At 36.7% G+C, this 72,089-nt stretch overlaps 1 protein-coding gene across 2 annotated transcripts; it reads right to left on the reverse strand.

Annotated features, from left to right (window-relative positions):
- Nucleotides 1–1,091: 1,091 nt before the first annotated feature.
- On the reverse strand, nucleotides 1,092–51,778 carry TSC22D2 (TSC22 domain family member 2). 2 transcript variants are annotated; one of them, XM_029214351.1, is made up of 4 exons: nucleotides 48,843–50,948; nucleotides 35,605–35,676; nucleotides 3,844–3,895; nucleotides 1,346–2,824 (listed from the first exon to the last, which is right to left on the reverse strand). In XM_029214351.1, exons 1-4 carry the CDS (start codon nucleotides 50,795–50,797, stop codon nucleotides 2,564–2,566), a joined length of 2,340 nt encoding a protein of 779 aa, XP_029070184.1. In that variant the 5' UTR covers nucleotides 50,798–50,948; the 3' UTR covers nucleotides 1,346–2,563. The 2 variants fall into 2 exon arrangements, with proteins under 2 accessions (XP_029070183.1, XP_029070184.1); XM_029214350.1 differs by lacking the exon at nucleotides 35,605–35,676 and having other exon boundaries at nucleotides 1,092–2,824; nucleotides 48,843–51,778.
- Between the last annotated feature and the right edge of the window lie 20,311 nt (nucleotides 51,779–72,089).

Here is a 72,089-nt window from a genome sequence, read left to right on the forward strand (position 1 = left end):
TGAACATGGCACCAGTAGTTGAGTATCTTCTCATGTCATTAAGTTGAAAAGTTTCTTAAGGCTCGATACATTTTGCCATCTTACTTTCTAGAAGTTCACAGGAAAGCTTGCCTTTCTACATTAGGTCCTGCTATTTAAAGGACAAATAATTTGTTAAATGTTAACTTGTATTTCTTAGGTTACTAGAGGGTGAACCTTTAGAAACTGCCGTTTATTTCTTCTGTGAACTATTCATGTTCTCTCTTCTACTGTGATTTTTTTTAATGTAGAAGTAGTAATAATTGCTTTTAATTACCATTTAAAGCATATTAATCACTTCCTTTGTGACTATTACTTTAGCATTTATAATGTGTTTTTCTACCCCCAACACCAAAATTTATATTTTCACATAAACCCCAACCTTTTCTAATACGTTTTTTTCCACCTGTATTATATATCACACTTTCGCACTTGAGGGGTGCACCCGGTGAGCCTTTTGGTTAACATTCCAACGTGGAAGTTTCACTTTCTAGCTCACCTGGGATGGCTCTATTAAAAAATCTTACTTCATATCTTTAGGTTGCTTCTTCAAGCCTAAGTACTTAGTTCCTTTAGTTAGTTCTATTAACATTAAAATTGTGTTTTTAGTGAATATATCCTGCAGCCTAACTAGAATATAAAATAATTGGAAATCCCATGTACACTCTGATTTTATGCATTTAGTTTGTGACTTATTTAAGTTTTAATTTTAGATAGATAAAGAACACTTATTTATCTTCTTTTAATGCAAAGACCTAACTATTGATTCTTATTAACTCCTGATTAGCTAGTTGGCTATAGATACAGAGCATGTTAATTTCTACAGGCACCTTTCTGAATTCAAGTAAAAGTTCTGGTAGACAAGGATTTCCTACTTAAATGTCATTGACATAATATGAATATTGAGTACAAATATTGCTCACCATTCTTGCATTCTTTAAATTATTTTACTTGGAAAATTTAAGAACCATCATTAAGTCATTAATAACATAGGTTTTCATTGAAGGAATATTTGGAACTCTGAAAATACAAATCTAATCAAATTAAATTTTGAACACATATAGAGCCAAATATTTCAACAAAACTGCAGTTTAATTTCAGAAAATGTGTTAAAATATATATTTATACATCAATTTCTGACATATACTTAATGTGTTAGTATACACAAAATGATGCTTTCTCTTGAAACTGTATTTATGAAATGTACATTTTAATTTAAATACTCAGTATACACTGCACTTAATCTGCATGTTGCATTTATTAAATACATTAAAATCTGCAATGTAACAAAACGTTTTCTGCATACGAAATTCAAAACACCATTTTAAATGAACAAAAAGATGGCTCACTTCATTATTTTTTTTTTTTTTTTTTACAACTAGTGTATAGTACACTAGCTCAGCTCCACCATACTACCTGTTCGTTCTTTTTTATTTGACATTGTTCACAGACTAGTACATATTACAATAAGAGTGCTGGATAAAAACATGAGGTACGAAAGTGGTTCAAAGATTATAGGTCATGCAGATCATGCTAGACAGCAAAGAAAATTGTGACCGAGAGAACACTAAATAAAAATACATAAAGAATGTGCATTATAAAAAAAAAAAAACAAACAAAAACAAAACTCCATTACACAGCTTTGCTTCTTTGGTTACAAAGTAGGTTGAACAATTTCACAGCTTTTTATTCCCACCCGAAAAAAAAGTCATACGAAATGTCAAAAAGCAGAGGAATCGTGGCAATTTCTCTATTAGAAAGTAGAAACAAATGAACAAAGTTTTCTTCATCAAAATAGCCCAATTATTTATTATATCACAATAACTGGTGACTACCTGTACAGTTGCACTATGTTCTTCATACTTACACTATACAAAATTTACATTCAAGCTGGGTCTTTACTACTGAAAATAAATACCGAAGGTAAATTGCCATTAGTGTTAGAAATATGCCAGGATTCTTTTGTTCAATTATTGCCTAAACGTTTCATCTATTAAATGCAATCCTGTCTTTCAATTCCTTTACTGATACTTATAATTATTCAAAAAAATTAAAAAAGTTCTGTGACATTGTTCATGTACATTATGAAAATAGCAGCCCTGTAATAAATAAAACACAAATAAATGAAAACTTATGTAGGCAAATGTTACTGATATTGAAAGAAAAGTGGCTCTTTAGATGAACTGTTATTTATAATGCGATAGGAAGGCTCAGGGTAAATCCATGGATAATAGGAAACATGGGAGAGCCACCAAAGCTCTTAAAAGACCCCACTCGTGCGCACCAGGTAAAATGCTAACTTTGCTCTCTTTAATACACCCCATCTATTATTCTCCTTGTGTACTGATGACATAAACTGGACATCAACAGCACTGCATGACATCTCAAAGAGAGGAAAAGCTCTTGTAGAATGATTGTCTAATACTGAAAAGGCCAAACACACAACTGAAGCATGGCTACTTGCTTTCGTATAAAGTGGAAAGAACACCAGTGGCACACAAGGATAGATTGCTTTCAGTTTTTTTCTTAATGAGGCAAGAAAGCTTTATGCTGAGGACACATTCGGCTGCTGCGGAGGCTGCGTTGGCTGCGGAGGCTGTGCTATCACTGCTTGCTGTTGAGAAGTGCTACCAGCATTGGCCTGTTGGGCTGGGAGTTGGGATAACTGATCATTGTTTGAAAGAGATTTTAACAGTGCATTTTCTCGTTCAAGTAAAGAGTTTCTTTCAACTAATTCTTTTATTTGTTCCTTTAGAACTTCCACTTCTTCTCTTACTGCATACATCAAATGGCTTTTCACCAGATCCTGCGAAGAACAAAATTAGGAATGTCAAAAAGAGTGAAAGGGAAAGGAGTTGCTATTTGGTTCTAGCCTACCTGGTGCCTTATAAACATCAGGCAGTTTTATATTTATATAGTTTTATATATTTATATTTATACTATAAATATAGTTTATTTAAACTACATTTATATAGTTTTCCTGCTCTTGCTTTTAATGTTTCTACTGTTTCTTGATTGACACTAAGGAAGATGGGGTAGAAAAAATCTAGCTCCCAACTAGGGCAGCAAGCCCAGGATTTTATTTTCAAAGTTTGGAGTGATTTCAAAAAATACCAGCTCCTTAAATTGTCAATTAATATAAGATTAGAATTTAAAAAAAGGTTTAAAATCATATATTTAGACGTCAGACGAAGAGAACAAAGGATATTAAACTGTCTGATAATAAACTAGTTATAGTACTGCTTTAAGAGATGAAGTGACCTGCAATTTCCAACTTTAGAACCTCAGGATTAAAAAACAAAATAGTTTGAGACCAGTGGCCTTTATTTATAATCGATCTATGGTTTTAATAACTTGAATCAAAATATTTTAAATAATATGAGTAGAATATCTTTGAGAAAACCAAAAAATTGATAGTAATAGCAGAAATCAGAATCAACAGAAACAAGTCTATTTATTAAAGCTGAGTAAAAGAGTCACTGTAAATAACCAAAGGATGGAAAAGATTTCCAGCTGAAGTTTTCATTTTATTAGTCTTTTGTCTCTAAATTATTTTTGATGCGGAGATATTTAGGGGATCAAATGCATGTTGATTATGTATATTCCCCAAAATGGCATGAAATGTAACATGTTCAAGTAGGGGAAATATCTATTCCACTGGTATTTATAGACTAAAAATTCTCAACATTCTAGCATTTTCAACCAAATCTCATTATCAAAAAATACACTTTGGTCATCTTGGTTTAAAGAAATTAGGTATTTGTTTTTTAGAATTGATGAAACCCAACAATCTCTGAAATGAGAGGACTATAAATTTTTACTTACCATTGCTTGTTCTATTTTGTTGTCAATGGCTACACCACCTCCCCCAGATGCACTGGAAAAAATTAGAATATTTCATTAAATTATTCTAAAAAATGTAAGCTCCCTTCCAACTCTTAAAATAATTGTGTTTTACTTAAAACCAAAAATAGTAATTTAAAATAGATTATTAGTCTATTCTCACAATTTCATACTCAGAGCTCTCATTTTGAAAATGATCTCAATAAACAGATGGCTTGTAAAAATCTTTGTAGTTTCAATACTTCTAATTTGCCAATGACATATATATGCTACTTTAAAAAGTAACTCCCAATTCTATCCAGGAGTTCTCAATTCAGTGAACTTAAGATACATTTTGAACGAACAGTACCCCCTCCACATCTCTTCATTTACCAACTATATATTCTAATTGCCTTTCATGTAGAAATTCCAGTGGTTACTTATTGCATTAAATTCAGATGATGATTTTTCTACTATAGATTTTATATTTTAATGTCTGGTTTTTAAATTTTAAAAACTGGCTTGTAAAAATGATTCAGAGGGCTTCTGGGCAAGCAGTACTTGCAGGGTTGGTTAACAAGGAACTCAACATTCTGGCAGACCTGTATGCTTTGACTGTAGTTTACTAGCTGGCAAAAATCACCTACTAAGGTATGTGGTTTAGACCAATTCTTCCTAGAGATAATTGGAAATAGTCTAGCTGGTAAGTACATCCCAAGTTTAAATATCACCTTATCATTTCTGTGATAATGACACAGGAGGCTGAATAATTGTTCTCTTTGGCAGTTTATATTTTCCCATGTATGTAGCGAGGATCTATATCCTTTTCTTGGTGTTTTTGTAAACTTTAAAGAATAGTTATTAGATTTTCTTGTAAATATAAATAGGATATGTTAATCTACTGTATCAATACAAAAAGAGGTCTTTAAACCACTTTTATACAAAACTTTTACTACATACTCTTCATTTAGTGTGTAGTGCTAAATTTAGGTGCTAATATATCTGAAGACTATTTTGCTTTAGATGATGTGGACCCTCAATGTTCTATCAGACTGAGCCTCAGAAATATCCTGTCTGATGTAGTGGTGCCTTTTTTTATTATAATCTAAGTAGATCTGGTTATAATCCTGGTTCTGCTACTAACTACCTATATGACCATCAGTAATCAACTATTTAACTTCCCTGGACCTCAGTTTCCTCATCTGTAAAATGAAGGGGCTGGTGTCAATGCCTCAGTGGACTTTGAACTTTTAAATCCTGAGTCAATGCGTGGAAAACACTAAGCTTGTTTATCTGTGCATTAAGCACATTAATTACAGCATACTACTTCACTTCTTGCTGCTGTTGCTAAGATGAAAAGGGGCTTATGTATACCTAATAACTGGAAAGGATATATAGATCATTAATAAATACTTATATATGTTAGGCTTTAAATGCTTGTAGACAGCAAAGTATGGCTTCATGTAACTAAAAACTACAGAACTATATAAACTTTAATGTAAAGTTCAATTCAGACACCACATAGATAAATTCACCAAACACTGGTCATGATTTGGCAAAAAAGATAGTGATAGGCATTTAGATTAGAATTTGCCTGAGAATCCTAGATTCTACTTTATTTTTTACTTCTATGTCAAGGAAAAAATGAAATAGTTTTAGTCATTTCATGACTTAAATACATTCAATTCTTTTAACACATCAGTTTTAAATAGGATATCTTAAATGCTAACTTTAACACCAGTTTTACATATTAATGAGCAAACAAAACAAAAAACCCAAATAAACCTCAAAAACCTTTAAAAAAGGTTTATTTCTTCTTCTTTTTTGATAATTAAAACAAAACCTGGTCAGTTTCCAAACCATTCCCTCAGCTAAGGAACAATAATTAGCATCCTATTCTTTGCTGATATAATAACCTCTAGTCCTGACTCAGATCTCTTTTACTGCTACGGAGGAACAGGTTTGCAAAGTATAAATGGATCATGTTGAAGATATGTTTCCCTTAAAAGGTATTACTATTCCAATTTTGTTAAACACTGTACTTTAACAGAATCAAATCAGTCACAGATACAATTACTATCACTATAGTCACCTTTGGCCACTCTGAAGGCTGTTATCAAGAATCCTACAACCCACTGCAGAGGTTCTCAAACTTTAGCATGTACCAGAGTCATCTAGATGTTTTATTAAAACACAGATTGCTGGGCTCCACCTTTCAGATTCAGTAGGTCTGGGGTCAGGCCCAGGAACTTGCATTTCTAACAAGTTTCCAGGTGATGCCAATTCTGCTGCCAGACAAATCATACTTTGAGAACCACTGGCTTAGAGATGAAAATTAGAAGAGTAATAATAAAAAAAACCTAACTCTACTTAAAAAAAATTTCTTAGCCTTGTATACAAAACCCTTTACGACCTTGACCTCAGCTTTCTATGGTCTCCTTTCCTCTCATACCCCATGTGGTATATTGTGTTATGGTCTTACATAGCTATTTGCAGTCTGTGGAACATACGTTCTCTCAGGTTTCCATGGCTTTGCAGAAACTGCTCCCTCAGCTGGAAATGCTCACAGTTCCAATTCATCTGGCTATCTTTAACTTGTTCCTTAAGATGCTCAGTGCCACCTCTTCTGCAACACCTTCTGATTTCCTAAGGTAGAACCAAATATTCCATCCCTTCTGTGGCCCACTAAAATCATCACAAACTTTTTATAGTGCATAACCAGGAAATTCTGGCTCCTTCATGTAATCACTGTGAATTCTAGGAAATTATTTTACCTTTCTAGACCTCATTTTTTTTTTTTTTTACCTAAAATAAGGATTATATACCCCAATCCACAAAACTCCTGTGAGGATTAAGTGAGTTTAAATAATACTACCACTGTTAACTCTATTAGACTGAGCTCCTTGAGGGAGGTGGCTTATCTTCTTCACCTCTGTGAAGAAGTGAACAGTGCTTGGCACATAGGAGCTCAAATGCATACTGAAAGAGTCAATATGATAGTAATTGGATTAGAAACGATTACTGGTTCATGTTAGAAAGCCATTACATTTTTCTGAGTTTGAATAAATCAGTAGCTCTCCATGTGTGGTCCCTGGACCAGGAGCCATCAGCATCATCTGGGTACCTGTTAGAAATGTAAATATTCGGGTCCACTCAGACCTACTGAATTAGATACTTTTGAGGTGGGACCCAAGAAATCTATTTTAATAACTCCTCCAGGTGATTTGAAAGAAACTAAAGTTTGAGAACCACTGCCTTAAATAGCCTGATTTTTAATAAAGATACCAATATGGTAGTTTTAAATATAAACAAATAAGAGTGTATTCTATTTCAAGATCTCAGAACATGGTTTAAGAATATTGTTTCAATGAGGGAAACAAATTTTCCATTGTGTTCAAAGTCAACATAGTGGTTTGGGCTTTATGCTCTTTTAAAATGAGAATGATCAGTTGAAGCAGAATGAATAATTTCCTTTCACTTGTTTCCCTGACCTAATGTTACAGTATTAGGCCTTGTTTTCTTTCTTATTATTGTATTCACCACGCTATAACTAGATGATTAACCAGTTTCTGAACTTAAGTTCCTTAAGGGAAGGCTTCCTAAGACTTTGTAACTATTCTGTTAAACTACATAGGGCTATATAAAAAGGGATAATTCTGTTACTATGGGTCTCTCTTTTAGAATAAAATCATAACTGGATTAGCATTTACTAGATGAATAAAAAACTGTGGGTATGGAGGGAACGGACAGAAATACAGAACTATGGGAAAAAAAGAATGACTAAATCACTTTTTATATAATGAATTTTCATTTACCGGAACTGCGGCTCCCAAAAGAACCAAATGAGCTTGAATTTAGTGTTTAAATAAAGTAAATTACAATCACATTCATAAGAAAAGTAAAACTTAAAAGTATCAATGGCACACCAAGCTAGATTTGATTTCCATGCTGTTCATCTTTTAGTTCATCCCAACTGGCTCCCCACCACAGCTTTTCTTCCCAGGCCTGCTTACTCTTATCACAATAGATTACTTGCAACCTCACTGAGAAGACAAGAGGCCAGATAGGAACCTCTGCTGCGGCATCACAAGGTTCTTACATTTGCAGCCTTCTTTTTTTTTTTTTTTTTGCGGTACGCGGGCCTCTCACTGTTGCGGCCTCTCCCGTTGCGGAGCACAGGCTTCGGATGAGCAGGCTCAGCGGCCATGGCTCACGGGCCCAGCCCCTCCGCGGCATGTGGGATCTTCCCGGACCGGGGCACGAACCCGTGTCCCCTGCATCGGCAGGCGGACTCTCAAAACCACTGCGCCACCAGGGAAGCCCGCATCCTTCTTAATAGGCTAACTGTTTCATCCATGCTCTCAGCTCAATGACTCTGCAAATCATCCCGTCTTGCCTCTCTAAAACTTAAAACCAGTGACACAGTTAGGCTAACTTGATCTCACATTTAAGAAAATTTTTTTATGAGAAATCAACTTTTTTCTTTATTAATGTGTACAGAGACATCATGGCTACTGTTTAAGATAAAAATAGTGCAAATTTCTTCTCTATTACATTTTGGCTACGTTGTCTTTCTTCTCCTTTCTCAATACAAATGCTTATTTAAAAAAATTTTTTTAAATTTATTTATTGGCCACAACCACACAGCATGTGGGATCTTAGTTCCCTGACCAGGGATCCAACCTGTGCCCCCTGCAGTGGAAGCACTGAGTCTTAACCACTGGACCGCCAGGGAAATCCCACAAATGCTTATTAACAAAGCAACAGGGTAGAGGAAAAGAACACAAATGACTGCCCACTTCATGGCAGCACACGCTGTTTAAGTGAGTCCTTACTACAAGCCTGAGCAACACTCTCACTTTACAGCTGAGGAAACTGAAGCCAAGTAACTTATTCAGACACAACCCTAGGGAGAGGATTAAAACCTAACCTAATTAATGTCAAAACATATGCTTTTCCTATCATAACAGTCAGATTGTGAAAGGAAGAAAGCAACTATCTATAATGGCCTAAAAGAAATCCAGCGTTGTGTACATTGTGAAAAGTGCTTTAACCAAGTACCAAATGTTAGTTGTCAAACCATAACTGTGGATCCAAAGATTAAACTATGTTCATAATATGCCATTTATCTTATCTAGCATATTCCTAGAAGAGGTTCAGCTCTGAAAACAAGGGAGGTCACTTCTTAGAAAAGGGACTTGCTCAGTGATCTTTAGACAGCCAGTATAGTTCACCTATTTGCTAAGGACTAAAAGGTTCTTTTGGTTTGTTAGAAAGATGAAGATATCTTAAGATTATATGGATCTATATGCAGAATATTATTAAAAAAATTTACCTTGCTTTACTCCAAGACCCTCCTAACTTTCTCTGTTGAATCACAACACAATTAAAAATCCACTACAGGAATTCCCCAAATTACAAAATAAAATGTTTTGTGATGAGAACTTATTTGAGTTGGCAAATCTCGTATATCAATACTTATGTTAAAGCCCCCTTACCCAAACCAGGTAAAATCAATTCTTCTTAAACTTACAAGTTGAAGCTACAATCTTTCTTGGAGGCCAGTCCTCAGGAATCAGGTACTGTTTCCAGTAAATCACCTACAACCTTAATCCCCTTGCCCCACTGCAATAAGCTCTATAACATCATTAGTGCTAAAAATGCTTTAATTCTAATCTGGGCAACATTTTGCCTCTTCTCTAAGAAATGTATGTTTTGCTTTTTAGAAAGAAACTGTTAAGTCACTGATTGCAAAAAAATAAATCTAATGAATCTACAGCTCAGCAAGCCTATCAAGGTTAAAAAGAAAAAAAAACCCATCACCCTTCTGTAAGACGAATTTAAAGAACATTTACACTTTAACACAATTTAAGGGCAAATAACAATCCTACTTCCAAAAAAGAGCCTAAATAGATAAAATTCATGTAGACAATCTCTGGCCAAATGCAAACCTCTGTGGTTAAGAATAAAACTATTAGACAAAGTTAACAGTAAATTAAGCTAAGAACTCAAAATTGTACATATTCTAATTATTAACCATAAGTTCTACCAATGTAAAAACAACCTGTTTAATTTCATGAGTTAAAAAACTCACAAAAAGGCCCCATGGAGATTTTTATTATCAGTAACACAAAATAAGTGATTTTTGTAGATGATAAAAGCTATTATTCATGCTAAACAAGCAAGGAAAATGGCTACTCACAAAACTAAATATTATTTTCTCAAGTAACCAATCTTACTGTGAAAAAAGCTTTTTACCAAGGAACTACTAAAAACTGAGCTAAAGGGCTTCCCTGGTGGTGCAGTTGTTGAGAGTCCGCCTGCCGATGCAGGGGACATGGGTTCGTGCCCCGGTCCGGGAAGATCCCACATGCCGCGGAGCGGCTAGGTCCGTGAGCCATGGCCGCTGAGCCTGCGCGTCCGGAGCGTGCGCTCCACAACGGGAGAGGCCACAACAGTGAGAGGCCCGCATACCGCAAAAACAAACAAACAAACAAAACCCAAAAAACAAAAAACTGAGCTAAATACTTATATGAAGATTGATATTTGTTTTTATCATCTATAAAAACTTTGCTCACCAATGCCCTCAGCATATTTCACATTCATTTAATTAATTTCAGGTCAAAATCCTGACCAGAAAAGAATATTTAAAAAGAGGAAAAAAGGATTATACCTGTGGCTTATACCAGTGTCAATTTCCTGGCTTCAGGTATTATACTATAGCCATGCAAGATGTTATCACTGGGGGAGAACTAGGTAAAGGGGTACCTGAGACCTCCCTGCACTTTTTTTTTTTGCAACTTATTAATCTATAATTACTCAAAATAAAAGTTTTTAAAAATATACATATACATGGTAAAGAATAAATTCAGAGAGTATACACAAAAAAGTATACCATCAATACAAAGTCCCTCTCCTACCTCAGACCCCCTTTGTCCAGAGTCAACCATATCATCTGTATTAATGACCTTAAAAAGGCCTATTTAGGAAGAATTTCTTTACTATTTTGGAGAGGAGTAGGAGAGGACTTTCTAACTATATGCCTCAAAATATAGTTTTTTAAAAGCTTCTTTAATAATTTCCCTAAAATATAAAGTACTTCTAGGAATCTGTAAGACAAGAAGCCCAAATAGAAAGATGGGTAGAATTCACACGAACATTCACAAGACATGAAAAAGTACTCAACATCTCATTCATAATAAAAATAGAGATTAAAACTATAATGTGATATTATTTCCCTAACAGACTGGCAAACATACTAAAATTTAATACACAGTCAGTGAGGCTGTGGGAAAATGGGCCTTCTCTTCTCTTACAGTGCTGGTACAAAGTGGTATAATGGTATAACACGTATAGAGAGCAATTTGGTTATATCTAATAAATTTTATACACAACACATTCTTTGAGCCAGCAATCCTACAAGTTTCCTATGTATGCAAAAATACATGTATACAGTTTCCTATGTATGCAAAAATATCTATAGTAATTTATCCTATAGATATTTTTGCATACATAGGAAATAATGTATTTACAAAACTACTCATTACAACACTTTATAACGGCAGGCTTTTGATTAGCAATAGGGAAGGGGTTAAATAAATCACAGTATAGTCATCCATTCAATTTAATACTAGCCAGTTATTAAAAAAAAACCACAAGGATGCTTTTCTGTGTACTGAGATGGAAGCAATGTATCTTGAAGATCCTTAAAGATAAAGGTACAGATGTGTGTATATTATCATTTGTGTGAAGAGGGAGATAATACACATTGTATTTGCTTGTATATACAATAAAGAGACTAGAAGGACACACACACACTAAGAAAGTGCTTATCTGTTTAGGTAAGTGTTTATCTGGAAGGCAGGCAGAAGGGGAACAGGGATAGAAGACTACTTTCTCTACACTGTGAAGAATACTGAAAAACACATTCCAAAATGAAAATGACTCATGAAGGAGTTATTTCCCTGTACAGTGTGAACTCAAGACATGAACAAATGGCAGACAGGAAACAAGAAAGGAAGAAAGGGAAGAGGACCAACAGCTCCACTTGTATTTGGAACTATTTCCTTCTGAAAGATTAGGTACTATGTTTAACATACAAAAAAACAATCAATATAAATAACATTTCTGATTTGTAAAATTTACTTCCTTGGCTTAGGGTGAATTAAAATCACTTAAAAATATGGTATAAATAATGTTTATACCATATAATCCCAGTATAGTTATTTTTGTTCAAAGTGATGCTAGTAAGTAAATAGTAAAAGTCTCTCCAATAAATATCTAAGATACAATAGGCTACATAACCTTACACAATGTTGTATTAAAAATGAATTCCAAAGAAGGTACAGGTAAGATTAATACTAACTTTACCTTCTTCTTCCAGATCTCTTTACACTTCAAAGTTATGATATTTTGGCAGAATTATTTTAGTATTTGGTAGTAAAATTCTGATATAATTATGTTTTTTTTTTTTTTTTTCTTGAAGAGCTACTCCAAGGAAACAACTTAAAAACTAGCCAAACTAAACATTTTTTTTTTCTGTTAAAACAGTCAAGATGGAAGATGTAAAAATTTAGTCTGGAAAGACTGGAGACTTACACAAAAGTAAAACAGCAGCAATTTTACCACTACAGGCCAAACTTAGTCCAATAAACTAAGGAAGTTTGTTTAATACTCTATTATCCTAAGTTAAATACTTAAATGGAATAAGAACATGGAATCATATCTACTTAAGATAAATGAGCTTATACATTAGTTAGTTATTTCTTATTAGACTAACATTAGACAAGGTTTGACACAATGAAAAAGTTATTTCCTTCTTCTGAGTCAGACTGCAAAAGAAAACAGTGTGAGAAAGGGGTAGGAGGAGGGTGGCATTTTCCCCAATGTTGGAGTGCTTACATTTAGAGCAGACTCTCTTTGAAAGAGATTTCATTTTACTGTTTACATAGCAGCAACAGGCAATTTGATGATAGCATAATTATGGGGGAGTGAAGGATACATAACCAAGGGGCTTAAGTCTAAATTAAAAATTTGACACTATAGTCTTGGCTACTTTAATTTACTTCCTGGAGACTGGGAAAACAGTATTATGACTGACAATTATCTAGACTGAGATGTACACTGGTACCTGAGATTAAAAAAAAAGGATAGGGATTAGAAAGGAATTTTGCCAACTGATGTCTAGTTCAGAATAACTGACGAAAACCTAAATAACATAGTTATACTGAAAAGTAATATAGTGGATGTATTGATAGTTTCATATATTCATTCTAGATATTCTAAAACCACTCCTTTGTCTGCTGGGATAGAAGCTGATGGTTAACCAACTTCTAAAATCATCAGAATTTATGGGACCTCCCTGATGGTACAGTGGTTAAGACTCCACCCTTCCAATGCAGGGGGCGAGGGTTTGATTCCTGGTCAGGGAATTAAGAACTCACATGCCACGGGGCACAGCCATAAAATAAAATTAAAAATAAATAAATAAAAACATCAGAATTTAGTGATTAAATTACTGTATACTTTAGTAAAAGATCTATGGTTTTCAACACTGATTTTAAGGACTATCTGTCTTACAAAGTACAAAAGTTTAATAGAAGAGAAAAATTCAATGAAGATCCTTAATGTGAATGAAGACATTAAAAACACATGAGTTCAAATTTCTCCAGCTGTTAGGAAAAGGATAAAGATTAAGAAAAAGTCTTCCAGGGAAAGGACTATGTTTAACAGCCATTTTGTAGTTAAGATCAGTTGTCCTTTAAAAGGTTAACAATATAGTATTCTTTCCCTTTGACTATGAGGAAATCACAGCACTTTCACCACCTAAGGAAATGTTCATGGTGTAAGTATATGAAAATGAACAAAACTGGAGAAAGAACATAATAAAAAAGAATGTCAAAGGACACCAAGGGGGGAAAGCAGCGGGGGGTGGTGGTGGTGGTGGGATGAATTGGGCGATTGTGATTGACATGTATACACTGATGTGTATAAAATGGATGACTAATAAGAACCTGCTGTATAAAAAAATAAGTAAAATAAAATTCAAAAAGAAAAAAAAAGAATGTCAAGGGAAATAAAAACAAAAACGTAAAGCTCTTAAGATTTGCATTTCATTTCAGAGACCAACAAGCACTGAATAAATTTTCACTTGGCAGTGGGCCTATTATAAAAACAACCTACGTAGCTAAATTCATCTAACATTTCTAAAGTAACTCAGAATTCTTCAGCAATGACATACAAATGGGGCAAAGGGGGGAAAAATCAGGAACTAGTTTAGTATAAATTTCTAATGCTAACCTTTACATTATCCCACCCCACTTCCTCCCAGTTCCAAAGGCCTGCTCAACTTTTGAACTGGATAGCCTAAACTCCTTTAAGACCCTCCATGGTTTACTTTTACTCTCTTTGTTCATACTGTTTCTCACTCTCTAAGTACTGTAGAAACTCTACCATTCTTTTATAGATTTCAGCTCAAATACTTTCTCTTCTGTAAAGGCTTCTCTAACCCTTCCAGAAGTAGTAATAGTAAGTCATGTTCCACACTACACTTATGGCACTAACCACACAGGCTATGTTTTAACAGTTGCATCTATCTCCTACCAGACAAAGCTCTACTGGCCATACAAACATCTATCATGAGGCTGGCAGCCATTTAATAAAGAATGCCACAGATACTTGGACTCAAAAACTGTATACTTGGAATCTGAGTCCTAAATATATCACTCGCTACTCTGGGGCCCCTTTTTTTTAAATTTTTTTTTTTTTTTTTTTTTAGCTGTAACATGAGGTAGCTGTATTAGATCAAAGCCACTTCCTACACTTAATGGCAAAACTGACTTTTTCCAAGCACTCCTTGGTATTTAATAAACATGGGTAATGCTATTATTTTAACTAAACTCAATAAATAATCGGGGAAACATTCCTTAATCTCATTCTTCATTTTCAGTCTGAAACTACACTTGCCATATGTTCTTGCTGCCTAATATTAACATCTAATCCATATACCTAGGTAATCCAAATTCCTTTGGAGGTAACAGGTCATAAATCCTAAACAAACTTTTGCCTCTTATTTCCTAATAGCCAAATCTCAGTAACATTTACCTTTCTAGGTGACACCTTTGTTAAAAAAAAAAAAAAGTTCCAATCGGTCGCCTCTGCACATGCCCAATACTCAACAAATACTGGGTGGAAGAACATGAAGTTAGATAGTGTCCACCAGTGGGAAAATCACTAGATGTGGAATTAGCAAATACACATTGCAACCTGGCCTCACCTCAGATTTGCTGTGTCCGGAGGTAAGTTATTCTCATTGGGCTTTTTTTCTTTCATCATTAGTTTTAGAGACTTTTTATGAAACTTACTGTAACCACTCAAATGTGGTGTTTTGTGTATGTGTGTGTGTGGGGGGGGGGCAGGGTTAGTGAGAAGGAACGACAGTAACACTCAAGACAGGTCTTAAAAAAGTTACCTAAGCAAGCAAAGGGGAATAAGGGATAGCAGGACACTGCCAAATGCTTGGTCACAGGGATTAAGCAAGGGAAAATGAACGTTTTTATAACTGAAGCACAGAGAGTCTGTGAGAAATCAGAGGGATGATAAATGAAAGAGACTCATCTATAACAAAGAAAATGCCAAGGATGACTGCAGTTTTTAGCATGGAGCAACTAAGGAGTGGGGAAATAGTTAATGTGTCACAGGAAGATGGTTAGATTTTTTGAGGGATGGGGAGTGAGTGGCAGAGAAACCTGAGATGAAAATGAGAAATTTGAAGTTACATTTGGGACTTTTGAATTTTGAGACATCTGGGATATAGATCATGGTGGAGAAATAAAGAAAGAAGGTTGAGAAATAAGGAAAGGTTGCTAGAAATAGGCATCTAGAACTCTAGAGTAATCTCTGGTGACAAGTCTAGATTTGAGAGTTATCAGAATGTGGTAGGTAGCTCAAATTGTGAGAGATGAGTTTGGTTAAAGAGTGAAGACAAATAAGGGCCAAAGCACTGGAGGAGACTAGCAGGTAAAGAGTTGTAGAAGATGGGATGGGAAGAAACTGCCCTTTCTTGGGAAAGCTAATTATTTCTTTTGCTGAATGGCCTCACATTTGCCTCTTCTTTCTCAAGCATTCCACGTACTATTTTTTTCCAACTCAGCAGGTATTCTTGAACAAATCCTCTCAATCCCATTTCCACGATGAGGCCTAACCAAATGAGTCAAAATGAGACTATCCTCTTGAATATTAAATGCCAAATACCAGTGAAGAGCACAGAGGTAATTTTTGCTCATGTTATAGCTAATCTCTTCATTTATGTCCATTTCTTGAAGATGCAGAGATACTATTTAAAATAGCTTTACAGAAAAAACATAATTCTATGGACAATATATTTTAGCCACTAGAGTTATCTGACTAAAACCCAGCTTTTGTTCCTAGGTTAATAATTAATCTTTCTTTGCCACCTTATGTCCCTTCCTAATCTGTCCCCAAAGTCCAAGGATAGTAATAAATGAAAATGGAGGTTATCAAGGAACTGTTTCGAAATAGGGATAAACCCAGAAGAATAAAAGTATCATGAGGTTTTTTAAAGAGATAGTTGCTTCATTAAGGGACAGCACCAAAGCACGGTCATTACCCTTCAATAAAATGAAGAGAATACGGACTTCCCTGGTGGTTCAGTGGTAAAGAATCTGCCTTCCAATGTAGGGGACTCAGGTTCGATCCCTGGTCAGGGAACTAAGATCCCACATGCCATGGGGCAACTAGGCCTGTGCGCACGCCACAACTGGAGAGAAGAACTAGAGAGAAGCCTGCATGCCACAGTGAAAGATCCTGCATGCCGCAACTAAGACCCTATGCGGCCAAAAATAAATAAAATATTTTTTAAAAAATGAAGAGAATATTCTATCAGGGAAAAAATCTGGTCTATTTTACTTTTAATAAATCAATGAATGTTTTGCGATGTTTTAAAAATTTAGGTTGGTTTGGGTTTGAGCAAAGAATTAAATTGCTGATCTTCAACAAATACAAGAAAAGTACTGTGAAGAAATGCCCTAAAGAGTTAAAACTGTCTAGGTTATCACTTTACTACCACTTGGCCTAACTCTCTTCTGCTCTCCACTTCACTGTGGGGGTGAGACAGCTTACCTCTCAGCAGCTGCCGAAACAAAACGCTGAATTCTCAGAGTAATAAAGTGGTTTAAGAATACAGGCTTTAGAATTAGACAAGCTGGTTTTAAAATCCCAACTCCACTACTTACTAATGAGGTGATCCTACCAAGTTAACATACTGAAACCAGTTTCCTCATCTGTAAAATGAGGTCATGGTTGTACTACCTTAAAGGATTACTGTGAGGATTATATGAGACTTTTTACAATAGTAGACACTTAAAAAATTTTTGTTCCTTCAATTGTTTGGATCAATTTGGATTTTGACACTATATAAGGTCTACTATCCCAGTGTATATTGGATTACAAATGAAGCAGTGATGTACAAATAAAAATTATGATTAGTATTAGGAAACAACCTTTGTATTTATGTCTCACCCAAATAAAGAAATAATCCTAGTTATGCTTTAAATTTACTTGATTTCTTTGTACTCAATCAAATGTTAAAGATTCAATGCAGTCACAAAATATATGCTAATAAAAATGGTTTGACTTGAGATTTAAACTTACATCGATATTTATTAAGCACAGCATTATGTGGATTGAACATTAGTAAAATTCTTATTGATCCTCGATAGAATCTCAAAATTTCATTGTTCAGAATATAAATAATCTTAACTTACTGGGGGAAATTTTTCCAAAGGCCACTGAGATATAACTGAATTGGTTTAATTCAACATAAAAACTTCCAAAAAACTGTTTAGCTAAAACTATCTCATGCCTTTCTTTAGTGTTACATGACATTACAACAATAAATATTACTAAAAACAACTCAAAGGAGAGGGATAAAGTGTTGTTTTGCTTCTAAACCACATTTACTCTAGTTGAGAATCACTGCTTTAGAATTACCTAAGTCAAAAAGCAATTCTGGTATAGGACAATAAAGAAAAATATAAAGTAGCAGTATTATAAAATCTAAAGGGTTACAAGGTTTTTTTACTCAAGAACTGTACTCAGATATGTACATTTTCAGTGGCAAAAAGTTTTTAACAGCTAACTACTTTTTCTCACTTCTTTCTTTTTTTTTTTTTTGGCCACTTGGCTTGAGGGATCTTAGTTCCCTAACCAGGGATTGAACCCGGGCCCCCGGCAGTGAAAGCACCAAGTCCTAACTAGTGGACCACCAAGGAATTCCCTACTTCTTCTCATTTCAATCTAGATCCACATCCTGGAATTATTCCAGGCAATAACAATTCTGTAAGATAGACATGGTTAATGGCAGAACTTTACAATAGTTTGTAGGCATCAATTTATGTAAAAATTTTATGATGATTTCTAGACTTACATCATGACTTGAAATTTGTTAAATCAATTTAGATTCTAGAGATAAGAATGAAATGAAATGGGATGCTTTACCAACATAATCTTTGCTCTCTTCATTTCTTGCCGGTAGGCCCCATCCCTCTGACTCTTCCATAAATAATTGTTTTTGTTGTTTTCACTGAATGTTCTTCTCCCTTGAATTAAACCTTAAAGGCAGGAATTGTGTCCATCTCAAGGGTCTACTTATTGCAACACTCTGCATATAACTGATACTGAACATTTAATTGAAGAAAAAGATGGAATAAAACATACAGTATTTAATATATTATCTAATTATATTTTATAAATTCAACATGAACTTATGTCAAGTTGAGTTTACTGTGCCAGGAAAAAGAGTTCAGAAATTAACCGGCTACTTAAACTATTAGAAACTAATTAAGGGTATCACTGGAACACAGTGAAAATGGGAAGACCTCCTGAGAATTTGTTTTTTCCTCTCCCTGACAAACTCAGCTTAAATAAAAAGCCAATAAACCTTTTTGTGATGAAAGCATCTGATTGACTGTTTCTCACTGAGAAGGAAGAAAGTATAACATTTTTTAATATAATATAGGCAACTGAAGTAAGTAGAGAAACTGTCTAAGTTTGAGGAAAAGAAAAGTCAGAGCTCTATGGATTTTCAGGTTACTTCTGACAAAATTATGCCACTGAAACTTAGCAGTTCCATGTATGGAACATGGTGATGACAAAGTCATAGTAGACCTTGTGGAAAATAAAGCAGACTTTAAAAACTCAATGATCTTTTGGATAAAAATCTTGACAAACGTCTTTTGACATTAGAATCATGGATTCAGGGGAAAATCTTTTTGTAAATCTAGTGAAGCCTTAATTGTATAATCACACTTCATAAATATCCATCTATGGGGTATTCCCCAATATCATTCTCTATAGACAGACAGAACTGAATCTAGGGAAAAAGTAAAAGAAACCAACAGCTATCCTGAAAGTGGAAAGAGGAGACCAAAGACTTGCCGGTTTGGTCAAGTCAGAGAAAGAAGACAACTCAAACTGTCATGCCTTTGAGCATGTGTCATGAACAAGTAAAAGTTCTAAGTGAACTAGATCCAGGATTCTGAAGAAATTCAGATGTACTTCACTCTTTTTACACTGGTGGATCAAAGCACATATAAAGCAGTCCCATGAAACTCTTACATCATCACTAGAATCAATAATTTCGAAGAGGGGAAACATCCTTGCGATCTCTAAGATGTTAAGCAATGTCTCCTTATCCATTTTGAAAAAGAGCTTTAGAACTAAAACCGATGACTTAAGGCCATGAACTAGAACCCATATTCTTGATTATAGCAGATATGAAAACTAACAGAACTAACTAGAGAATATGCTCGGTTCAATGTTTCCATAGACTGTACTGCAGCTTACATTTTCACATGAACCTAATCTCTTTCCTAAATCTTTAAGTGATGGCAAGATATTTTTCTGCTTCACATTTTAGATTCTCTGCTGTACAGGAAGGGCTTATAAAAGGTTTAAACATGAAATGGAAAAAGAAAGAAGGCCAGGATGCTAAGATAAACATCACTGGAGGTGTTCAAAGGCTAGATGACAACTTGGAAGGTGTGTTGCAGACATGATTCAAGTATGAGACAAGTGGTTGGAACAAATGACCATTAAATTCCCCTCCAACTCAGATTTATAATTCTAGACTCAGAGGATAAACTCAGAGGTGGTATCAAATAAAAGGGCTTTGGCTCTGGAGTCATACCCAGGTTTGAATCCCAACTCCATCATTTTTATGATATGACCTCACACAAGTTATTTAGCCTCTTCAAAGGATAATAATAGGACCAGATGCTAGGATTCAGTGAGATAACACATGAATGTCTGGCACATGGTAGGCACTTAATACGTTAACTATGTAATCTGTATTAGTTAGGTATAGCGGCCTAAATCTGAATGTCATAAAATACTCAAAGAATATTGACTTAGGAGTTAGGTGACTTACTTTTTACAGCTGACTCTTGCTTTTTAAGGAAATACACTATCAAATAAACATAATCCCAGAGTTTACAATTTAATGAAAGAGACAGACAAGTCAGAGATGTGATAAATGCTCAGACAGGGCAAGATTATAGAGGGTGTTTTGGGAGCATATAATCAAGATCTAGGGTCAAGGAAAAATGTTTAGTAGAGGAAGTGCCACAGTTGGGTGGAGAAGAAAAGGATACACACACACAAATGTTCCAAGTAAAAAGAACAGCAGGAAAACTCAAATAATGAACGCCAGTTAGAAGTTTGTTGCAATTCCAATTAATAAAGGACTGTGCCCTGAATAGATGATGAGAGAGATGAATATGCTGAAGAAATACTCAGGAGGTAGACATGGCAGCACTTTGTCATTAACTGGTTATGAAAGAGGAGATAGCTATGAAAGTTGGCTGTGAAAAATCAGGGAAATTTGAACGTAAGGACAGATGCACAGGTATGAGTTTGAGTGCCAGGTGCATATACATGGCTTCCTACAGCATACAGAGGACATCCAAAGCCATCTATATGCTCTTAGCATGATAAAGAATGTGAAGAGTGGGTCTGGACACCATCCTGAGTACACCAATAATACCTGAAAGGACAAAAAGAAAGGAAAAGTCTGCCAAGGGGACTGAGAAGAAACAACCAGAGAGGTAGGAAGAAAAACTGGAAAGGACAGTTTCACAGTTGTCGAAATATCAGTCCAAAATTCAAAACTTATATATATCAGTATAAGCTTTGTACAAATGGACAAATATCTGGAACACTAAAAACTATTTAAAAGCTACTTAACCATGATTGCAACTATTAATATCCATGCATATGTGCTCAAAGTCTGGAAGGGAATATGTAAACACTGAGACAGCAATTGTGCTAAAACATGGATTAGGTGTAACTGTTCTTATTCTATTTCCCAAACTTCCATAGCTTAATTTTGAAAGGGTACATATATTACTACTAAAAAAGCTGGGGTACAAATATATTATCTGAAAGGGGACTTTTAATACAGGATTCTCATATTCTGATGACCTATTGTTTGTATATTTTCAATCAAGTTTATACTTGACCTGCAGTCTACTTCAATTTAACTGAAGAAAAAAAAATCTTATAGTTTTACTTGTTTTTGTTTTAAGCAGTACTTTTATTGTAGATTTACCTTTAAGCCATATTTAGACTCAGGAACTTTATTATAAACACTTAAAAATAGGGAAAAGGTTATAAGGTTTGGAGCTCATCTGAGGATAAAATTAAACGAATGAAAAGGATTTGCACGAAGTAGGTGCTCAATAAAATCCATCCCCCCCCAAATAAATTTTGCTGCAAAAATGTTTTAAAAGTAGACATAAAAGAGGTTTCTTTATAGAATTATTCACAACTAAGGGCAAATGTGATGTGGCTTAGTAGGGGGTTTTACATGTGATTCATGTCCCTATCCCAAGAAACATTTGCGGCTTGAAGTAACTTTTTAAACTGCTTCCAGTGTTTGCTATTTATAAATCCTAAATATTAAAGGGTGAATTCCTTAATGGTTACAGTTAGTACAATACTATTCTAGTAAGTACTAAAACTTTTCTAATACATATATACTTGCTTATAATTATAAGCATTAAATTTGAATGGAGGTTATTTTACAATACAATAAATGATTTTAGACAGTAAGCAACTTACCAAATTTATTTTTTGGCAAGTGCTTTAAAAGATGGTTTTATAATGAGGATGACCCATTGCTATTAATACTTAAGTTCAAAGGAAATCAAATTTATGTATTCACATCTTCATACAACATGAAATTTTCCCTTATCTTATCCTTCAAGTTTTCCAGGGTTACTCTCTATACCTGCATATCAATTGAGAGCCCAGGCTCCACTTAGAAAGCTAGATTTGAATCCTAGTTCTACCACTTAATGGCTATGTGACCCGAAAAAGTTAATCTCTCCAGGCTTTCAATTTTCTTCTCTATAAACTGAGGCTATTGATAGTATCTATACAACTGCTGTGAACATTAAATGAGATAACATGTCAAAAATACTTACTATGGTATCATGCTAAGTATTTTTACTTAGCAGTCCCTGACACACAGTAACCACTAAGTAGCAAAAAAAGCAACTACTCTGTGGAGAAATCCAATCAACACTTGAGCACAGAGACGGACAGAATGCAAGTTCTAAACTAAAAGCAATTAGGCTCTAATTTGTTCTATCAGTCTAATGGTCACTTATAATAAACTAGCCTTGGAAAAATATCAGTAGGAGTTAACAGATCAGTGTATTCATTAAAAACTTTCTTCATAAGTCACATACTTGGGTGTCTAACAAGGCTTGTCCTTTAGACACAAACATTCACTAGCAATGTTACTCAACTGTTTTTGAAAACCTGGCAAATACTCTGAACTTTTCACTGAAAACATACATATAGTTCTATCCAAAATTCCACAGGCTTCAGGATCCCCTGAAGGCCACCCACTGACTACTAAATATGGATATCCTACTAAAGAAATTAGAACGTATTTTCCTAACTACCAAAGTTATACAGATATATTGTACAAAATAAAAAAATAAAAATGAAAAATATATATAGAATAAGGGACAACAGTTTTGTTGTATTTCCTTCCAGACTACCATTGATTGTTATTACTGGTTTAAGAACCTTAAGTGTATATACAGAATATGATCAACACCAAGTCATGGAATACTATTATCTGAAACAATTTAGAATATTATTCAAAAGACAGAACGGGTATGTGTGTGTGTAAGAGAATAACATATCTCTGGTTAAGAATAAGGTCAGAAATAGATATTGTACCCTATTTAGATGATACTTTCAAATAACTTTGATAGACTTGCACCATATTTTAATGAAAATATTAATTCTAATATTTTCTATAGTATAACCTTGGAAATATAACTTAACCCAGATTCTTTTTCTTCATACACAAAATATGATGATCAGGTTGAAGATTATGATATCCTAATCTAAACAGTATTATCCTAATCTAAACTGTATTATTTTGAGAGTCCCCCTACAAAATACAGCTGTGTAAAACAAAGCAAAATAAGAAGGTATACAAAACAAATTTGAAAATTTTTGCTTTCTAAGCAGAATACAGTTCTGAAAGGAAATGTTTTTTCAGGGCACACAAAAAATGTATATTGACTTCAAATATATCATTTTCATTTGATATTGTCATCTTAGGTGTTCTCAACTAGGAATTGAGAAAATTTCTTTGGCTTTTATTTTTAGAGACAGCAGGAAAAATGCCTTTTATTGAGAAAACTAAAATCCCACAAGTAATAAAACTATTTAAATTATATTTCATGGAGAAAATGGATGAAAATTTTTTTATGAAAATAAAAGATTAATATATTATTTCTCAAATATCTCTTGGGATATTAACTAGAAGGTATATGGGGCCCCTAACTATACTGTAAGCATCTACAGCAGATGCAATAGCAATATTTAAATAATCTTACTATAATATAGGATGTCACTTTATTTTTTAAACTGATTATTAAACACCACTGCAAAGACAGGGTCTTGAGCCTCATGAGACTCTGAAAGAATTACATACTCCAAGTATTTAAAATTCCAAGTTTTAACTTATATATTTAATACTATACTCTTAAGTTATACAATGTGCTCAGTTTGTTCATAAATATTCATCTCAATACAATAACATCAGGTATAATACATAAAATCTAATCCATTAAGTCTTACCAATTTATGACCTGATGAGACACTCTTGTGGACAACATTCAGTCCTTAGAAGCTAGAATAACCCTCCAACCATGTGAGGGCATCACAACTTTTAAACTTTCGGCTTTCGATCATTATTATGTCACATTCCTCCTCCGATGCTGAATTCTAAAAAAAATTCTAGCAAAGAGTTTAAGTAAATAAGTGTTTTAATCAAATAGCCTTTAGAAATCTTTTATAGCAAAGTTGTATGTTTTACCATGATTACACAACTGATATTTTGTACTTAAGTATTTTAATGTAAAATAATTTCATATTTGATATGGATACTTCAAACTTTAAATAACATGGACTTTGAGGCCATCAGAATACTTGTTAGTAAAGAGTCAAGTAGAAATGGAACCAATCAAAGGTTTAAGATCATGATCCAGAAATTATGATTTAACACCATAACTTGGTATAGACAGCTTTGTAGTCCTGCAGAATGGCACCTGAGTTCTACTGTTTGGTCCACATCCATATATGAATTTCTAGACTTATACAGCACAGGTGGCTGGATCAGTAATAATCTATATCATTCATTTAAATGCTCAAGACAGCATTCAATTTTTATACCTAAATCCTAGTCTATCTCTATCATCCCCAATTTTAAAATCAGAGAACATGATGGAAAGAATGAAATTTTATTATGTGTTTTATATAATAGATATAACAATGTATCCTATTCAGGAGTAATCCTACTGCTCATCTGCGTATGGGCATGGAAGAAAACTGGGCGTAGGAGGATTTAATAATGGTAAAACTTACTTCCTTAAGAATATAATCTTACATTTATTAAATTTTTTTACAAAGCTTTCAATTGGGCACCTATTTTAATCGCTGGAAGGTAATATTAATAACATTTTCTGTTTGATAAGAATGCTGATTTATATTTTTAGTTGCCAGTAATCCACAGAAAAGGCAACCCTCATATTTATGGGCATATTTTTACCTACATTAACCCCCTAAATAAAATGGCATAATGGGGTAAGGGGGAGGGGGAAAGGAGGAGGCCCTTATTCAAGAAGACTAATATGTGCAAACCGATAGAAAACTCAAAGACAGCAATGTAAAGGAAACTCTGCAGCCATCTCTCCAGAGATATTTGACCCAAATACAGGGGGATGGAGTTACGTTGTTATAGATTTTAACTTTTAATGGAAATTTTCTATTAAACACACACGGTCATTTAAAAGTCTTCTATACAATCCGAAGATCTATTAGAATTTTTCCATTTTACAAATATAATCTTTCCAAATGTAATCTCACAACACATTTGACTTCAATAAAACCACACAACTACATTATAAGGCTGGGCTATGAAAAGACAATAATCACCTGGTGAAGGCAAAAATCCATATTTATTTGGATAAATAATAGTTTAAGGTTGTGGTGATTTCATCAACATTATTACCAAAATGTTTTTAGAAAGTTTTTATGCAACTCTTGTCTCCTATCAACCAAAATACTACCATAATTTAAAAAACAAAAGAAGACACTTTAATGATTTACTCTTTTGAGGGACAAGTCTCATGAGAAGATACAATACTTATTTAGCAAAGTAAATGCTTCCTGAGATATATCTATCAGTAATGCTGGTAATTTGCTTGTCTGTAAGGCTTTGATGAACTAGTCATTTAAAGGGCAGACTACTCGGTCCTTTGTTAAAGGACCAGGCAACAACAAGCACTGTTATGATAAATGCCTGGAAAAAAAAATCTTTGGAAGACAGAATTAAGCCAGCCATATAAAGCAGACTTAGTTATTTTACTGTGATGCTTATAAAAAAGATAACTTTAAGGGTGTGTGCACCATACAAATGTATAGGAAATTTAGGACGTAAGAGCTGTATACACTGAAAGTATGTAAAACTTCTGTATCAAATTTTTCCCGAGCATGCATTTTCAAAATTAGCTGTTACCGAGTAAAAGGCTCACAACTGAAGACTTTCAATCACTAAATTCCAACATGTAGGAAATCCTTATTAAAAATCTGAAATAAAACTGAGTAACTGAAGTGCTTGTGGATGAGTAACAGAGTTAAGATTAATTAGATATCCTTTAAAATTTAACTTAAAATTAGAATTCTCCTAAAAATGAATATTTATTTAGAAAGCTGTTCTAATATATCAATCATAATCTTGAATCTCTGGCAAGATTGCTATCAAAAACAAATCTTGAACATTTCCTATAGATATCATTTCATTCTTCTTTAATTGCTGAGGAAAAAAATCCCATTTAACTGAGAATGTGCTATTGAAAGTTCTTATAGTATAGTCCAGCAAGAACTAGGCTTAAGTTTACCATTATTTAGCTTATTTTATGGCAAACTTATATTAACAGAACAAAAGAGTGAGCACAGGGGCAAAGAGGTAGAAGACTTGCAATTTCCAAGTCATTATTTGAAAACTGATATGTGAAATCAGACAAACCTATACCTAAGAGTTCCTAAAGGAACTTGCTATTTGAATGAATGTGCTTAGCTTCTTTTGGTACAAAATTTCACTTTCAAAGTGTAAAACACATTTCTTTAAAAAGTTTACTGCACTGTTTTGAGAATTTTTAGACATCATATAGATCAATGCTTGCTTCTGTAAAAGTCAGAAATACTTATTGTTTAATGGTGAAAAGGGGAAAATGGGGCAACCCTGCATGCTCCTGATAATTACATATAGTCTTTCCATATGTATTGGAGAAATGAGCCTAGAAATATCAAAGATAAACTTATGGAAAAAAATTAGCCCAAACGTACCTAACAGAATAAGAACACTGACACAGTGTTCCAGGAAACTCACATATAAAAAGACATACACAATTATAGGAAACTTGTACCTGTGGTTGAGCCAAGATATAATTTAAGACAATGATCTTTTATGTTAAAAACTTAAAAAAAAAGATGTTTAGCATTTTATGTATTGTATCAAATGCACCTACTGGTGAAAGATAGGCAAGAATTTCATTAATGCAGCTTTGAAAAAGAGCTCTAACAAGATAGTGATAGATATTTTTTAACAGATCATGTTTATTCACAAATGATTCATACTCTTCTTTCTTTCAAAAGGAGTAGAAACAGCTTATAGAGAGGATACCAAAAAAAGAAGAAAAAAAAAAGGAAATTGAAATTGGGGGTGGGAGAAGATAAAAATGGAAAAACAAAGTAAGCAGAAGCAAGTTGTGTGTTACTCAAATATATGCAATAAGGTCCTGCAGGCTTTGTTAATAACACAGAGCTATATATTTGACTTCGAGCTCTTGTTATAACAACAGTTAACATAAAAGAAATGTAACTCTTCTTAAAATTTTAAATATCAACACGCCTAAGAGTTACGCCTAAGAGTTAACGTCTAATTTCTTGAAACAAACTACGCTATGACCATCCCAGACATACATTTAGCAGCATTTTCTGGACTAAGTTAGCAATATCTAAGAAACAGCTGCTGTAAATAAAGACAGAAATTTTCTGAAGATTAATGGTTAATAGTCACTGTGAACATGAGTGGGATTAGTCAGACACAACAACTCTTTTTCCCTTCCTGTTCTCCTTCTAATAGTGTGTAGGTCTAGAAAGAGAATACCTTCTTTATCTTGATATTACCACTAGTAGACATGTATTAATAGAAAGATGTTTTTGGCTTCCAGGATACAGGTTACAGCACCACTATTTCTGGGCCAAATATCACAATTAAAAACTGAAAAAAATACAATGAGCACCTTCCAAATTTTTTAGTATTTATCACCGAGGATCTTCAAACTTTGACAATAACCAGGAAACAAAACAGCATAAAAATGTTATTTCTTGAGCATATTTATCAATGAATACACATTCTAAATTATTACCACCTATTTAAATTTACTTGTCAAATGTGGAAAAAATTTTAGAAGTTGTCAAGTGAAGCCTAAACACAGAAGCTAATTTCTGGTAAGCAAATGCATTTAAATGCTCTATATCCATCACAAAAATCTAATACATTTCCTGATTTGCATGATTTAGAATATTAGTACAAGTGCACACACACACACAAAGAATGTCAGCTAGAATACAGTCAGTCATTTCTCTCATCTAACTACCTATCAACCCAAATCTTAATGAAAACAAAATATTAAAATAATTCCACTTAATATTGCTTTCTTCTCACTAGGCTGCCAAAACTATCTGCAGGTTTAAACACATAGAAGAGGTATGAGTTCATACTTTTAAATTGTTGAAGAACTAGAATGGAAAAAAACCCCAAACAGATGTTATATGTTTGTTCTGGTTCAATAATTTCAGGCTATATTTAAATTTCCTTCTCATCTGAACAAGTTCAGTAAGAGTCTTCTCTTAAAAAGCTTTGCTAGAGTTCTAGATTCTTCAGGAAAAAAAATAAGATGGGTTTAGCAAATTATACACACACGTTTCTGTTCTGTTCAAAGGCTTGGTTTACTTAAAACCCATCTGGTGATAAGTCAAAATACAACAATAACAAAGAGACCTTATTTCCGAGTTTTTAAATTGTTTCTCAAATTTCATCCTGAAAATAATTATCAAGACCTCTCAGAGTAGGTAGGCTGTGGTGACTTATGTAGAGAAAATTTACTAACTAAAGAAGAAGGTGGTAAGCACATGAACAGAAGCACGTAACAGTGGATGAGCAGTTAATTTCTCATCACCAATTCTGAAGCCCAGTCATGTGCTGAAAATAATATCAGCATGTCAGGTGTCCCATTTCAGCTAGCCACAGAAAAGCTAAGAGGAGAAGAAATGCTTAGGACCCACTGAAACACCACTTCAAACAATGAGATACAGATCTATGGTTAGAAATCTGGCAGCAGACAATCCACCTTAGGCAACTATCACAATAAAACTAGGAGGATACAACAAACCATAAAGGATAGCAGTCACATACTTTGTGAACCCAAGTGGTGAGTAAAAATGTCTTTAAGTTATACTACTTTTTCTCAACTCAAGATAATTAAAATCCCAATTTAATACATATGTATAAAAATAACAGTATAGAAAAAACTAGTACAAGAATATACCTCAATTTCTGTTCTAAGGGATATACCCACATTAATACCCACATGTTCTTCTCTTGCCATCCCCCTACTAAACTTTGAGAAATAAAAGACTCCTCTTAAAAACTTCTCTAATGCCAGTAGTTGTTTTAGCTGGATTTTAGGCAGTACTTCCTTTCCTCTCTCTTCTCCCCAGCCCCTATAATACAGACTAGTTAAGCAGATGCCTTTTTTCCCAGTATTTCATCCAGAACATTAGCACTTCCTTTATTGGTGAATATTTAAACAATCTTAAAGGAGGCTAATAGAAGTGAAGTACTTATTTATTTATATAAGACAGGAGGAAAAAAGACAGGTGTTTCATAATTAAATGTAATCTGTGATCTTGTTTAGGCTCTTGGATCAGGTAAAAAATGGTCATGAATGACATTATTGGGACAACTGGCAAAAATGTGAATATGAACTGTATGTTACATATTAGATAATAGTCTAACAAATCTGAATTTGGTAATTCTACTATTTTTTACATGATAGGAAACATATGCTAAAGTATTTTGGGGTTAATAGACATGCTATCTGCAAGTTACTCTTAAATGGTTCCTAAATAATGTTAGGATGATAAAGCAAGTATGACTAAATGTTAACAAATGTTGAACTTGGTAAGATTATTGAAAATTAAAAATTTTTTCAAAACAGAGATTCAAAGATTTTCCCTTCTTTTTGGTTAGGAAATAATATTCTTAGAATCTTCTAGTCTCTAAGACCATTTATCTTCTTCAAAGTTTCTGCTGTTCTCTAAATGTAGGTAGTGCTGCCCAAGGTCCTGGCTTGACCCTTTTTCCCTACTCTGTTCCTAGGAAATGTTAGCCTTTCCTAAAGGTTGAACTCTAAAATAAAATAATATAAACAAACAAATAAATAAAAGATTCTTCAATCTCTTCTAGCCTTAAGTTCTCTACCAAGCTGCAAGTCTGCAGCTAAAGCTGTACCCTGAGTATTTACTTCCACCTTGACTTTCCACTGGCTCTTCGACTCAAAACAAAATCTCATCACTATTTTCTCCTTCCCAAACCAACTATTTCACTAATACTTCCTAATGGTACCACCATTCCCTCAATTAGGTCTGACATGTTGGAGTCAAATTTGACTGCTTCTCTATCATATCCAATCACGTTGGAGTCAAATTTGACTGCTTCCCTATCATATCCAATCAGTAGCAAAATTCTTTAATTCTAACCTTCTGATAACCATTCTTTCCTTATCTCCATTGCCTAATTCAGGCCTTCATTACCCTTCTAATATCTTTGATCTCTATCCAATCCACCATTTCTTCTCTGTTGTCTTCAAATGTTTTATGCACCAATCAAATTTAACCATCCTTATCACATATGCCCTGTACTTCCACAGTAGTTCACACTATTTCCTCTAACTGGAAGGTGCCTTTTCCCTCGGTCCTTTCACTCTGCATGACCAAATTCTACCCAACCATTGGTTTCCCAATTTGTGGCCACCACTTAATTGTCTCTGACATGGGAATTCTTCGCTAATAGAGAATAGTTTGTTAGCCTTCCATTCCTTAAGCAAATTCACAGCTCTTTGAAGTTTTCTTAAAATCATGGGCAACAAAGACAAAACAGAAGTAAAGTAGATCAATTTCAAAACTTTTCTTACCTCTTTTCTTTTTTCCTTTAGAATTAAGTGGTGGGGCAATAAAATTCCACACATAGGGATTTTGAAAGTAATTGGCTCTAAACCTCAAAGTCAAACATTCCTGATTAATAGGATGACAGCTTTATTATTTCTAGTGATTGGCAAGACTATTTCCCTGGGGGCCCATCTCCTTTCAGAAAGTAAGCTCAAGCCTGTCTGTTGAAACACCCACCTGGCTGTCCAGGTGGAATATAAAGAAAGTAGATTTTCTAGTTAGCTTTGTATTTAGAGTAACTATCCTACAGAAATGGAGTACAATAGGTCTGTCACCATCTTTTCCTATTCATTTTAGTTAGATAAATATTGCCTCAAATTACATTAGCTTTTGTAGCAGGCTTGTCACTTGCTAACCAATTACTGTAAAATGCAGCCAACCAGTATCTAGGTACTTTTTACTCTACCTATTCAACTTAAGTTTCAACCTCCCTGAATTTACATACATGTTCTTTCATTTTCTCAATTGCTGCACATACTTTAGACTGTTAAATTCACAAATGCTATCATCCAATAATAGCTATGACTTCCTGCTTTAACGTCATCTGAACATTTTATAAGCATGTTCTTAGGTTTTCATCTAAATCTGAGATCCAGTCCTAAAAAGATGACAGGCCATTAAAAACTTTTCCTCTAATTTTTAGCGTCTCTGATTATCCTCTACTAGATACCCTTAACTGAAATTGGTCAAAATATAATCAGATAATAAATTATGTAAGTACTAGGTACAAATTGTTAGGAAATATATTTGGTGTGGTTACATAACAGTTTGGGCTTATATCCTCGAGGTACTTAGAGTATAATTATTAGGAGACAACATTTAACCAGTAACAATCTCTAACAAGTAACCCACCATGGCGATTCTTTAAAATTATGTAGTTCAGATCCACTATGCAGAAACATATAGATGAACCTCAAACATAATACTGGATAAAAGAGGATAGACACAAAATACATAGTGTATGATTCCACTTACTGCAAGTTAAGATAGAGGAGGGAAATAATAGGAAGGGGGCACGAAGGGGTCATGAAGAGCTTATACTACTGTATCTTGATCTGGGTGCTAGTCACACAGATGTGTTCAGTTTGAGCTGTACAATTATGAATGGTGGACTTTTCTGATACAAAATGTACTTCAATAAAAAGATTTTTAAAAAGTCATTAGCACCGAGCATTCAAAGACTAGATTATCCAAATTCTGAAACCTGAGTTTTTACCATTTGGGTTAACAAGTGGGTGTTAATGATGTATCCAAGCTTCCTGGAGTATGAGCGAAACAAAACAAATTGTGTCATAGGAGTAGTTTAGTTCTGATTTACTCCTAACTTCAAAAATGAAATCTCACAATGACAGGAAATATTGGATGCCTTTTCTAACACAAAATACTTGAGGTTATTTAACAAGAACGTTTTAATGCAACAACTGTGAAGCTAGATGTAAGTAATCACTATAAAGACTTAATTTAACTGAAATCATCAAGTATCTAGAAAAAGACATAAACTTACTCAGACATTCATTTTAAGTTAATAATTCATGTATACTACTTTCCTTATTCATTTCTCTTTAAATATTGGTGCTATCATGAGGAAGACAAGCTGACTCAAGGAGATGTTGCACCTAGCAACTGTTACTCTCATTTGTTAACTACATTTAAGCATTTTCTTCATTGAGGCAGAAACACTTTTAAGTGTTTATCAATAAGGGTAAATCCTTACAAGCTACCTGATTTCTTCCTTTAGGCTACCTGAGGTAAAGTTTCTTCCCTCTAGTACTCCTTTACCTTACTGACCTGATATTTACAAGAGGGTAAAGTTGTTTGCTATAAATTCTTACCTTTAGCTTTTACAGACAAAGGACTCCCAACGAGAGCCTGCTCCCCAGTGATCATCAGGATAGGTTTCTAAACTAATTCTGTCGATTTAACAAAGTAATGCCAATAATGATTAAGTCTGGGAAGCTGTTTTTTAAAGAAGAAAAAACAGGAAGTCAAATTTTCAAGTTACTATTCTGAAATGCCAATAGGCTAGGCTATCACTAAAAATTGGCACAGGGCTTAAAAGCTTTCTGGAGAGTAAGGTAATCTCCAGAAAGCTACATTATTCATTTTAATAAACAGTCAATGCAAATAATCTGGGCTCCCTGTATTATTTTAGCTATCAGTATCTATTATTCTTATATTTGGTGATGATTTCAGCCTACTGATTCCCTGATGACTCTGCAGAAGTCATCCCTGATGACAATGCAGAAGACAGAAAATGATGGCACCTACAGGAAAAGGGAAAGGAAGGCTTGACAGGAGCTTCGACTTTAGTATAATAACTGAATAAAACACTGGGTATCAATGGAAAGAGAGAATATCTAAATATAGGCAGAAGCAGACTGAGGGAAAGCTTCTCAACTTGCTAACTCTAATTTAAATAGTGGAGAAAACAAACAGGCCATTAGAGACCTCTAAGTCAATGTGAGGAAGGTATACTAGTTACTTATATTTTGATTAAAAGATAGTCTGCTGAAAGAATTCTGGGGAAAAAAAAAGATACCAGTCTTTCAAGTAAGGCAAAAACCAAGAATCTTCAGATATCTAGGGCAGGTTTAATAAAAATTGGCACAGAGCTTAAAAGCTGCCCCTACTGAAAATGATTTCTAAGATTTCATAAACAGGAGCCTGAAATATGGTATATATCCACACTGATACGCAAATTTATACCTCTTAAGTAGATAATGTAAGGAATTTATAGTCCCTTAAATCTCTGAATGGTTCTATTTAATAGAATCATCCTTGAAAAATACTGATAATTGCCTAATTATTAATAATATTAAAAAGTCTTAAATTTATAATAGTCAAAAATGAACAAGGCAGCTTGGTGAGATATTTTTCAAAGCTTAACACACATTAATCTTCAACCCCTGTCTGTGAAGAAAACGAATAAACAGTCCCACAATACTTTATTAGCTCATAGCCTATTAAAAAGTTTGCAGATACCTGCCAACTGAAGTTGTAGATGGTTAGAACTAATAAGGCCAGACACTACTGCTCTTCTCAACTGAAAATTAATTAAGCTAGTTGAAAAGCTAAAAGGAAGCCACTAGTCAGTTTCTACTGCGTTGGGCTTGTCACCTTGGTACCAACATGCCAACTTACAGTGAAGAATGGCTGATATAGAATATAAGTTTTGATTATATTCTGGCACTAACACACTATAGACAAGTATCCAAGTATCTGTTAAAATTCTTTGGTTCTGGACAAGAGGCTCCAAGAAGAAGAGAAAATATTTTCAACCCATGAGAAACTATAGATAAAGCAGCCTGCCTGATTTCTGATACCTTAAATGTTTCTGGTATCTAAAAAAGAAAACAGATAAGGAGTATTTAGCTGTAACAAATGATGAGCAGGCAACTTCTACAGCTGCTTTATAATGAAAAGAAATCTTTTAATTAGATCCAAATTATAAAAAATAAAGCTCAAAACTTTCTACATTGTTTTGATGAAAATAATAGGTATTATTCATATTGATGTCATGGTAGCTCATGAAAGTTAGCTATTTGAAATAAATTACCATATATCTAAAAACTATTTTATAACATTTCTAAAGAGTACTATTTTTCCTTTTTCTAAGGGAAAAGTATAAAGTACGCCCCAAAGTACTCACCCTGGCTACATCTGGTAAGCCATTTGAATGATTAAAACTTCATGCTTATTTCATGCCACAATTTACATTTATGTCTCAATTTATATTGCTACAGCTATACAATTTAAAAATTGAATTTATAAACATAGCACTATACATTTTAAAACTTCTTGTTCTACAAGTAACCATTTAAAAACATTTTTAAGTTAAGTAAGGAACACATCACCAAAAAGACAGTTTGTTAGAAAATTTCTTGAGTGATACGGTAAATCAAGCCTAAGAATTAAGACACTGTTATCATTTCTGAGCAATGTAGACCATGTCTTCACATGACATGTACATGCACATAGCAATACTCTATTCTAATGAAAGAGATGCAGTTGAGTCTAGGAGTGTTATCCAAAATATGCCAAAGGACACAAATGCACTGCCAAGCAGAGTTAAAAGAATCTAACAAAGCTTTGTGTGAGTTTTAAAAACATTGTTTGCACTCAACTTCTATTAATTAGACACAGAATGATGGAGTGCTAATAAATATTCAGCAAAATAAGTGAACAGAGCATATACTACTTAAAATGTGTATTAAGCAGAAAGATAAACCAAAGTATCTGCTGCCATACATGAACTCCAAGACTTCAGTCTCTATTTTAAAAAGTTAAAAATAAAATTTATACAACATTTCTGTGAGAAAACAAACTGTTTTAGGGGATTATAAAACAGTAATGCAGATCTGGTGAATTCTAGCAAACAAGCTTAAGGTTAAATTTTCTTGCCGAGAATTAAACAATGACTACTACTTTGATACCTTAGTCTTTTCCTTCCTCCAATTTCTTAATATGAAATAACATCTTGCTTTGAGTCACTAAGGCTTTTACAGAGAAATCATATAAAATGGCACAAAATTAAAATAACTGTAGGTAGTTTATTTTATAAAATATGTTTTTACATGAAATACACATGGGTAAGGGGATATTTCATGTAATAAAATCCAATAGAAAAAGCCCTTAAAAATACATTTTTAAGTGCAGTAAAAAGGAAAGTATGTCTATATTCTATTTAAAATATAGTTTGTCCTTTTGGTTTATTTTGCTGCTTTGTCCCATGCTAGATACCATGTGATTTTCCCCCCTCCTAAAATAATAAACATCAGTTTTAATAATGAGAAACCATTACAGTACAAAGCAGTTCATGCATACACTTTTGCATGTATGCATTCCATATGAAAGTATTCATACCTATCCCAGAGGTTCTTTGATTCCTGAATCGTGTTCAAATGGAACGCTTGGAAGAAAGCAGTTGAAGGATTCCTGTGAGATCCAAGAATCAAATGGAAATGAAGTTGAGAAAGTACAGTAAAATCACTTACTTTTCAAAAAAAGATGGAAAACTAATGAGAACCTACTGTATAGCACAGGGAACTCTACTCAATGCTCTGTGGTGACCCAAACGGGAAGGAAATCCAAAAGAGGGGATATATGTATACGTATAGCTGATTCACTTTGCTGTACAGTAGAAACTAACACAACATTGTAAAGCAAATATACTCCAATAAAAATTAAAAAAATAAAATAAACTCATTTCCCAAAAAATTAAAAAAAAAGATTTTAGATTTCTAATACCATGCAACTGCTTTAATAAAAAGAAAAAAAAACCCCACATAAGCTTGATTAAAAACATTTTGAAAGAAATTTTAAAACTGGACAAAATCCAGCAGACCCTAACAATTCAGGATCACAGTTCTAAAAAAAAGGCGTAATACAGATAAAATGAAATACTAACTAGCACCCAGTTGTGTGTGTATATATTTACATACATATGAATGTGACCAGTTCATAACCAAAATCAACAACTACTCTGTATCAGATGCCTTTATAAATCCCTACACATTTAACAGTTTAACAAAGCTGTTCTCAGGTACAGTATTCATGTAAAATTAGTTAAACAATAGCTTCACGATATGAAAATTCTTCATAGGACCTATTTGACAGGATTTGATGGTGACCAATGAGTCCTTTTCTGGGTTGGACTTGACACAATTTCCACCTTCAGAATTCATTTATTTATGGGTGGTTTCTCTGGGTTAAGGCAAAAAATGGTGCTGCAATTGGAGGGCAGCCTTCTAACTTCCTGCATTTGTACAGTGCCCATTTAAGGGGTAAGAACTTATACACCATTATCACCATCCAGTTCTACTATTCCCTGGAGACACATTCCCTAGGGCTATAACTATAGAATCTTAATGGGGCAAGCTCTCAGCAGGCTGGTTTCACCTCACATCTCAGAAGTTCTCAGGAGACTAACCTTTTGACAAACCTGCTCTCTAACAGTTCTGTCTCCACCTCAGCATATTTCCATGGTCTCCGCCACTCCCAACCCATACAATAAGGAGCCAACAAAAACTTGCCACATCACTTCTAAAATTCCTGACCGGTGCTATAGCAGAATAACAGTAGCAAGCTAAGAATACTGTATACCAGACACTATTCTAAGTGCTTTACATTTATTAACTCAATACTACAACAGCCCTAAGAGCTAGGTGCTATTATTAGTCCCATCTCACAGATAAGGAAACTGGGTCAGACAGAAGTAACTTGCCCAATGTCACAGAGCTAGTTAAGTGGCAATCTGGTCCCAGGGTTTATGCTCTTAAACCACTATGCTAAGCATATAAGAGAGTTAAATTTTAACCTCTCTAGGTCTGTCTCCATCAGTTAAATGGTGGTATTACCATCTAGCCTTGCAGGGTAATAGGTAACTAGTGCTCCTGGCATTTAGTCAATGCTCAATAAATGACAGTTATTATCTTTATCGTCAAAATGAGGTTCAGATACAACATGGCTATTCTGAGACCCTAACTAGTGCCTTAGGAGAGTCTGCAGTATTATTAGTACAATAAGAAAACTATTTCCAACTTCTACTGGAATAGCAATCAAGTATCAATGATCATCAAATAAAATACTCAATAGAATTCCATGACTTTAAAACTCATAGGACATCAAGACATATATTATCACATATATACACTAACAAACGTAAGGTAGATAGCTAGTGGGAAGCAGCCACATGGCACAGGGATATCGGCTTGGTGCTTTGTGACTGCCTGGAGGGGTGGGATAGGGAGGGTGGGAGGGAGGGAGAGGCAAGAGGGAAGAGATATGTGAACGTATGTATATGTATAACTGATTCACTTTGTTATAAAGCAGAAACTAACACACCATTGTAAAGCAATCATACCCCAATAAAGATGTTAAAAAAAAAAAAAAAGACATATATTATCAGGACTTCCCTGGTGGCACAGTGCTTCAGAATCCGCCTGCCAATGCAGGGGACACAGGTTCGAGCCCTGGTCCTGGAAGATCCCACATGCCGCGGAGCAACTAAGCCCGTGCGCCACAACTACTGAGCCTGCGCTCTAGAGCCCACGAGCCACAACTACTGAGCCCGAGTTCAACTACTGAAGCCCACGTGCCTAGAGACCATGCTCAGCAACAAGAGAAGACACTGCAATAAGGCCATGCACTGCAATGAAGAGTAGCCCTGGCTCTCCACAACTAGACAAAGCCCGCCCACAGGAATGAAGACACAAGACAGCCAAAACTAAATAAATACATAAACAAACAAACAAAACAAAACTTAAAAGACACATACTGGGGACTTCCCTGGTGATGCAGTGGTTAAGAATCCGCCTGCCAATGCAGGGGACACGGGTTCGAGCCCTGGTCTGGGAAGATCCCACATGCCATGGAGCAACTAAGCCCGTGCACCATAACTACTGAAGCCTGTGTGCCTAGAGCCCATGCTCCGCAACAAAGAGTAGCCCCCGCTCTCCACAACTAAAGAAAGCCTGCATGGAGCAATGAAGACCCAACGCAGCGAAAAATAAATAAAATTTTAAGAAGACATATATTAATCTACTGAATTGTAAAAAAAAATATTTTATAGAAGGCATTTTAAATTTTAATCAGTAGGGTATCTTTTAGATGATCCAAATCTGGGAAAGGCAGATAGACACTAGATGCCAGTGTGTCACCAAAGCAACTGTTTGATTAACTAGGAGTCTCCAGTGCGTGTACTTCTTTTTGCTTCCCCTACTTCAACTCCTTTCTGTTCTTTTAACTGTTTCTCTACTTTTCTCCTGACTAGGTCTAAGGCAATTAAAGGCGCTGATTGGACCTACTAATATCAAGAAAGAATTAAGAGGTTGCTGACTACTGTTTATTTAACAGCTTGTATCCTCTCAAGATATATTTGCCAGGCCCCTTTTTTTTCACTGTACTTAGAAAATCAGTCTGCCAAATTAAATGAAAGCCAACTAAACCAATTGAAAACTCAATTTGGCTTTTTTACCAGGCTCACCCAAGACCATATGGGAATAAGTCTGCTATTCACACAGGTCTGTTTGGAGACTCTGGGTTTAAAATAAACAGAGTGACACAAAGAGGAAGGTAGTAAATACAAGAAAATAACAAAGAGTAAACTTGGAAGTTATTCTGCAAGTCTGGAATTCAAAATTCATTAAACAACATTTACTATATATATATATATATATATACACACATCTTTTTTTTTTTTTTTTTCTTTGCGGTATGCAGGCCTCTCACTGTTGTGGCCTCTCACTGTAGCGGAGCATAGGCTCCGGACGCGCAGGCTCAGCGGCCATGGCTCACGGGCCCAGCCGCTCCGCATCATGTGGGATCTTCCCAGACCAGGGCACGAACCCGTGTCCCCTGCATCAGCAGGCGGACTCTCAACCACTGCGCCACCAGGGAAGCCCTACAATATATTTTTAAGGGAGATATTTTAGAAGAACTTCAGATCCCCTGATTTTGGAAATATATATACAAATATATTTAATTTGAATCAAATTCAAATGCCAAATAAATTGGTTTTAAATAAAGTCACATGACTGTAGTTATGAAATTCCAGAATTTTTACAGCATAGATACTAATAACGAAATGTTTCTCATAGGTCAAATGTAGAAGTGAAAAGAGAACATATCTGCAGTTAGTCGTGTATCTTGGGGGCGAGAAAAATAACTGTGAAATAAAATACAGCACTATAAATGGACTTAAAAGTCTTCAGAACATGTCAACAAATACACTTAGGTTGCAAAAGCTGGCAGTTAACAATTCCTTTTTACATATATATTCAAAATGAATAAGCCATATGGAGTTATACAATCTATGTAGTGTAAAAATTTTTAAATACTTGAGATTCCAAGGATAAACATTTAGTCTTACTATAAAATATGAAATTTCTGGTTTCTGGAATACTTAAGCTGGGATGTTATCCATAAACTGATTTTTCGCAAATAGCAACAATTAGTCTCAAAACATTGATTAGCAGCACAGATTAAAGGAGTCATGTCTGTGAAACCTAGTTGATCAAGAACTTCAAAAGAGCCGTCTATAAGTACTGAAGGGCCTGATCATCAAAGACTTCTGTTTGGGAATGGCATAAAATTGAGGAAATGAATAAGAGTTCATGGAAAACACTGTTAATGGGGATCATTTCAAGTTTACAGTCTATGAAATGTGAAGGCACCAAGAGGCAAATGATACTAAAAATGTGTTAGAAATATTGAATTTTATGCAGCTTTGGTCACAAATTCTCTTCTGCTCAAGAAATAAAATTTGAAAACAGTTCTCTAACAACATATTTGATGTCAACGTAAGCTACTAAACTCAATATAAAGCCAATCAAGCACTTCTTAGGAAGACTCACCTAAAACACTGTTTTCCTATTTGTAGAAAATTTTCCAAACCAACAAACAAAATACTTCTTTTCTCTCTGACTTTATATACTGAACAGTCTGTCATGATAATCACCAAGTACATAAAGTAGTACATGAGAAAGTAACTTAAATGTGACATATGTCTACCTGCTAAACTAAGATACTATCTTTGTAGGGTAACTAACATAATAGCGAGGAGAAACATCCGTATATATTCTACCTCAAAACTAAGCTAAAAAATTCTTGACGCTTAAGGAATGAGGTACATGAGCCCTCTCCTCAGCAAATACCTTCTCCTTCTCTTATGTCAAAGCTCAACTTCAGAAATCTCTAAATAGAAACCAGGGAAATACAGTAAGCCAAGGAACAAGGGCCATCTCCAACGTTATCATCTAGGGATTTTAAATGATTTGAAAAATATCCTTTAGGTAAAGGGTTACAACACAACAGATCAGGGCAACAGAAGCTTTTCCTTCATCCTATCTTACAGTCGGTAAAGTAATAAAACAAAACTAACTCCGGGAATATCCAAGAGCACTGGCTTTGGAGTCAGAAGGCCTGAATCTGACCTTATGCCTCGTGTGACTTAATAGCTGTGTGACTCAAATCCTTAGCGCCTCAGTTTCCGTAATCCATAAAAAAGGGGAGAAAAACACTCATTACAGTTACTGAAAAGATAAAATGAGATTATGTATACATACGGTCTGAAACAATTAAGCCTGGTCTGTGTTTAACATAGGGTTATGATTTCCAAATATGCTGTATAAAGATCAACTTTTGGTACAGTGTCTTAACATATACCAAATATTTCATCATTATTAAGGTACTACTGAGGCAAACAGAACACTTAAGGCAAACAGAATTCATAAACTTAGAACCAGGTATACCAAGCTATTTAGTACATTCCATTGGAGAATTCCACCTCTAGGATTCAGAGATCCCCCAGGATTTCCTTATACACAACTTTACCACAAGATTTTAATTAAAAATACAATAATCGCTAAAAAGCGTATTGAAATGGTTCCAAGATACATACTACTTTAGCAATAAAAGCTTCAAGAAACACCTTAACAGCAACCATAGACTTAAATGATAAAAATTTCCATTTCTCTCCGTGACATTTAAACCCTTCACTCTGATTACTGTCAAATTAATCACATCATGTTCCAAATCTGACATATTCTCACTCTTCCATATTGTTACACAAAACTGCCTTCTACTTGGAAAATCATCTGCTTCTCTCATCAGTGACCTAATATGAATGACTCTTAAGATTCAACTCTAGAGTTAGCTTCAGAAGAAAGCAAAATAATGGGTTGCTTCTGAGGACAGAAATTGGGTGGCTGGAAGACAGAGGTAGCAGAATGGCTTTCAATTTATATTCATATACTTTGAATTTTGAACTGTATAAATATATTGCCTATGCAGAGAATAAGTTGATTTTAAACAGAAATCAGTCTAACTACTTCATCCCCACACAAATCTGACTTGATGTCCTAAATTGTTCCCATTAATAACTTAAATTTACTCCATCACAGCCTATAACGTATATCAAAGTATGCAACTTCAAATCGTAATTATTTTCATATAGCCTGAGATCTTGGAGGGCAGGATAGTTTTATTTCTGTATCCCAGTACTTACTACTCAGAAACCACAAAGAAAGTTGAATGATTCACATATTGCCACTTTAAATGTTTTCCTGGGCATTCAACCTACTTAACGAGTATCTGCAAACTTCATTTTTTGTCACATAATAGTCTGGGGGCAGGAAAAGGGTTTGACCAAGAGAAAGGTTTAAGTTGGCAGCTCTCTCATGAAACATGTCTATGTATGGACTCATACTCAGGGAATCTTAAAATCTGACCAAAGGCTCAAATTCTAATTTTACCAATGAGGAAAGCCAAGAAAGTTAAATGACTTGACCAAAGAAATCAGCTAAATGGTGGAAGAGCCAGGATTAGAACACAATTTGCTGTACCACTTAACTACATCATGAGTTTTCTGGCCTGAAACAATGTCTCCTTTTCTCTGATTATATCCATGCCATCCAATTACATTTTTGGATCAAAACTAAACATTCTTGTTATGGTTTGTAGCATATCAAGAGTTGATCTGGAAAAACAGTGTACACACTGAAACATTGATGTTTCTGTGATGTATGTTTGCCATACATACTGTTTTAGGTTATGCATGATTGTTCACAAATCACTTGCATACCTCATTTAATCCTCTCAAACTCTCCAAGGTAGGTATTATCCCCATTTTTCATATGGGAAAACAAGGCTTAGAGGGCTAAATAACTAGCTCAAGGTCAAATGTCTCAAGTATGTGGCATAGTTGAATTTCAGCCCAGGCATGCCTGCCTCCATTGTCTATAATGGTTACTCATATGATATGCTATAGTACATAATTAAACACACTATTGATTTATTTGATCAGGAGCCCCCTCTCCTTTTTTTGCTTTTGTTTTGTTTTCAAAAGTTAGGTAGACCATATAACATGGATTTGTTTTGGTTTAACTTACAAAACCTGTTAGTAAAACTGAATTCTAATTCTACTTAAGAAATTAGTCAGCCTTAAACTTTGTTTTGGGTATCCTTCATGCACAGATTAAACAATTTACTTGTGTAATAATGAAGATGGATAGCCTAAACCTTTACAAAGAACATTTAAAACACACCAGCATTATTTATAATAATTGACACATTAATCGTAGTCTCTCTTCTATACGTCAATACTCTTTAGTCAAATTATAGTGAGAGCTTATAGGAAAGGCTTTAAGTAATTTAACATTCAGACTTCACTTATTTGTCTTGCCTACTCTGATGAGTATAAATCATCAAGACATTTACTAATCGTATATGTCCGAGGTGAACACTATTAAAATTATTAACTCAATCATCTACAGAATTTTCACATACCTGTCATATACAAATGTACAACTTAAAGAATGTGAGTTCATTCTTTTTAACAAACGGTAGCTTGAGTACAAAGATATAAAACTAAATACTTTTATCTGATTTGGGGCTTTAAATTTGAGAGATAAGCAATCCAGAGTAGCATATATGAAATTTAATTCACCTGATTTAAAAGCAGAACTTATGCACATACTTTTTAGAGGTAAAGCAGATAATCAATATACCTTTAATATTACCAGCCAAATTTGAAGTGTATAAATTATATCATGAAAATCACATAATGATGTATAGGAATGATACAAATTGGTTACTGTTCCTAAATCTTTACGGAGGAGTCCCAATTTTTACCCTAAGCAATGCCAGATTAAGAATATAACAAATAGAGTAATCTCAATCTGGTATGTTCAAGAATTGCTGTGGGAGGGCTTCCCTGGTGGTGCAGTGGTTCGGAGTCCGCCTGCCAATGCTGGGGACGTGGGTTCGAGCCCTGGTCTGGGAGGATTACACATGCCACGGAGCAGCTGGGCTCGTGCGCCACAGCTGCTGAGCCTGCGCTCTGGAGCCCTCAGGCCACAGCTACTGAGTCCATGTGTTGTAACTGCTGAGGCCCGCGCACCTGGAGCTTGTGCTCCTTGACGGGAGAGGCTGCGGCAGGGCACCGTGGTGAGGAGTGGCCTCTGCTCGAAGCAGCTGGAGAGGGCCCCAGAGCAGCAACGAAGACCCAATGCAGCCAAAAAAAAAAAAAACACAAAAAAACAAAAAAAAAAAACAACAACAGAATTGCTGTGGGAAAGGCCTAAATTATACCAATGATTCAGGAATGCATATTCTTTGTGATGCGGTAATTCGTATTACACCATTTAAAAGAACAGCTTCAAATCACAAGTCTACTGGTTTAGTATAAAGAAAAACCAAACTTAAAGGATTTATTCCAATTCAGGAAATTCGCTACACAGACCCCTTAAATATTGTCATCAATTAAGATTTCTTATTAAAAATCTGCTCTTCCCATTAATAAAAAATTACTTAGAAACATCATGGTTCAGGCTACATTTAACCAGACACACCTGTTTTTGTAAAGCCTCTCTTGTATTTCGAGAGTAATGCAATTAAGAAATAAATGTATCTGTTTGGAAGAGGAAATACATACTGGTCTAAAACAATTATTAAAAGAAGGAATTAGACCACTACTCCTCACTATTAACATGTGTTCCTATTCCTTCTGAGACCATATTTCATGTCATTTCACTACCTTTACTTCTGTGTTGGTTACCTGCCATTACTTCCTACTTCCACAACGCCCCAGCTTCTACCATTTCGGGAGAGAAAAGTCAAGATCCTTTTATACTGCCCTATCAACCATTCCTCAGGGAAGAGATTCACTGGTTTCTTTACCATCTGATTGGTGGGGCTGCTCTTTGTTACTAGAGGACTCTATAGAGCATGACTGCTTCCAACCTCTTTTGGTGCTGAGAAGGACTAAACTCTATTCTAAATTACCAAGTAACAGATCCATAAATCCAGTATCATGTTTTATCATTTCCAAATTAGTGCTATCAGAATTCTCAAAGAATAGATTGGTATTACATTTATTCTCATAAAGGAGAAAGCATATATCCCACTATCAGTACTGTGAAAAAACAAAAATGACTTCTTATAAAGGCAATTTAGTTCAAGATACCCTCCCCATCCCTTACAAGAAAAAGACAGTGTTAATAAATTAGTTACTTGGAGTGTGTCTTCTCCACACACATAAAAACCCTTATATTTTCTAAAAAGTTAACCAATGTTCAGCCTATACAATTTAGTTCACACAAAATTTTAAACAATGGTGTATCACTGTGAATAAAAAAGGCCATGCTCCCACTTATACAACTCTTGGTTTTAGGAATTTCAGGCACTTTTGGATCATCGGCCTTTCTGGAAATCTGTGATAATTTCCTTAACTTAGAGCCACGTTTATGACTAAAGCATATCAACATGGCACCCTGATGAATGCATCAGTATCATTTTTATACTAAATAATGATGTCACTCATACACAGGAGATACTACACTTTGATTACAAAATCCTTACTTACTTAGATAGGCCTAAGATGGTACCTGGCATGTGATTTAAACATCAACTGTAAAGCTGCAAGACAAAATTACCTCCACACTTCAATACTGATAAAGAACCATAAGCTCCCAAAGAAACACAGATTCAAGTTAAGGAGCTTTCATTTTTAAAGACTAAATGCAGTAAGACTTTTTCAGAGTTCTAAAAAGTTCCCTACAGATTTTTGAAACAAAGTAAGAGTGACAGTTCTGCCTCCTCATATACATTTACATAATCCTCTCTTAAATGTCACGTTAAAAAAAAACAACTCCATTAAAAGAAGTGTGTATATATGTATATCTCATACATACATCTATATTGATATATATGAAGTGTACAAACAAAATCTATATTTATAGCACATACCAGGACACACTATTTAACACTCAGAATTTATAATATTTTATCAGCAGTCATTAGCAAACTACACAAATAAAACTATTAACAAGATATAAAGATATTTGCCACTAGAGGACCCTTACAATCAGGTTTTCAACAGTCTTTTGGTTGCAGTTGACAGTTCACAATTGCAGCCATTCATAAGAGTTCCTGGCATGTGGCCTACAGAGTTCACATTGGTCAGCTATCTATGGAAAATGATCTGTACCGTGTTCCTTTTCCAAAAGGGCCAGTAATATTTTGCACCTCCCCCTATTTACCAAATAGGAGTCTGTTAAGCGTGTAGGTAGTTTAAACAAATTTTGTAACGTTCACTGTAAAAGTGTCTATGCATTTTTTTATGAACTATATTTTCAACCATTATTATATCCTCCAGTTTACACAAAATCAATTTGAAGAATCTCAACAACTGACCATAAACTACAATGATATATAAACTTCATGCTAATTAATACCATATGGTCAATCGGCAATGTTAACTCACAAATTTAACACTTTTCTTATTTTGTATATACAACCATCACCCCTTTTAAAGGTATGATAGTATATAAGGTCTGATTCTTTAAAATAAATGGTCTCAGAATGAGCCAATACAGATCCTTGTATTAAGTAATGCGAACAAAATCACAAGACAGAGTGCTTAATATATCAACTTAAACCACCTGATCTTTTTGTTAATCTTCCATTTTCCTTCCTTTTCTCAACGAAATAGACTGTTTACTAACGTCTTAATGGTTTTTAAAAAGGCAAACATCTTTTTTTACAAATATTTTCTAAGGATCTGAAATTTGTCAACCTATTAATAATTACTCAAGACCTCTCACTCCAATGTTTTATTTTACATCTGAATGACTGCAAATAAAATTGTACGAAGATTTTAATTTAAGAAGGCAACCGAAAATCACATTAAAATCACGATTTTGTTAGTACTATCTCCTCAAAAGTAGTCATCTCAGTAATTTAAACATACGCCTGGAAAAACTGTGTTACTTAATTTCAAGAATACAGCTTTAAAAATGCCCTCTCTTTTACAAAGGCTTTCCATTAAAAAACAAATTTAAAAAGACCCCCAAACTATTTCTACTTAATGGATTTATTCCTTCACCAGGTGTGTTGGTTCAGTGATAAAAACAGTCAAATGTGTAAGATTACATCTTGGAAACTGGCATGTTGAATTAGAAACCAATGAAAAGGCTATAACAAAAATTAGAAATGCACATTTGATAAGCAGTGAAGATTTTAAAAGACTGGGTGGGGGAGGGAAGCACCACATTGAAAATAGGACTATACACAAATGAAAACCCCTGCACTGGATTAACTGTTACAATTGATAAGAACACTAATACAGTCGTATCTGTAGTTCAAATAGTGACAAGTTTGGAAATGAGATTCTTGAAATTCAACTTTTTTAATAAAGTAGGAGAAGAAATAAATGCATCTTTGTGGTCATACCCTAAAGAATACATCCCAGAGTTTCCATTTATCAACAGATCTTTCTGCTTCATACCATATCGTCACCAAAAAGTTCTGGGGAATGTAATTACAAATGCTGTAAGCTGAGAGGTGTGAAGAGGAGAGAAAACACATTTTTCATTCATAGGTGTGCATGTGTTTTTGGGGTAGTGAGGGGTTGAGAAAACCAGTCATCATTTCTTGAAGAGATACAGTGTACAACAGGAACAGAGAGGTAGTAAGCAAATGGTTATTTACCAACCCATCACAAAAAAACTGGCTTCTGGCAGCTAGAAAAGGGAAGATGCCTGTTGACTATTACCAAAGGTGAACAAATAAACTCAAGTGGCATTTCAGGTGTGCCCCTACGTGTGAAAAGTGAAACATGGCAGAAAATGTAAAGAGGGATATTTGAGTGGCTTGTGGAATCAGTGTCTTTACTTGGTAGTCCCATCCATATAAAATTTCTCCATGACTAGCTAGCTGAGCTCACTCATGGACACGTGGTACTCTCTAAGAGTTCTTAAATGGAAGAAAGACTCCCCACAAGCAAGTCACCTACAAAAAAAAGATGAACTTTGAATTATAAAAGGCAAAGAAGATGAATTTCAGTGAGCATTTTTCAAACGAAAAGAAGTATATAACAAAAATACAAAGCTAATTCGAAATGAAAAAGAAAAGAATGTGAAGGAACTCAGAAGAAAATAGGAAGAAAAAGCTTTAACAGCTCTCATTGTAGTCTACATACCAATTATTCAAGAAATCCATAAAAATAGTTCTGCTCTTTCAACACATCTAAAATTAACCTCTCTCAAAACAAAAACCTCAGAAAATAAATTTCCAACTGTAAAGTACCTGAAACTTTCTCTGTAATTTTTAAATGTAATATCTGGTAATAAGTCAGTTTTTAAACATTTGCATTATACCACTACATCAAATTTTCATGTGACATTTCCTCAAAACCACTTAAAATCCTCATTAAACCATAACCAAACATCAATTGTAGTAGAACTGGTATAGTAATACACCAATTTTCCCTTAAACTATTTAAAAGCATCCCCCCTAAATACAGGGAGCCAATTGTTAACATTTATACTTTTACTGTAAAATTACTCTAATTTCAAGAACTACAGCTTTCACTACTGTCAAGAGTCTCCCACCTCCCTTGACTGTAGTAAAAAGATTGATGGAAGATAAGAACATCTTTCCAATACACTTTTTGCTTTAAAAAAAAAAAAAAAAAGCATCTTAAAGAAGTCACTGGGAAGCCTCCTGACCTTCTATCCTCTTTTATTAAAGGGCTGAAGAAGATATGATCTTCAAAGCCGGATTTGACATTTCACCATTATCTCTCCAGCCTTTCCAGATACACTGGAGGAGATACCTTACGTGGCTCTTTCTCTACTAGAGGGCTTTCTGTTTTTCCAGAATGGGAAATGTTTAACTAATTTTATCTCTCAGTCTCAAAACTCACACTGACAAAACACTCTGCCATTAAGTGTTCAAGTGTGATTGATATCTAATAAAGGGACAATCCTACACGGCATAACCTACTAGCCGCCACTTCTAAATTGAGAGGATTAAACTAAAATCCACCCTTCTGAATGAACAATGTTGCATTCCTATCCAATTTAGTGCTTCTAAACAACTGTGACACCAATTCTCTCCTTACACATCTTTTTTAACATCAGCAATTTAAAATTAATGTTTTTTCAAGAACTGATGAATCAATTTTACTAAACACAAACTTATTTTTATATTTAGAAACATTAAGGGCCTCAAATTGAGAAAAGAACCTCCCACAGTTGCATCCTAAACTACAATGTCCGGCCAAGCATTCCCATCAAATATTTCAAATAAGATTTCCATACCTGTCTTCATCACCATCAACAGGAATAGCTATGCTGAATACAGAGGTGGAGAGACTGTTCATAGGTGTTAACTGAAGGGGGTTTGCCAGGGCATCTGCAACAGGAGGCTTCACAACAGGCTTAATTTCAGCAATGAGAGAAAGTGGTGGTTGAGGTAGGGGTTCGGATTTTCTTCTAGTATCGTCAACTTGCCCGACTAAAGGCTGGGTCTGAGTCTGAAACTGGCTTAGGTCAGACTGCGGTAGACTCGTCGGTGCACTGGCCGTGCCTGGCGCTAAGGGCAGCCCCACGTGCTGGATGATGCTGCCGCTCCTGCTGACCGGAGGATGGCTGCCCAGCTGCTGCGCCTGGGCCAAGGGCGCGGGTACATTTGGCATAGTAACAGAAGTGGTAGACACACTAGGCACGCTGGGAGCGGGCGCGGCTGCAGGCACGTTCGGAACTCCGGGCACCACGGCGTGAGGGCCGCCGGGCACTGCCGATGGCGCGCCGCTGCCACCCATCTGCGGCGGAGGCGCGGGCTGCGACTGCCCGGCCCCGGCGGGAACCAGGCCCGACGGCGCCGCGCCTCCCACGGCAGCCGGGGGCACTCCGGCCGGCCCGCCCTGCGCGGGGCCCGGCCCCGGGGCCACGGCTTCGCCAGGCAGGGAGGCCGCGCCCATCATCTGCGCGCCCGTGGAGGAGGCGTTCTGGCCGGGGCCCCCGGGGAGGCCGGCTGCCGCGGCGGGGCCCGCTCCGGCGCCCGCGGACGAGGGCTGCGCCGGGCTGGGCGGCTGCAGGCCGGCCACGTGCGGCTGCAGGTACTCACTCTGGCCGGCGGGCTGGACGGGCAGCAGATGGCCCGGCGGAATCTGAGCCTGGGGATACGCGAACTGCTGGGGCGGCGGCGCGGCAGAAGCGCCCACGGCCGGGCCGGGCTGCGGAGGCAGGGCCAGGCCGGGCTGCGCCAGGGTTACATTCGTCAGCGGCAGCCCCTGTCCGTTGGGCCCCGGGGGGACGGAGCCAGGCGCGGCGCCCTGGGGCTGGCTGGGCGGCGGGGCTGCCATCATCTGCGGCGGCCCGGCCGCGGCTCCCGGGAACGGCGGCAGCGGAGCCGAGCTCGGAGCCACAGCCCCACCTACGGGCGGCGGCTGCGGCTGCCCAACGCCAAAACTCTGCGGCGGGGCCGGGGCGGGCTGGCTCATTTTCTCCGACGGGGGTAGCTGTGACACAGCAGTCAAGGAACTGTCAGTTCCCGAGTCGGGCCCGTGCGCCCCCGGCATGGAGGCCACCACCACCACCACGGACCCTCCGGTGGCGCCCAGGCCGCTGTCCCGATCCGCAGTCTGATCAAAAGTATTGCTGTGCCTAATGCAATCCCCGGACCGGGTCAGGACGCTGCTGTCGGAATCCCGCTCATAGTATTCCATGCACGTCCATCGGCCGCGTCTATACGGCTCCCCGCTGCCGTGGTCCAGCTTGATCACGCGGAAACGGGAACTACAAGTGGTGGGGGGCTGCGAGGGGGCGGCAGTCCCTGGCCCGGCGGAGGGGCCCGCGACCGGGGGGGCTCCGGGGGCCCCTGAGGAGGGGGCCGAGGGGGCGGCCGCCGCTAGGGTACTGGCCAGCGCCCCAGCCACGCTGCGGGCCGAAGCGGCTCCTCCTCCATTGGCGGGAGTGGCCGCCGCGGCCGCCAGCTGCCCGTCCAGGACGAGGTTGGGGGAGACGGTACCGGGAGTCTCCGCATCCCCAACATTGTTGAGCGTCTCTTCGGAGGAGCTGCGCTCGCAGACCTCCTCGGGGCCGTAATCCGTGGCCCGAGAAACGTCGAATATCTCGGAGGAGACGTCCTCTGTGCGTGACTCGTCCGGATCGTCCAGGCTCTCGGTGTCCTCGGTGATGCTAGTGGCCACCTGGGCTGTGGTGACACTGGTGATCTGGAAGCAGCTCTTCTTCTTGGCCGGCATCTTGGACATGGTGAGGAAGGCTGGAGGGCAGAGAGGCACGCCGCCTCCTCTGCGATCTTGCCGGAAACCAGGAAGGGCAGAGCAGGGCCCCCAAAGACAAAGTCCGCGTCCGCGCTGGGGTCTGAGGCCCGCCGCTGTAAGAGTCACGGGTTGATCCGTGCGTCGGTCGCTCCGCGAGACATCCTCCTCCCGTTTCCTTCTCCGTGTCGGTCTCTTCGGCTCTGCCCCCGTCTCACTCGCGCGGCGGCTCCTCCTTCCTTCTCGCCTCCCGCAGTCGCGGTGCCTCAATTCAATACCCCCAGTGGCGGCGAAAGCGCGATCCCAGGGTCGGGCCGGCTGCTTCCTCCTCGCGTCTCCGGGCCGCCGTGGTCAGTCCAGCTCGGCGCTCCGCGCGGTCAGCAGGCCTAGGCTGGGGGTGGGAGTGGGAGGGCGAAGGGGAGGAGGCGGCGGCGGCGTGAGGGGCGGTGCTGTCCCGCTCCTCGAGCCAGTGCCGGCGTCAGCTCCGGGCTCTCGGACGCCGAGAGGGAAGAAGGAGGAGTGGCGAGTCCGGAGCCGGGGATTCCTGATTCAGCCAGGAGCCGCGGGCGGGCGGCGGAGCTTCGGTGTGGCCGGGCGGCCCTCCCTCCCCGGCTCTAGCCGGAGCTCGGCCCCAGGGACATGTCGACTGTCTCTGGCGGAAACCCGCTGCGGGGGAGGGGAAAGCCGGCTCGGTCCTCCCCTTACAGGGGGAGCCACCCCCGCGGGCGGGCGGCGGCGGCGGTCTCGGCCTCCCCTCGCGGCTCTTGAGAGAATGAGGGGCGGCGGCCGGCGGGCCGGCAAGCGGGGGCGCTCTGGCTGTGTGAGGTAGCGGCGGTAGCTTCTTCGGCTCCTCCTCGGTGCGACCGGTTCGCAGGCTCTGGAGAAACTGAAATTCAAACTGCTGAAGCAGCGGCTGTAGCTCCCTCCCCTCAGCCAAGATGGGGCTGAAATGGCCGCGCCAGGGATGCTGGGAGGAGCAGCAGCCCGGCTACCGCCGCCGCCGCTGACTAAAATGCCGCCGCTGCCGCAGCCGTCGCCAGCGCCGCAGCCGCCGCCGTTCCGTGACGCACCGGCGTCGTGACGTCACCGCCCCGCCCCCTCCGGTTTCCTGCAGTTTCGCGTGGAGGCTGGGGGGGGGCGATGGGCGGGGCTAAAGGTTAAAAAAGGGGAGCGGTTTTTTTTTAATTTAAAAATTTTTTAAATTTAAATTTTGCGCTATAGGTCTTTAAGAGTTGAAGAACTAAAGACTCTTAAATTCCAAGCCTAGAAAAACTTACAGCCGCGCCAATCGAATGTTTTTATATCGGTTTATTCCGAGACACTGGAAGACGGGAGGTCATGTGCTTGCTGTGTCTAATGTTTAGCAAAATCTTAGTGAAACAAGGCGATAGGAATGGGGGCTGGGGGTGGGGGTTAGCTAGGCTAAGGAGGGAGACGGCTGGAGGAACCGAATCACTTAAAAAGTCTTTCCTGATAATAAATGTTATCCACTATAGTCAGAGGAGTGAAACGTTGAGAGAAATGGGGATGATTAACCAAGAATAGCAAGCCAGATTGAGTCAGAAAAAGGATCTTATAGCCAGAAATTCTGTGTCCAACAATGGCATCAGGAGATGGTTTCTTGCCTAGGGTGAGGTCAGTTTAAAAAAAGATTGGAGGTTACCAACATATTCCTAATTTTCCTGAGTTTGTTGTGATTCCAGCATCGAAGAGTTCATTTAAACATCTTGAGATTGTTTTTACTTTCAGCGTGAAATCAGCTTATGGGCTCCATAAATGTAGAACCTACTGCGTTAAATAGTTGTAGCTCTTTCTTTTGTTTATTCTAAAACTCCTAGTTGGAGCCAGAGTGTTAGATGTTTTGGATTGGGCCATGAACAATCAGAACAAGTTAGAAAGCACCCTTTCCTGTCCAGAAAGCAGCTATGAAAGTACTGGAGAATTTATCATTTAGTTGCCTTCTGGTGAAAGAAAATGGTAAGGCCATTCTTTTAAACAGTTAAAAAAAAAAAAAGAGGAAGGTGGCTCTTGAACTTTGACATACTAATACATCATTTAGGTAAAATCTAAAATGTCTTGATGGAATTCAAAATTTCATATCTATTACAGCTTTAGCAGTCATACCATGATGAGTGACATAAATCAGTTAATCACTGTACTCAGTTCTCTAATCTTTGAAGAATAGAAATACTTTTTATCCCAAAGGATGTTTTGGTAATTAAAATTTACAGAGAATTTTTTAGGTCCTTAGTTGTAAATAATATACAGAGATTTGTTGTTTAACTTTAGTAGAACCCATGTCCTCCATACCCAAGTGACTGAGGTTAGGATGTGAAATAAGACCACATAATAACATCCCTGTTTCTTAAGGGGGTGGGAGAGAGTAAAGTAACAAAGTGTAACATTATGCTGCTATTGTGGCAGAGATAGCTAATGGAATGTTTCAGTTCTAAATCTGTAATTTCAGTAATTGTTGGAGACAGTTTTCCATCAGTAAGGTAGATCAGCTGGTTACATCCAATATGAATTTATAAAAACTTAATTTCATTTTGGATTAATTTCCCAGATTGTTAAAAGGGATGACCATTGGGTGATGCTGACTGTGCGGCTTTTGGAAAAATAAGTATTGTATGCCTACTTGTCCCATTACATTATTTTATAACATCAACTTCTTGATTCCTTGTTATGATACTCTTAAATCGCACATTTAAAGGAATCATCTTAAAGTAATCTGTAAGACCGTTTCTCCTTAAAGAACATGTAAAGAATTTATTATGAAATGAAAATGATGACAAAGATAATTTAGAAGACATCAGTAATGGGCTATATTTCTGGTAAGGATGGGGTTAAAGATGTTAAAAGACATCTAGCAAAAAAATAAGATTTATAAAGTTAAAATGTTTTATTTATCTGTTTAAGGATTTGTGTGTGTTTAAACTAATAAAATAGTTCTCTTGAAAGTAAGTTTTCCAAAAGCTTTAAAGGCCCTAGCTTCTTTTATACATTTGCTCTTTAAAAATGTAAGGAACTTATTGCATAAAAATTCTATTAAGAAATGATAAGAATTCTGGTTGTTGCAAATAAGTGTGAAATCATTTTATAGAGAGCAAAAAATCATATAACTGCAAAAAGCTATGTAATTTCTGGTTGTTCCACAAAAAATTAAAAGCTGTCACGTAACTAATTAAAATGATAGAAAGCAGGATGTACATGCAAGTATGTGTGTGTGGAGAGTTCATAATAAGTAACTCGTAACTCTGTAGTCTAACACACTGGAACTGGGGAGATCCCTGGAGTTCCATACCTCAAGACTAGGGGTCTTACTGCAACTATCCTGGCTTCCTGTCTGCACCCAGAAACTTTAGGTGGAAACTGTGGGAATCCTTGGTTACTGCTCAAGGACCTCCAACTTGACTGTTCTACACTTTCTTCTTCCCTCAAAGATTTAATTTGAAGCAATGTATGAGAAGCATATTTAGGAAGAACAATGCAGGGGGAAAAATGACTTAGAAACTAAGGACTGTTTCCGCTGATTGGAAAAAGACAAAACAAAACAAAGCAAGAAACAACTATGGCAGCAAGATCTTTTCATCATTTGAGAGAATCCTATCCCCAAATTCTGCTAGGTTATCATCTAACCATATCAGTTACCAGATGGAAAACTGTTTCATAGTCACAACATCCTGGAATGTAAACTACAGAAATACTCAAGAAAACCTGACTTTTTATTTTTCCAATGAATGCGTATCATATTTAAGTTAGTAATGGTACATTAATCCAAACACTCTGGGATAGAGTAAAGAAAATCATATTTTCAGTAGAAATGAAGCAACTATCTAGGTTAAGAGAAGTAACCTTTAGAATTAGTACTGTCAGTCAGACGGTGACATTTATTGAGCGTTCCCTTGTGTGCATTAGGAATTGGATAGCTTGTATCCCAGCCAACAAATTTTTCTGGGATTTAGAAATAACATGTTTATTTTCTATATTTTTATCACTAAATTGTTAGAAAAATACAAAGTGGAGGACTAGTTTTCAGGTTCCAAAAAGCGTTTGCTGGAAATAAATATCAGTTTTCTGAACAAGTAGTACTGGACTTATTACTACGTTTTACCTGGGGTTCCATTTCTGGAACAATATCTTATTAATAACCCCCTGCAGTGAAGCCGTTGTGTAATATTATCCAAAAAGGGGGAAAAAAAGGTAACAAAAGAGGACTAAGGCTAATGAAATTCCATGAATACGCTTATAAAGAAAAACATAATCTGATTGAGATGTACAAACTTTGAGAATGAAGTGTGTAAAATTTTCACATGTATGAAAAGTTCTATTAGCTACTCTTCTAGAGTTCAATATGCTATCAAATAATGATGTCTTTTTTTAATAGTGAAGATTTCCTTGAGTTCCAAAGACCTTTGAAGTTCAGGCAAAATAGAGCAATTTGGTGGAAGAAAAGGGTGAATTTTGAACTAATAATAAATACAATGTCCTATTAAAGCTTTTTTTCTTTTATTATGGAACTTAACTTAGAATCTAAAATATTAGTTCTGTGGTTTTGAAATCTAGCTTAAATGCTGCAGTGTAGGGCAACTTCAATAGAAAATCTATTAATGACTATATTCTTTTTTTTTTTTTTAACATTATATGTTACCATTTCGGATAAAAGAAATCTGTGTTGCCTAACTGGAGAGAATTTGAGATCAAGAGTAAGCTCCAGTTTTGCTATGGACTTGTTTTCTGACTGCTGACAAGTCTATATTAATCCCTCAGTTTCCCCATTACTAAAAAGAAGCAACATTGTGGTAAAGAGGCGTTAAACCACCAACCCCAGAGAAAGAATGGATGGAAAAAAATAACATGTGGCAGTGTTTTGGCATCTTTGGAAAGATAGAACTCAGTGTGATGCTATTGGCAGTAATGTTTTCAATACAATTTGTTAATTAAAAAGAAAGTTACAAAGTGTACATGATTTTAGGAAGAAGCCATATTCTGTCATAGATGAACTAGTTATTTACAGACATTTAATGGCCTATCATTGGTAATGTGAAATCATCACCATCTATTCTGTCCTTCTTGTGTATATGAATTTGGTATATGCACAGATGTGATTATGTATCATTTCAAGTGATGACATACCTTTACTTTTAAGTTGTAACTTTAACACTCACAAAAGAGCATTGAAAGACATTGCCAATTTCTAGACTTCTGGGTTATAGTTCCCTATGTATGTTACTATTATCATCTTACAAAGTTTTTAAAAAGTGTGTTTGAGTGTAGAAACTTGTATAAGCTTTATATGGACACGAAGGTGGTCTAAGTGTTGTTGACTGATAATCTGTTGGTCATTCTAACCTGGCTAATTGGACTACTTTTAATTCATAGGAACAAAGGGTTGAAAGGCACAGATAGAATCTTGACTACTTTGGATTTGAAGTTACATTTTAATTCAAAACTATTTCTTTCATCACTGGAAACAAAACACTTTTAGCATTTAAGTTTAGAATACTTGAAACCCTACTTTGACAGCATTCATTCTCATTAAAATCTCAACTCATGATCCATGTTTGCACAAGGATTTGGGTATTATTTAAAATGTCCGCGTAATGAGCTGCTTCTCTGCAAATTAATACTCACTTCCCTTCCCCATCTGTTGCCTGGGATCTTTGGAAAAGAAGGGAAATAAAGGAAAAATGCAAAATCAAGGTGAAATGTTAACCATAGGGTCCTTCCAGTTGTGGCCATGAAATCCCTAATGAATAATCATAATAGTATTACTATGACATCCATTTTGTGGCACATACCTATTTTTAACCTAAATTGACTAGATACAAATATATTTTCATCTTCAAATATTTAGAATATTTTCTCCATCTTCACCCTGTCTTTTCTGGATTTTGATACTAATTTTTCTTATTTTGCATACTCCAAATGTTTATTCACTGACTGATCTAATTCTAGATTTTTTGTTTATAAAAATTTCATTCTTACTTGCTGTATAGGTACTCCATCAATACAACGGTTCGACCCTCGAAGGAAAAAATATTCAACCCTTTCCACAGAAATGCATATTTTCAAGAAAGAAATTATGTGGTAATGATTCATTCACATTATCCAAATATTCTCTACTGAATTTCTTTCATCTTAACCACTGTGTTTAAAATAATTTTGCTTTTTAATATTTCATTTGAAATATTATATTTTGGTGAAAGAAAAAAATCTCCTAGTAGCACCAGCCTTATATTTTGAACAAACAGCTTTAAATATCTACTTGTTCCTTCATTCAAAACATATTTAGAAGCCCACTATATGTTGGCTTCTTTGCTAGACTTGGGGAAAACACTTATACCCTTGTTCTAATAGGTCTTATGTCTTAGTAGGGAAACAGACACCAAATAAAAAAGTTGTAATTTCACATATTCATAAGTGTTAAGAAGAAACAAAGCAGTCATGGAAGGTGGGAGCCAGGGCACCTTAGGTGTGTGCCAGGTGGGCCCTAGGAAAGGCTCTTTGAGCCAAGGGCAAGCTCGTTGTCAATAGCCAGCATTTAAGGAGGAGAGACAGGTGCAGACAATGACCCTGAGGTAGAAACCAATGTGTGGTGGGGAGGGAGCTGGAGGCATCTGGAGGGAGCAGGGCCAAGTGAAAAAACCTGTATTTTATTTTAAGTATAATGGGAAGCCACAGGAGGGTTATAAGGAGAGGATTAACATGATCTGATTTACATTTAAAAAGAACCCTTTTTGTTTTCTTAGTCTCTCATAGTTTAGACTATGTTGTGTATTATGTTTAGACAGATCTAAACTTCTCATTATATAGTCAAAGATAAGTTTATAGGGCTATAATTTTGTCATACCAAAGTGGTAGAAATATCTAAGAGTCTACATGACAGTTCTTACATAGACATTTAATAACTTTATAGCAAAACAAAAGCTTAATACCTGTAAGAGAGAAATCTTTTTCTCAATGAAACCCTAAACTAAGTTAATGGCAGTGATTTTGATTACTCAAGAAGAATGTGAAATGCCCCATTTAAAAAAAAAAAGAAAGAGAAAAAACAGTTCTGAACAACAGCAAAAACAGAAACTGTTTTGCTTAAATGCAATTATTAGATAAGTGTGATAGAACCACCTGACAAGAAGAACTTCTAACAAGTAGAGCTAATTTTAGGGAGGCTCAGAGCTGAGCCTCATTTTCCCAGTGAGATAAAAATATACATAGATAAATCCAGGGACACTTGGAAGCATTCAGTGAGTCGTAAAAGAGCCACAGAGGAGGAACCTTTATGGAAGAGGTAGGAGGCAAGGCCATACATTTTGGTATTGGTGGGTTAACTTTCTTTTAGAGATTACTACTTCGTATTTCCCTTTAAGGGAATTTTACTCGGTTTCATGGGCTATTTCTCTGTTAGCAAGAGAATGCTAAGATAGCATTATTTAATTGAGGCTATACCCTGGTGGACCGGTGGTGACAACTGGCCACTGGTGACCTGGCCACTTTCTTCACCCCTTCCTTTATCTTCTCCCAATTCCAGGCCGTTGTATATGAAGGTTAAATTAGTTCTTACCGTGGTAAACTCCAAAGCAGGGCCATCAAGTCTGATAGCTTCAGCAGAGATAGATGCATATAGGCCATTACTACTTTCTCTGGAGCACACAAAGTTCATTTATCTTCCTAGTTAAACATGGGAGAAGAAACACCTAGATGTTTTGTACCACAGGACTTTATGTAAATGTGAACGGACTGGTATAAATTCCAAACAAAAAGGAAAAGGTTTGCTTACCTTATCCAACACTTTTGAAATATATTGTTTATTATTTGATGGCAGTTTTTGTTTTGTTTTGTTTTTTAAATTTAAGGTGTAGAGCATAACAATTTGACTTACATACATCATGAAATGATTACCACAATAAGTTTTGTGATCATCCATCATCTTATATAGAATTTGGTGGGTTTTTAAAAAATTTATTAATTATTTTAATTTAATTAAAATAAAATATTTTAATTTAATTAAAATTATTTTAAATTAATTATTTTAATTAATTTATTTTTGGCTGCATTGGGTCTTCTTTGCCGTGTGCGGGCTTTCTCTAGTTGTGCCGAGCGGGGGCTACTCTTCGTTGCAGTGCGCGGGCTTCTCATTGCGGTGGCTTCTCTTGTTGCAGAGCACGGGCTCTAGGCACATGGGCTCAGTAGTTGTGGCTTGTGGGTTTAGTTGCTCCGTGGCATGTGGGATCTCCCTGCACCAGGTTTTAAGATTTTATAAATCTAGATTTCCAAAGGACAAGATTGGAGTCCTGGTTTTGTGTGCAACAGCCAACACATAAATGGGTCTACAAAACGTTTTAGCTTTAGCTTTGGTAAGACTCAAATATGCTAGTTGTTGCCTGATTCCCCCGAGGAACCCTCCTGCCTCAGGACCTTTGCACTTACTGTACGTGCTGCTCATTCCCTGAGATATTTGCATGCCTAATTCTCTCACCTTCAAATCTTTGCTCAAATGTCACCTTTTCAATGTGACTACCCTGACTACACTATTTAAAACTACAAGCTCCTCCCACACCCATCCCTCTTTCCTGCTTTGTTTTTCTCTATCACACTTATTACCTTGTAATATATTATGTCTTTACTTCTTTTATCTATCTATCTATTTATTTTGTGTTACGCGGGCCTCTCACTGTTGTGGCCTCTCCCGTTGCGGAGCACAGGCTCCGGACGCGCAGGCTCAGCGGCCATGGCTCACGGGCCCAGCTGCTCCGCGGCATGTGGGATCTTCCTGGATCGGGGCACGACCCCGTGTGCCCTACATCGGCAGGCGGACTCTCAACCACTGCGCCACCAGGGAAGCCCTATTTACTTCTCTTATTTGTTGTCTACTTTCCCACACTAAAATGGATTGTTCCAAAGAGGTCAAGGGCTTTTTACCTGTCTTGTTCATTCTTGTATTTCCAAGATCTGTAATAGAGCCTGGCATATTAGATTCTCAATAGATATTGTATAAATAAATGAATTTTCCATTTTTTACAACATCTTACATTTTCATTCAATACTATGAAAGTAAAACAACAAATATGCCTAAAATCATGGAACAGTGGGAAATTCCCTGCAAAAACATGTATCTATAAAAGGAAAAAGAGGGCTTCCCTGGTGGCGCAGTGGTTGGGAGTCCGCCTGCCGATTCAGGGGACATGGGTTCGCGCCCCGGTCCGGGAGGATCCCACGTGCTGCGGAGCGGCTGGGCCCGTGAGCCACGGCCGCTGGGCCTGCGCGTCCGGAGCCTGTGCTCCACAACGGAAGAGGCCACAGCAATGAGAGACCCGTGTACCACAAAAAAAAAAAAAAAAAAGGAAAAAGAAAAAGAAATTATTTAAATTATTAGACAAAGATTTTAAAAACATTTTTATTGAAGCAATTTTATTTTTTGCAGAAATTTCAGAAAATATGCAAGATGTATATTGGGTCATACGCAGAAGTCCTTGAGAATACAGTATCTTTAGTATTCTGTAGAAACCATAAGATTGAAATTTTGATTAAGAATACACACTCTTTGACAGTAGCCATTCTTAATCATATTTAATTCAAGGCACATTGAAATATTTTGTATAATAGTCTAGTTTAAATAACACTTCCTTTACACAGGAAAATTTAATAAATAGAGCCACTCTAGGGGTTAAAAAGTCCTTATTATTTGTTTTTTTTAAATGTAGGTCTTATAGATATATCACTATAGTAACAAACTTTGGAAAAAAGGCTCTGTTTTGAATTCACAGAGTCTAAGTGCTATGGATTAATGAATACCTAGGCTGAAAAAATGTCTTTTATAGACTCCTTGGGCTTTGTTTTCTTCATGTTTGGTTTGGCTGCTCTCATTTACATACTTGTTCTCATTAGGGTTTGAATTTCAGAGCTGGCCTCACTCTGCAATGGGAACAAATGTCTTGCCATGTGATACCAACTTTCCATTACATCCTGAAGCACTTGCAGTCCCAGAGGCAAAGAATTTATGGTTGGTACATGAGAGATGGGACCATCACATAAAAGAAGCCAAATTTGAAAACATATTTTTTTCTTGGTGCCACTGTAGTTTCAAGATGATAAGAATTCAGAATAATCATCTAATGACTAAAAATGAATCATTGTTAAAACACTGTTTTTGGCATAAAATAGCTAATGTTTCTAGTTGGCTGATAATTTTCATAGCAACCATGGTATTTGGCATGTCCTAAACACCTTTCATTAGAAGTTTTTGGACCCCTTTGAAGCAGCTCATTATACTCTGAAACAGTTCTGAGAATAAGGGAGAATAGTATACAAGTTCTGCTGATATTCTGTAGCTGTGTAGAGAGCATCATGTAGCAAATACTGAAAATGCACTACAAGATTTCTCAGTAATTCTCTAATCAATTAGGAAATTGAGTAGATGCAGCAAGAGACATTCAGAAGTACTGAAAGTCAAGCCCCAAGTAAGAATTTGGTCAGAATTCCAAACTTAATTGTTTTATTCTTTTTTTAAAAAATTGAAGTATATTAATTGTTTTATTCTTAAAAAATAAATAGATGAATCATGGAGGCTATTTCAATAGCAGGGTCACTATTAATATCCATAAAAATAACATGGCACCATATTTCCACGGAGTTCTGTATACTTCCCTGTTTCTCCTTATTCCTCACTATGTTTTAGAGAATTTTGGTGGCAGGTATTATTTTAGTTTTGGCTAGAAAATCAAGGGAAAAGAGTATTGAGAATGGCAGTCAATAACTGTAAGAACTCATTATGAATCTGTTCATATCTCTGATCATAACTTGCATTCATGTAACACTTTATGGTTGTCAAACTCTTGCCATGTGTCATATCATTTGACCCTTATAACCCTATATCTGTGTGACCCTGGACAAGTCACTCAGCCCATGGCCATGGTTCCTATTTGGTAAACTGCATTTAATAGATGCCCTTAACTAAGTCTACAGGAATGTTCCAGAATTAAAAATAGAGTAGTCCTATGCATTATGAACTCTTTAAAAGAAAGGTATTATTATAAATGTAAGGTATTATTATTTATCTAACTTGGGAAACTGAAATTTGGAGAGAACAAGTGAGTTGGCCCTAAGTATTTAACCACATTGTTCCCAAGAAACACATAGAACCATGGATTAAAATGTTTATATTTTATAGCTTAGATAAAAAGCATGAGCTTTTATCACAAAGGGTAAAATATTGCCTCTTAAGTGGAGAATAGTACTTTCCAAAAAATAAAAACAAATATTTCTTCTGAACCATGAACCCACTAGTTTTATTTAAATGTATCAAACTGAACATGATTTTATCAGTTATTGATCAACATTCAGGCTACATACATATGACAACTAATGGCAAAACCAATTTGTTTGAAAAGATACCCAATTTGGGGGTAATTAATCCCATAATTATTCTGAATTACATAAACTGAAAGGAGAAATAGGTAATATATATATTTTTTAATTAATTAATTTATTTTTGGGTGTGTTGGGTCTTCATTTCTGTGTGAGGGCTTTCTCTAGTTGCGGCGAGTGGGGGCCACTCTTCATCGCAGTGCACGGGCCTCTCACTGTCACGGCTTCTCTTGTCGCGGAGCACAGGGTCCAGACGCACAGGCTCAGTAGTTGTGGCTCATGGGCCCAGCTGCTCCACGGCATGTGGGATCTTCCCAGACCAGGGCCCAAACCCATGTCCCCTGCATTGGCAGGCAGATTCTCAACCACTGCGCCACCAGGGAAGCCCTGGTAATATTTTTGATAAAAATATTTTCCAAATATGTATACACAAAATCAGAATAATATTTCATACGTAATAGTTAACTTGGTTGGCTAATATAGCCTTACCATATAGCTTATATATTAGAATGAAACCTCCTTAAGAACATCGGATATTTTATAAGATGTCTCAGTTTGAATGACATGATATTCTCTAGCTTCTACATTATTCTTCTTTTTAAAATGTATTATTACCCAAATGTACATGACTGAAAGAGTATTTGAATTTACTAACATTGCTAACCTCCAAAAAAGATCATTTTAAATTATTTTATTAAAAACTTTTTTATAATGGAAAATTCCAATATACATAAAAGTAGAAAGAATTGTATAATGAATGACAGTACTTGCATATTCAGCGGGGTTCCTTGAAAATGGAGAAGTGAGCAACAGAGAGAGGTTGAAAAGAATGAGCGTTTAACATGTGCCAGGCAGTGTGGTAGACGCTTAAATGTGTCTTCATTGAATCACCTCTAGTTTGGAGATGAAGACAGTGAACCTGAGAGAGACTGAGGACTTCCTGAAGAGATTAGAATCAGAACCATGTTAGAACTGGATCTGAGTACTCCCCAGGTCCATGTTCCCGCCATGACTCCATCTGATAATTTATGAACCACCAAGATTAGATGTTCCCAAACTCGTGAACAGTAACTACTTTCTGGGTTTTTGTTTTGTTTTGAGATCTCATGACAGTGGAAGGAGAGGCCAAGAGAAAGGGGTTAAACCTGTTATGAATGAATTTGAGGAGAAGGGTTGCTGTTAGTGAGGTTCTTGAGTGGGGAAGAAAGCTGGCAGGAGGTAGTTCCTTGCCATGTGAAAGAAGCAATGGACCAGCACAGGCTTTGGGTTACGCCAGTCAATTAGGCCGATATGTTGAGAACCTCTGCTGTGGTTGAATAAGGCTCCCTGGAGGACTTTCTGTGTGCTTATATTAAGGAGTAGAGCGTTTATGATACGAGATAGAGAATTTTATTTTTCTATTCTTAAACAAAACAACTGGAAGTGTTGGGTCTGTCATTCTATTTCAATTAAAATGAAGATGCATCTGTAGCTGGAATGTATGTGTAACTGTCTTGGAATTAGACTCTCCAGGGTCAAACTATCTCCACACAGCAGACAAGAAAATTCCCGGGATACCAGGCAATGTTTTCAGCAGACTGCTGCTACTTCCTGTGCCAGAGAAGAGGAGACTTTGGTTCTAATCCCAGCTGTGCAACTGGCAAATCATCTTACCTCTCTGGGCCTCTGTTTTTCCTCCTCTGAAAAATAAGTAGGCTGAACCAGACAATTCCTAGACCCCCTTCCAGCCCTTCCACTGTGTGGTTCCATGAGAAGAACAGAAATCACAGTTTATCCCTTAGGCCTTTTGGGGGAATAAAGCCAATATGGAAGGAATTACCTTCCATGGTAAAACTCTCTGTCTGCTATACAAATTTTAGTATCCAAAGATTTAAAGTCCATTGATCCTGAAGACCTGCTGGGAAGCAGGTCAGTTGACATTTCCATACACTTATTTGAATGTGTTTTAGTGATGTTAAAAATTTTTTCTGTAAGCTGAGAAACTTTGCTTGAGAGTCAAATTTAAAAAAATGTTTTAGCATTTCATTTTGAAATTTAAAGTAATTGACTTGTTTTGAGTGTCCTATTTAGGTACTTTTAAAATCTCAAGTAATTTTGTCAAACACCCCCGAAATTGCACTCCACCCTCAGAAATTATTTTAGGAAAAATTGCTTGCTATATGAAATGGAATAGATGAAAATTTAAATGTTACATTATTTCAGTTATTCAAACATATATACATTAATGATGAATACATGCTAAGTGGAAACATTTTACTATAAAATTACATTGTGCTTTTGAACTACATAAAGTTCATTAGTTCACAAACGGGTGGATAACCTTGGTGAGAAAATGAAAAGACCTGTAATTGCGTGAAAATATAGATTGATCTTCTTTCGGAGTTGTCGTTTGCTCTGTACATGTGTTGAGTTCCTGCTAACTTGACAAGCGCTGCCTACTTGCTGAGGTTACAAAGATGAGTAAGATATGCTCCCTGCCCCTAGGAAATCATAGCTAGTAGATGTTTGTAGTTTGTCTGGAACAAAAGAGAGCTAATGAAGTTTTTCTATTGCATTACCTCATTTGAACTGATGAGGTGGTACTATTATTTTCTTTATTTTACTCACGAGGAAACTGAGCCTCATAGAGGTTAAGTTATTGTAATCGTCAACTTGTTATTATTTGCTCAGTATCTGTGGTTCTATTTAGCAAAGGCTGGGATCGTGTCTGTCCTTTTCACTCTGTAGCCCCAGTGCCTACCACAGTACCTGAACCTAATGGGTGCTCAATACACATTTGATGGATTAATAGATATTGGATTATTAGTACATCCAACAAATATTGGATCATAAAAAAACACTAGTAACATTAGTCCTCTCACTCTTCAGGTAAGTGCTCTTTTACTATGCCTTGCTGCCTCTTTAATTATATCTGTTTAGTATTAACAGAATGAATGCTTCAGGTCTGGAAAAAGAATTATGTACCACCTAGTTTTTTAAATAAGGGAAGAGATTGCCTTTGAAAAGCAGAAGCTGAACACCATTGCGAAAATACCAGGATAAGTCCCCCAGATTTAAAACTCAACCATCAAAGTATTCTTTTCTTTATGAAGAAACAATTATGTCATATGTATCAAGCTTTGCCATGTTTAATGGTTTGGAATCTTTTGGAATTAGCCATTAGAAGAGAAGGCAGCAAGTTTGAGGGTCTAGAAGTACCGTGTGTACTTCATTAGTAATTTGGATGGTATTTATGAAGCTCAGTTTATGGCTGATATTAAGTATCAGGGTTATTAACACTTCAGAATATAAGAATGGAATTCAAAATGACCTTGGCAAAATTGAGAGTTGATAATCCTAAATAGGAACACATGTAGGCAGGAAGGACAAATGTACGATAACTGCAATGTGCAACTGTGGCAGAAAGGAATTTAGAGTACAAATTCAGGAATCACAGAGTAATTCTTGCATTACATTCTCCAGACTGTTACTGGAATACTCCTGTCAGTCTTGGACCTACCAGTTGAAGAGATTTTTAACAAAGTGGATGAGATTCAGAGGATATAGAAAATAATTAAAGGTTAGAAATTTGGGAATGTAAAAACAGAAAACAAGTTGAATTTTAGTCATGTAAGTTCCAAAAAATGTTTACCACTCTTACACCCTTTCTCCAAAGCTACTCCAAATGTGCTCCACCAAAATGAGAGGATGAAGCAAGATAGGTTAAGACAATGGATCCAGCATCCAGGCAAAGGGAGTTCCAGGAGATAGGGAAGGGACAGCCTGGGTGGCCAGTGTGCACCTGGTCCAGGACCATCCATCTCGCTGATGCAGTTTACAAGATTCAAGGAGAGTCTTCTTTAAGAAGGTGAAAATCAAAACATTTCTAATGCATTTGAACATTTTCAGAAAAAAGGCTCAACAAATTGATGGAGAGTTTGAGGTTCAGTTTATGATAGTACACAGAATATTTGACAAAACAAACAAAAACCAACTGCAAGGAAACAAGTTGGAGCCAAAAAGAAAGGAAGAAGAATTATTGGTAGAACTTACCAATAAATACCGCTTATATACCGACTCTAACATAAACAGTAAGTATTAATCTAACCAAAATTATGATCTGGTGATATGGAATGATGAAGAGACGAGGAGGGGGAAGTGTGTGATGGGAAGGGAGAGGGTGGTGGAAGAAAGCTATGTATTATATTCCACAGTGAGAAGTCTTAGCATATGCCTGTACTTCAAAAAATCAAATTAGCAATATAGGCAAATATAGCATACTTAAAGTTCTGGGAGTAAACATCAAAAACAGCAACCAACCAACTAATCAAATGAATAAAATAAAATAGCTAAAAACACTGAATATGGGTGCCTTTGATGTAGGGAGAAAGGTGCTAATGGGAGGCACAAGGGGCTGCTATTTTTTGCAGCAAACTGTATAAATTGGATTGTTCAAACTATGTGCATGTATCACTTTGATTAAAACGAGCAAACAAAAAAGAAATCAAATTAATTATCAATACATAAAAATATAGTTAGGAGGTCACCTAATAATATCCAAACTTGGGGAAATTTGTCTTTTCTTATAGTGACAACTAACTGCTTGTTGTATTTGTGAAGTCAGGATTTTGGCTAATGCTGTGTTCTAGTAAAGGTTGACCTAAAGGAGCTTCTAAACAAACGAGGTGTTTTCTTTCCGGGACCTGCGTGGGACTAACAATGCACACTCAACAGTCTGGCATGACTTATATGTAGTGATGGAGTAAGGCCTGAGTTGCATTGCCCTGGCTCATCTTCTGGGTTCCTTAGAACTCTGTGGGCCTCTGGCCGAAGTGTGGTGTGAAGGACAGAGCAATAATAATTCGAAACATATTATGATGGCACCTATTCAACTCTACTACAATCAAGTATAGAATTAAAAAATATACATATATATATATATATACACACAAATATTCAAATTATTATTCCTCTGCACCTGTGAGGAGATTACTACCTCTGAGGGGAAGGAACTGACATGTTTTGAATATCTGCCAAGTGCTTCACAAACATAATTTCATTTAGTTACTCAGTACTGCTATGAGGTGGGTATCACATAGCCCCATTTTACAGATGGGAAATTACAGTTCAGAGGGGTTAGGTAACTTTTCTGAGGTCACATAAGTAGCCTATGATTGAGCTGGAGTTGACCTTAGGTCTGTGTGTCTACAAAGCCAGTGTTTTGCCCTTCATACTGCACCTCTGCCAGAGACCCATAGAGCAATAAGGAACCCAGAAGATGAGCCAGGGCAATGCAACTCGGGCCTTACTCCATCACTGCATATAAGCCATGCCAGACTGTTGAATGTAGATTATTAGTCCCATGTATACACACACACACACACACATTCTTGTTTTACCTTTAAAATGATGCAGAACAACCAGTTCTCCCATTCTAAATGGATATGCTTTGAAAATAACTGATTTGCTCAAATTATATAGCTATTTTGATGTCTTGTAGATACAACTTGAGTGTTTATGTGTTACATGTGATTTGGTACCGTGAGAAGACTTCAGAAATGCTCAAGGCCTGTAGGTGATGGAATAGTCAAAACTTGTCCCATCCAACCAATCTCCCAAATTGCTACATAACCCCTGGAGAACCTGTGAATCATAGTTTATAAACAACCATTCATAGATACAGGTATTTCCCTGAGGGTATTATTTATGTGAGGCAGCTAAAGAGCAACTTTCTTTTTCTTTTTTTGCCTTGTTAAGTATTAACTCTAGCACCTGCCTCACAAGGGCAGCGGGGTGGAATGGTGGAGAAGAACCCACTTGGGAAGAGAAGCTGAAGAAGCCCCTTATAGAGAGAGGATGGCAAAGAAAAGTCAGCCTTTGAAGAAAAGTCCTCCTAAGGAATAAGGACCACATGGTCCTGTGGTCCTCCTAATCCAGATGCCAAGAATAAATGATCCTGGCTGATGAAGATCCACTTGCCACTTCCTCAGCTTTGTGATTCTGCCTGAAATGGATTTCCAGTTGAAAGATTAAACAACAACAATAACAACAACCATCTCTGTGTTGCTGTCTCTCAAATATGCTCTTAACAGGTATTAACAGTTCACTGCCTATGACAGTAGTGCCTATTTTCACACTGTGGTTCTTTCAGTCAATAAAAATATTTTCATCTTATATACATTTTTAAAAAAGCAGCCAGTAAGCATTTTAATCTTTCCAGAATTGGTTCACAGTAAAATAGGTTTCTCACCTTTGAGCTAGGTGAAAGAGCATTGAGTTTCTCCTTTGTATTATTCCATTTGTCTCTACTTCAAACAGGAACAAAAATCCTTTCAATAATTTATCAACTAGATTCATTGGTTCCTTGAATTGAGAACCTGCTGCAATCTGAGGACACCCGATGACTGTGACAGGGTAGCTGGCCTGGAGGATCTCATTCTCTATTTAGGGATGATGGTGGAGGCAGAGGAACCTAGATTTGGAAATAGACAATGATGATAAGATGACAATAAGACAGTGTACGAAGGTTAAGACAGCACAAAAACTAGTAAGACTAACCCTGGGGCTCTTCAGAAAGGCTCCCACAGACGAGGTGAAGCTTTGGCTTGGTCTTGAAAGCCTTGTGAGAGTTTTCCAGTCAGGCAAAGGGGACCTTGAAGACATTTGTGAAGGATGACAGAAGAAAGGTATATGGTAAAGGAATAGAGTTAAGAACCAAAGTGTGTTCGGGGAATGGCATGAGGCTCCATGTGGCTAGGGTAAGGAGTAAAAATGGGAGGGTGGTGGAGATAAGAAACAAGAGGTAGGACATCCTATAGGTAAGTAACATGACTGACAGGCTCCAAGATGGATTGTCAAGAAAACACTGATGACAATGAGAATGGGCTAGAGTGAGGTGCGAGAATAGGTAGTAGTCCAAGAGAGAGCTATGGAGTTACTTAACTGTGGCAATAAGCATTTCAAGGAGGGGATGGTAAGGAATCAGAAGTCATTTAAAAATGTAAAGCACTATATCATATTATATAAGGATATTAATTATTGGAATGATTATCTGTCATAACTTGGGGTGTGTTGTGACAACTATCCCTAGTTAAATGAAGATTCCCCGTGGCCAGTCTAATGCACAATACCATCTACAGTAGGTATGTGCTACCATCAGACGGTCCTCTCGCGACTCCCCAGAATTGATCGTGTCAGCAATTTGTGGAACCAGCTCGTTTTAGTCTCTTTAAACATCATGAGATAAACTTAGATTGCCCATTTGATTTTAAGTATCCTGCAGACGACAATTAACTTTACTTCTAGCGTGTACAATCATGTCTACATAACTTTTGTGGAATTGGTAAAATGGTGACATTTAAAGATGTGAAAATTAAGGCCGGTGATTTTACAGACTTTTCACTCAGATGAATGAATTGATCGCTTTGTCACAGCATTTCAGCATTCCAGGCTTGTGATAAAATGGAATCCAGTTCAAGTTTCTTTTAAGCTTCATTTTAAGGAACCAAGTGGCCCTTGTGATTAGATATATAAACATTGGTAAATATTCATGTTTGGATTTGACCGTGATTTAACATTTTGACCAAACACCTATGCTAAATCCATCAATGAGACAGCTGAGGAAATAATTTCTGGAAGAATTTTTACTGTTCTTCAGTGTTCCTCAGGCAGGAAGCCACAGGAAATAATGTATTGTGGGACGTATTTTCCTGCAGGATTTGGTGTGTCATTCATTGTACACAATTTTGCTTTCCAGCTGCCTGTAGTTCACATTTTTGTACTTGCTTTTCCCTTCAGGATAATTTAATGAAGTCAGTTCCTCAGAGATAGAAAATGTCTTTTTATTTTTTTAAGGTCAGGTTTTTTTTTTTTCCTTCCCAATTGAGAGATAAATTTGATTAAACAGAAAAGATTTAAGTAGCCTGAATTAATTATTTTGACATATGAAATAACCATGATTGCAATTTGAAATAGTCATCAGATAATTGTATTAATCTAATAGAATGAGTGTTCTGGGTTAACTGAAAATAAGGTCTGTCAAAATTGGAGCAGTTTAAGATGTGATAAATTAGAATCTGGGATATGGAAATGGAAACCACCCTTTTCTGAGAGAACCTCACTATCATTTTATTAGGTATGCTTTTTTACTTAAAAGTTTCTCTGCATTTCTTTTCTTCCCACTATCCTGTACCCTTTCTTTAATGTACAGTAAAATATTTTCCCCACTCTTAAATGGGAAGTAGTGAATAGAATGCTTTACAATCAGAGCTAATATTCTCACATTAAGCAACGATTTTTTTTTTATTATTATTATTATTTTTTTTTGCGGTACGCGGGCCTCTCACTGTTGTGGCCTCTCCCGTTGCGGAGCACAGGCTCCGGACGCTCAGGCTCAGCGGCCATGGCTCACGGGCCCAGCCGCTCCGCGGCATGTGGGATCTTCCCAGACCGGGGCACGAACCCATGTCGCCTGCATCGGCAGGCGGACTCTCAACCACTGCGCCACCAGGGAAGCCCCAAGCAAAGATTTTTTTTAAAAAACACCTATAGCAGTGGTTTTTCCAGCCCTGCCTATGCATTAGAATCACCTGGAGTACTTAAAAAACAAAAAAACCCAAAACAAACAAACGAAGAAAACCAAGCAAACCAACCTACAAACAAAAAACACAGACTGCACTCCAGAATCACTGATTTGCTTGGTATGGGGTTGGGCCTGGGTGTCTACCTTTCTTAAAGTCTCCCAGGCTCGCTCTAATATACCGCAGGGTTGAGACCACTGACCTCTACTGTTCTCTGTACAGGTATCGCCAGGGTCATTTTCAATCTGCTAACCTTGACTTCCCTGTCACCCACTCAAGGACTGCTCTTGGGAGAACTGACAGCCAAGTGCAGTGGTCTAAAAGGGAGAGGCCTAAGATGATTTGTTAGGCTATGGGAAAAATATGAGAACTTCTATCTTTATTTTTGAATCTCATCCTCTAACGATATCTGTTTTTAAAATACCTTATGGTGCACATGCTATTTTAATACAATAGACTTTTTTTTTTTTTTTTTAGCCTGGGGATGCATCATCAAAATCTTCACAACCTTTGAGATAGGCAGAACAGAAAAGACCCTTTTTCCCATTACTTCGGTCTCTTGATTCTTTATGGTCATCAAAACAGCTCAAATGTTGGCTTTTCATTTCTACTGATTTGCTGCAGAGTTTTCTAGAGCGATGTATGAAGTCCTGCAACATGTTTGTCTCCCATTTCACAGCCTCAGAAAGAGCAGTATTATATGAAAAACCATCAAATACAGTCTCTTTTGCTGGATCTTTGCTGTTCCCAGGGTTCCTGCTACAGCTTCATCTCCTGGCCCCTTCTCTTGGTAAAATTTGTTCTCACTCTTCTAAGCTCTTCTGAAATGCACAAGTGCTTTTGCGTACAGCAACAGGAGAGAAGACTTTAATGTAGAAATGCCTTAGAAATACCTTCTGATATTGGGACTTCCTTGGTGACGCAGTGGTTAATAATCCGCCTGCCAGTGCAGGTGATGTGGATGGGTTCCAGCCCTGGCCCGGGAAGATCCCACATGCCACGGAGCAACTAAGCCCGTGTGCCACAACTACTGAAGCCCGTGTGCCTAGAGCTCATGCTCTGCGACAAGAGAAGCCACCGCAATGAGAAGTCCGCACACCACAACGAAGAGTAGCCCCCGCATGCTGCAAGTAGAGAAAGCCTGAGCACAGCAATGAAGACCCAATGCAGCCAAAAATAAATTAAAAAAAAAAAAAGAGAAAAAGGAAACATCTCCTGGTATTAAGAAATTGTTTTTAAGGTATAATGTTGATATTGTGGTTATTTTAAAAGAATAAAAGGAATCCTTGTTTTTTAGGGATACATAATGTAATATTTGTGGAATGTGCTTTAAACTAATATGACAGTATATTTAACCA

This window comes from Monodon monoceros, unplaced genomic scaffold (genome assembly GCF_005190385.1).
Source record: "Monodon monoceros isolate NGI ecotype Baffin Bay Population unplaced genomic scaffold, NGI_Narwhal_1 Super_Scaffold_11, whole genome shotgun sequence".
Taxonomy (NCBI): Eukaryota; Metazoa; Chordata; class Mammalia; order Artiodactyla; family Monodontidae; genus Monodon; species Monodon monoceros.

Excerpts from the sequence above, each read along its gene's own strand:
- TSC22D2 (XM_029214351.1), bottom strand. The coding sequence starts at position 50,797 with ATGTCCAAGATGCCGGCCAAGAAGAAGAGCTGCTTCCAGATCACCAGT. Across the intron at positions 35,677-48,842 it reads GTTGATGGTGATGAAGACAG|GAATCCTTCAACTGCTTTCT; the intron begins GTATGGAAATCT and ends TGGATCTCACAG. Across the intron at positions 2,825-3,843 it reads ACAAAATAGAACAAGCAATG|GATCTGGTGAAAAGCCATTT; the intron begins GTAAGTAAAAAT and ends TGTTCTTCGCAG.